At 43.2% G+C, this 71,448-nt stretch overlaps 5 protein-coding genes and 1 long non-coding RNA gene across 7 annotated transcripts; 1 reads left to right on the top strand and 5 right to left on the bottom strand.

Annotated features, from left to right (window-relative positions):
• Positions 1-22,712: 22,712 nt before the first annotated feature.
• On the top strand, positions 22,713-25,380 carry LOC138929271 (uncharacterized). The gene is made up of 4 exons (XR_011445683.1): positions 22,713-23,308; positions 23,376-24,038; positions 24,100-24,508; positions 24,639-25,380. It is a non-coding gene; the product is annotated as an uncharacterized lncRNA (long non-coding RNA).
• A 59-nt stretch (positions 25,381-25,439) lies between these two features.
• LOC138929223 (uncharacterized) lies at positions 25,440-45,019 on the bottom strand. Its single transcript, XM_070288543.1, has 6 exons — positions 44,534-45,019; positions 43,751-44,496; positions 39,285-40,176; positions 26,410-26,439; positions 25,950-26,197; positions 25,440-25,887 (listed from the first exon to the last, which is right to left on the bottom strand). The coding sequence occupies exons 1-6, from the start codon at positions 45,017-45,019 to the stop codon at positions 25,440-25,442; spliced, it is 2,850 nt and encodes a 949-aa protein (XP_070144644.1).
• LOC138929078 (AF4/FMR2 family member 1-like) lies at positions 28,549-39,217 on the bottom strand. The gene is made up of 2 exons (XM_070288043.1): positions 38,789-39,217; positions 28,549-30,223 (listed from the first exon to the last, which is right to left on the bottom strand). Exon 2 carries the CDS (start codon positions 30,217-30,219, stop codon positions 28,549-28,551), a length of 1,671 nt encoding a protein of 556 aa, XP_070144144.1. The 5' UTR covers positions 30,220-30,223; positions 38,789-39,217.
• Positions 45,020-46,142: 1,123 nt separating the features above from the next.
• Positions 46,143-55,098, bottom strand: LOC138929145 (uncharacterized). Of its 2 annotated transcripts, none has more exons than XM_070288346.1 (2): positions 54,745-55,098; positions 46,143-47,754 (listed from the first exon to the last, which is right to left on the bottom strand). In XM_070288346.1, the coding sequence occupies exon 2, from the start codon at positions 47,739-47,741 to the stop codon at positions 46,551-46,553; it is 1,191 nt and encodes a 396-aa protein (XP_070144447.1). In that variant the 5' UTR covers positions 47,742-47,754; positions 54,745-55,098; the 3' UTR covers positions 46,143-46,550. The 2 variants fall into 2 exon arrangements, with proteins under 2 accessions (XP_070144447.1, XP_070144448.1); XM_070288347.1 differs by having other exon boundaries at positions 46,143-47,748.
• LOC121502162 (uncharacterized) lies at positions 47,868-50,879 on the bottom strand. The gene has a single exon (XM_070288542.1). It carries the CDS (start codon positions 50,877-50,879, stop codon positions 47,868-47,870), a length of 3,012 nt encoding a protein of 1,003 aa, XP_070144643.1.
• LOC138927853 (uncharacterized) lies at positions 50,885-53,254 on the bottom strand. Its single transcript, XM_070288541.1, has one exon. It carries the CDS (start codon positions 53,252-53,254, stop codon positions 50,885-50,887), a length of 2,370 nt encoding a protein of 789 aa, XP_070144642.1.
• Positions 55,099-71,448: the final 16,350 nt, after the last annotated feature.

Raw genomic sequence — 71,448 nt, 5'->3', positions numbered from 1 at the left:
TTTCCTATGGAACACCTATACGACGAGGGTATGGTCCGCTATAACCGAGCGAGATCTTAGGGCGAACAAAGTGCCATTATCTTCATCTCCGGGACCTGACGGAATATCTCAAAAATCTGCCAGGAGTATTCCAACGGGTATTATGCTACGCATAATGAACCTTATTCTCTGGTGCGGCAATCTACCACAACCATCACGACTGGCCAGAACCGTATTCATCCCGAAAACGGTGTCGGCAAATCGACCGCAAGACTTTCGTCCCATTACGGTCCCCTCGGTTTTGGTTCGGCAACTACACGCCATTTTGGCATCCCGATTGACCTCATCAATCAATTGGGACACGCGACAGCGAGGGTTCCAACATACCGATGGGTGTGCCGATAATGCGACGATGGTCGACTTAATTCTGAGGGAAAGCCATAAAAGCAATAAATCTTGCTACATCGCAACACTAGATGTAAGCAAGGCGTTTGATTCAATATCACACGCAGCAGTAATCAACACCTTAACTGCATATGGCCTACCAAAGGATTTTGTCGACTATGTACAGGAGACGTACGAGGTCGGGGGCACAACGCTCAATGGGGACGGATGGTGTTCGAAGGCGTTCAGCCCTGCCCGTGGAGTGCGGCAGGGGGACCCCCTTTCACCGATACTATTTAACCTGGTAGTGAACAGGTTACTTAGGTCCTTACCCAAAGAGATTGGTGCCAAAGTCGGAAATGCCATTACAAACGCGGCAGCATTCGCAGATGATATAGTGCTATTTGCGGAAACTCCGATGGGTCTTCAAAAACTGTTGGACACGACTGTTAACTTTTTACGTTCAGTCGGACTCACCTTGAACGCCGATAAGTTTTTCACTGTCGGCATAAAGGGCCATCCTAAGCAGAAGTGTACTGTTGTAACGCAACACAGCTTCCGCATAGGTCAGCGCGAGTGTCCAGCTTTGAAGCGCACAGACGAGTGGAAGTATTTAGGTATCTACTTCACTGCGGAAGGAAGGGTCCGGCTGAAGATCTCGGTCCAAAGCTGTTGAGATTGACTCGGGCCCCCCTGAAGCCTCAACAGAAGTTGTTTGCCCTTAGGACTGTCCTTATCCCACAACTCTATCACAAGCTAACCCTTGGGAGTGTGACGATAGGCGTTCTAAGAAAATTTGACAAATTGGTACGTTTTTATATCCGGAAGTGGCTAGATCTTCCGGGGGATGTGTCAGTCGCCAACTTCCACGCCCCCTTCAAATGTGGGGGACTCGGAATACCTTCTCTAAGATGGTTAGCACCAATGCTACGTTTGAAGAGATTGAGCAACAATAAATGGCTAAACCTTGAGCAATCCGAGGTGGTCTTCTCTTTCTTGGATATGGAAATGCAAAGGGCCCGAGTTCGCTTACGAGCGGGAAATGTAGAACTGTTATCACGCCTTGAAATAGATACGTACTGGGCAAACAGGTTGCACATGTCTGTTGATGGCAGCGGTCTCCGTGAGGCGGGTAAATTCCACCCGCAGCATAGATGGGTTAGTCAGACCACGCGTTTGATAACAGGAAAGGAATATTTAAACGGAATCAAATTGCGGATAAATGCCCTACCTTCAAAGTCTCGTACTAAGAGGGGAAGGCACGAATTGGATAGACGGTGTCGTGCAGGATGTGATGCTTCCGAAACAACAAACCACATCTTGCAAAAGTGCTATCGTACGTATGGAAGACGCATTTCATGTATTGGAATGGTTACAACGGAATGATGCGTTATGGAAGGCGCTAGTTTCAAAATATAAGCCTGCTACCTTGGCACAACATCTAAAAAGGTACAAACATCGCAACAATGACAACATAAAGAGGGTTTTAGTACGTAGGCGCTGTAGAACGTTCACACGTGGTGACGTTCTGACGAAGCAGTGAATCGTGCATGCTAGTAATAGGTCCGTGGTGGACCGCTAGTATCTTTAGAAGATTTCCCCACCTTAGCGATCAAAAAAAAAAAAAAAAACAAAAAAAAAATAGCCAAATGCCTCGTCAGGACAGGAGTGTTTGCGCTACAAAGTGTGAGTGTTTTCACGTGCGGGGCTTGTTTCTTTTTAAAGAAATTAGCAATTTTCTTTTTGCAATTGCAAAAAGGGAGGTGTGACCGTTTGTAGGTTAGCGGAATTTGGACGCAAAGTGCGACAGGTGCTGCTTCTTCCTTAACGGTAGGAGTGTTGGCTAGGTTCGTGTCCCGGCTAAAGCGTGTGTGCGTCGATACGTCGGTAGGTGGCGCAATTTGTGTAAAAACATTTTCTACTTGTGTATATACGCCGGTAGTTAGCGTATTTGGGACTTTGTCTTTTTGGCGGTCTTTAGACATGCCGCCGACTAAGGCGAATAAACGTACTCGTGACGTTACCAAACCAATGGCGGTAAACGACGAGAGCGAAGCTTTGTCGGACTCTGATGAGGTGAGTAGAAAGAAGGCTGATACCAAGGGGATGGCAAACAAGGGGAAGGTTGCTAAGGCAATTAACGCTAGGGGAAGTGGCACTCGAAAGCAAGGGCAGGAAACCGAAAGCGATAGCAGCAGCTCGTCGACCACGAGTGAGGATGAGGCTGGGCAGGCTGTTCTGTCGGTTTCTGTGCCGGTTTCTGAGGCGGTTCCTGTGCCGGTAGCTGAGTCGGTTTTAGAAGCTCGTGCTGTACCCCAAGTCAAGGCAAAGATTAACAATATAAAAGAAGTGGCGGAAATGAAGGAGGTTAGCCAGGGGTTAATCGAGCTAGCTCTTGAGGCTGGACTTCCCGCAGCGAAAATTGGTGACGTGGTGAAGCTTAGTAATCGTTTTGAGGTGCTAATATTTTCGCTGATTGTGGAGAATGAGCGTCTCAAGGGCCGGTTGGAGGCGGGTTTTTTCGATAAACTAATGAGTAAGTTGTTGGCTTCAGGAGCCAAAATCGAAGAAATAGACAAAGTATCGCACTTGCTTTTGACCTTACCATCGTCGTATAATGGGGTAATAACTGCTATTGAGACACTAGCTGAGAAAAATCTTACTTTAGCTTTTGTAAAGAACAGATTGCTAGATCACGAGATAAAAATTAAAAACGATAGCAAAGATACAAGTAGGAAAGTTATGAAAGCAACTGTGTATAATAAAAATAATTATAAAAATTCTGCGAGTGATCCAGCTTACTGGATGTTACTGATTCAGTAACAGGGAGCCAACAGTATTACTGATGTTACTGTTCGTGCGGGCTCCTGGGCGGTCTCCGGCTCAATGATCGCCTCCTGGGCATTCTCGTTCATGGCTTCTGTTGGCTCCCTCTTGAACTTTGGGACTGTGGGAGTGGCACAATAGGTGGAGTTGAGCTGCTGCTGGTTCTCATTCCTCAAATTGCGGTTGTTTTCCTTGTTTGCTGAATATTGCGGTAAATGGCCGAAAGGGGAAAGGGCGGGAAAATGGCGAGTCTTCATTAGTTGACCGTAGAGGGAGGAGCATATATCCACCAAAGAAATTCTGCGAGTGATTCAGCTTGTAGTCGCCCACACATTCCAAATGGTTTATCCTGTGGCACATGCTATTTTGTCAAGCCACACTGCATATGATATTGGTATCCTTCTTTGCGACCTATTTAGGTTTTGTAAACTAAATAAACAATAAAATATGCCAATATGCAAACGAATCGTTACAGATGCCAGTTTTGCAATCATCTAAGGTGTTTTAAAAGAATTTAATGACTTTGATGTTATAGCATACAATACCATGTGTTTTCACTTTTTGTACCTAAAAGGTGAAATATTCCCTGCCGTATGCGTTCAGTTTTGTACGAGCCATTATGCAAAAATAATGTGTTCCGACATAGACAAAACTGTTGGATTGGAAAACGTTGCATTAAGAGATTTTCTAAGAAATGCGATAGGTTCATTGTGGTAATCGTACTTCTTTCTCAAGTCATAAACAGAAAGGTACACGAGGCTACCTAATATTTATTAGATAAAACCTCGACTGCTTTTGATTTGGCATAGCATGAAGCATATGCCAAGCCCATGAAAAATAATAGTGATTATTCACTGAATACCATTACTGGTAAGAGTGAATTTAAGCAACGATTTACGATAATTACCTCTGAAGTATTAAAACTAATTTCCGAGGAATCAAAAATCGGCGAAAAAAACCGGTTTTATCATCAAAAAATGGTGGATGTTATTTTAGGAAAATATATGGTTTTTGCGCCATTTTGGACCAATATAAGAACATAGTTTTATCAAAAATAAGCAGGGACTTAAACTGGGAAGACTAAACAAAACTATTTTAAAAGCTAAACCTAAAAAAGGATGCTTAAAAGAAATAATGTGTACCCAGGAAGAGTAGTACGCCAGCGGATTATGTCGTAAAATTAACTTAACGTTTATTGACTTAACACAGAATGTGTTCAGACTCGAAAGTCAACAGACCCAGTTGCTGTTGGACTTAGAAGTCAGCAGGGAAATTTAGGAGAGTTTTCGTGACTATAATTTATTTGAAAGAACCTGATTTACCTGGTCCCAAAAGGTTGACTTCGCTGCTAATTACTGGCGAGATTAGCTCCGTACCCGATCGCAATCGGCTGCTAAGTGATTTTCTACGAGCTGCGGCCCGCTTTATATAGGGCCTGGCGTGGTCTAGTGTGCCCGTCACCTATGCTGGATTTGCTCGAATTAGTGTGGCCAGCCTCCGTTCGGTCCAGTGTGACCATCTACTCGCGATCTGTGGCGGGCGCGCACATTCATTTTAAATCTAAATAATAAGGCACTAATCCGCACAAAATAAAGTTTATGAATGCTTAAAAATTAATTTACTATTGATTTTTACTGGGTTTGAGGGAATTAGACCTTTGGGTGTATTAAAAAAATGCCTTTGAAAAATCGGGCTTACGCAGATTTCTTTATATCTCGACTCACAGAGGATATGCAGCAATACCCGATATGACAGGATAAAGGATATTTATTGTAGTTTTACTCTGCAAATTTGTATTTCCTTTTGACCGTCAGTTTTTAAGAAAATCGCATAACAGTTAACTAACCTCGGGGTCGGCTCCATACAAAATATGGCAGAACAATTTTAAAGCCTTATAACTTCAGTTTAAGAGGATGTGCCAACATGCACGGTGTATGGGCTTGTTAGCAGAAGTTTAAAGAAATTTTGGTAAAAATTTTAATAAATATCAATCCACAGATTTCGAGAAAATCGAATAGCAGTGGGTGGTGTAGGTGGGCTTATAACAGAGGCGCTAACTTTGAAAATGGAACCAGCTGTGAGCCTGCAGAGAACCAGTTGCCGAACCAGACAGCGGAACCATGTTAAAGAAATACTAGATTTAAAAACATTAGCAATTTATGGAGCTTTATATTATATTAATTAACTGCCCAATAAACGACATCGCCATTCTAAGAAATTTGGTTGGTGTTTTATCAAATTCCGTTCTGTAGTTCAGGAGAAAACTCCCATTTTCCATTTATTTACATATATGTTCCAAGCGAATAATTTATGTATACGGCAGCCCTGGCGGCCTACATACATATAATTAAATTTTATTTTATCTTTATGGTACGACTTATGCAAAAGGAAGATTGTTTTATGAACGACATCGTTTTTCTAAACATCTTAATCCATATGTCATCAAAATCCGTTCAGTCGTTTAGCAGAACATCCATTTTTCTTGCTTTTTTTTCGATTATTATTTAGGTACAAGTAGCGCTTCTTTTTGGGCTTGTACCAACACACACTGTACACTAAGCCACAGCAACATTCTAAAGAAATTTTGGTAAAAATATCAAAACGTTTAGCCCAGTAGTTGTTAAGTTGTTCTGCAGCCCTGGCTGATCGACAAGTGTAATTGTCTGGCAACACCGAGCTATTCTTATTCGCGTGAAAATCATCAGATGCAATATATGGAATAGTTTTATAGCGAAGGTACGAGATCTTGTAAAAAAAAAAAAACAGTTTCTTATAAATAATTTAATTTAATTTCTTTCAGATGAAAATTATTAATAATTATTTTGAAGATCGTGGCGGCCAAGAAGGAGGACGCAGACAGGGTCCCAATAGGCGGGAGAGGGTGGACCAACAACGCACAGTCCGCCGCTCTGTAATGGAGGCGCTTCGTCCGCAGCCCCAACCTCAACATCAGCAAGCAGAGCCCCTGGAGCAGTCAGAGCCAGTGCAGTGTGGGCTGGTGGTGCACCACTGCGGCCACTTCGAGCTGTTAGAGCTGCCTCCAGGACAGCAGTGTTAATTTCCAGATACTTTCACTCCAAGCGCTTCTCCTGGGTCAGAAAGCTGGTCAGGGGGCCAGTCAGCTTACTGGACTGGAGATTGAATATATGTGTTGGGAGCAGGCTGTCCGCCCGGCAAGTCCGCTTGGTAAGTTCCCAAATAAACCTATAGCTCTAGTCTCTATAGACCGTCGTATGGTGTTTGAAAATAAATGAGGTTTCGAGGAAAAATATTAAAATGGGTACAAAAAATAAAAAAAAGGGTTGAACTAAAAATTTTGTTATAAGTTCGATCAGAACCATCAATTGTGGACAAAAGTATTTTGACAAAGCTTATAGCAATATTAAAGCGCGTGTCCCTCTGTACTCGCAAAAGTTGCAGAATAAATTAGTTTATGTTAAGTATCCCATATACAACAGTTTTAAGTTATAAGATCTGGTATCTCTATACAGTATTTTTGACTTTGTAATAGTCTGGTCTCTTTTGAATATCCTCCTTCTCTTTTTCTGCGGTATTACTAGTGAGTGGTTGTGGTGTTGTGCTTGAAAAGAATAAAACAATAAATCTAAATATATCCTATCAATCCTTTTCCTTTCGTGAGTTTTTATTCAAGTTATCAATAGTTTATTACAAAAAATGTGAATTTTTATTTATATAAAATATTTTTGTCGACGGCTGTATAACTTTATTAAATGGCATTATTAAGCTCCTTTAAGAGTGTGAAAACAACGAGTTCGAGACTTATTTATCCGTGCACACGATTTCTATTAAATATATTTTTACTAAATGTATCTTGTCAAATAAACTTAATCATACTTTCAATATTAGCGAATAAAAAAATTCAGGGACCGTAAATAATGATTATCAATGTTTTCTTTAAACAATANAAAAAAAAAAAAACGAATTATACCAATTGGCTACAATTTGAATGCTCTTTTAAGATAACCAATGATTGCTGAAATCTAGATTTTTTATTTTAATTATTGTTGGAGGGGGGCGGCTTTAAGCTGAAATGCACTCGATAAATAATAACACGTAGGACTTTTCGGGGTTTTGCGCGACGTGCGTCGATGTCTTTATTGTAGAAGGTAAATTGGTACTGAACTATACAAAAGAAACTATAGCTAGGGAGAGCGGATTTGAAGCTCTTTGGACTGGAAGTCCAGAGGAAGAGGGAGAGAAAAGGAGAGGGTTCGGGATCACACTGCCTCCCGAAATTGAGCGCCTTTCTGGCGTGAACAATGATTAATTTTTAAGTTTTACTTACTCGCTCAAAGAATAATAATTATTATTTTGAGCGAAAAAAGTTCGATCAAAAAATAATACTCATTTTTGGGCGATATTTTTTCGCTCAGAATTTCGCTCAATGTGTAATAACTTCTTTCTGAGAGGTTTCTTCGAAAAAATTTGTACATGCTTCTATGAATCGAAAACAGACGAATCAATTCATAAAAGTATGTAAAAATTTTTTCGAAGAAACCTCTCAGAAAGAAAATTCATGCTGGAGTCCTGCGTAATAAACTCATGGAAGAGAAATCAGTCTCAATTCTTCTTTGTAAACTGGCACACGTACGGAAACTTTGCTGCGCGAACCTACGGAAAAATAACTTTTCTTATACTAAAATAAGAAGAGCTACAAAAACTCCGTAAAGCTGACTTCAAATTGAGAGAACATCTATTGGAATCTTTGAATGTCAAGCTGCGGAACCTGTAAGCCATTCCCTGTACTAAGAGAGGATTCCTCGTAAACACAGTCTTTTTCCATCTATCCCTCACAAAACTTACAGTATAACATCTGCTCAAATGGATGGAAACAATAAATTGATAAGTAACTCGCAGGTTTGTGAAAATGGTTTCAAATTTTATTTGCGATATTAAAGGCTGCCAAAAAGAGGTTTTGGCAGATCAGCCCAGCCTTCACTGCTGGCTTTGCGATGCGGTCGTTCACGCTAAGTGTCTAAGCTTAACGGGCCGTATCGCTGACGCAATTTCTGCCAAAAATGGCTTGCGTTATTGTTGCCATGCCTGTCGTGAGGTGGAGAAGGATATGTTATCCTTCATGCGGCAAACCAAAAGTGGATTTAGTGAACTTAGGGTCAATTTTCGTAAAACAAACGACCTGTTCACAGAGCTGGACGCTGAATTTAGCGGCATGAAGCTATTAAGCGAGTCGCCAAAAAAATCTGCTGCTGGTCGGCTGCAATTGGGCGAACCCCAGCCACCAAAGATTTGGCACACTCCCTCGGCACAGCCCCCGACACCGACACCAACTCCAATGGTGTTAAGATCGGGAACGGCTAAAGATTCGGCATTCGAAGGTGCCGGGGCAGAAATGGCAGCAGCTCCGCCAGTGTTAACAGTTGAGTCCACAGCGGGGTCTCAATCTCTGACTCCGCAGACTTCAAAACAAATCTCAGCTATCCCAAAGGGCAAAAATAGAGCTGAACCATTAGCAGAAGTCGGTAATGCTGCGTTACCAAAGACCCTCACCGCTATTCCACCATTAAAAACGATATTTGTTTCTCGGCTTGCCCCTGATCTCGCATCGGAAGATGTACTAGCTCATATACGGAGCAAAACACAAGCCAAAAATGTGAAAGCGGAAAAATTTAATTTCTCATACCCCAGAGATATCTCATCTTTCAAGATAAGTGTCTCCCTCGATCTTTTTGACACAATTTGTTCTGGTGACTTCTGGCCCGAGCACGCTGTAGTCAAGGAGTACGAGGTAAAGATAAAGAAAAAACGGCCTTCACGGCCGGCACAAACCACAGTGACTGCGGGCGTCACGGCAGTGCCAAAAAACTAAATACCTCCCTCCTACTTTCCTATCAGAATACTAGAGGCTTACGCAGCAAGCTCTCTAAATTATATTCTGATAGCTTTTCGTTTGCATCCCAGGTGATTGTGTTTACCGAAACCTGGTTAAAGCCGGAGATTCTCAGCTCCGAAATTTTTCCGGGTAAGTACACAACTTATAGATTGGACCGTCTTTCCCAGCGAGGTGGTGGAGTTTTAATTGCCGTTGACTCCACCCTTATTTCTGAACTGGTTCAAATTGACGATCTCACAGGTATTGAATTTATCTGTGTAAAACTATCATTTCCAGGTAGTTTTATCTATATAACCTGTTCTTACGTTCCTCCATCTGCTGAAGAGCCCATTTATTGGAAACACCTTTCGGCAATTCAGGCTGTTTCCAACAGGCTTTCAGATAGAGACCAACTAATAACTCTAGGAGACTTCAATATACCTGGAGCTCGTTGGTCATCAGATGGTACGTCCAATGTCCTCCAAACTGCGGTACAGCATGACCTCATAGATGGTTTGCTTGACATTTCGTTGTCCCAAGTTAACCATGTCGTAAATTCTTTAAATCGCCTACTAGATCTGTGTTTCGTCTCTGATCCTGTAGGTGTAAACTTAACAAGAGTCGATCCATTGACGCTTCCCGAAGACCCTTACCATCCTATTTTCGAAGTGACCATCGATTTGGGGACTGTCGTAAAGACCAAACCTGATTTGAGTTGCTCAGCGACTAAAGTTCGCTGCTTTCGTAAAGCAAATTTTCAAATGCTAGATATCTTGATTTCTCAATTTAATTGGTCTGAACTTTACAGATGTACTGACATGGCGTCCGCCGTGGATATTTTTTACAGTGCCATGAATTCGTTCTTTGCATTGTGTTTTCCTTTAGCCTATCCGTCGGTTTCTAGTAAACCACCTTGGTTCACCAAAGAGCTGACACGCCTAAAAAACGTTAAGTCTAGGCTTTATAATCGCTATAAACGCACCGGATCTCCCACTGTTCATTCAAGATATCTTAGTGCTCGGTCGAATTTCACCGTGCTTAATGCGCAATGTTATAAAAGTTATTTAACTCGCTGTAGGGTTCAGTTCACGCAGGACCCGAAACAGTTTTATAACTTTGTTAACACTAAGCGAAAACCCAATTTACATCCTTCATCGCTTTCGTTCAAGAACGCTACAGCAAACTCTGATCAGACCATCGCCGATCTCTTTGCCGAATTTTTCAAAACTACGTATTGTTCCTCAAATAGCTTAGATCAGACTTACTCTTTTGATTTGCCCAAGTCGAACCAAATTTTCAGTCCTATTTTAACCGAAAGCGAAACCGAAGGAATCATTTATCATTCCTCTCCACAAAAAAGGTAGCAAATCGGACGCCAGCAACTATAGAGGAATCTCTAAGTTGTCGGCAATTCCAAAACTTTTCGAGAATGTAATTACTCCCCACTTACAGCATTTATGCAGATCCGTAATTTCACCATGTCAGCATGGTTTTATGAGGCGAAGATCGACCACTACAAATCTCCTGGAACTCACCTCCTTCGTTATTAGAGGTTTCCAACCTAACTTTCAAACCGACGTGATTTACACAAACTTCAGTAAAGCCTTTGACTCGGTTAATCACTCTCTTCTTGTAAGGAAGCTTGACTTAATCGGGTTTCCTGTCGATCTACTTAAATGGATTTTGAGCTATTTGAGTGACAGAACTCAAAAGGTTCTGTTTAAAAATTCTCTATCCAAATTCCTCAGAGTCACTTCTGTCGTCCCGCAGGGTAGCCACCTCGGCCCGCTGCTATTTACATTGTTTATCAATGACCTCCCGCTGGTTCTAACGAATTCTAGAGTACTTATGTACGCTGATGACGTTAAGCTATGCTTGCAGTATAAGGACAGCTCTTGCCAGTCAGACCTGCAATCGGATCTAAATAACTTTCAAGCATGGTGTCGTGCTAATTTATTACATCTCAATAGCTCTAAATGCAAGCTGATGACATTTTCACGTGTCACTCCCCAGTTTGCCACTTATATGCTAAATGATTGTGCTCTTGAAAGAATATCTCATGTTGATGATTTAGGCGTTCGCTTAGACCCTAAACTTTCGTTCTCTGAATATATTTTGTGCATGGTTAATAAAGCCAAGGGCATGCTCGGTTTTATTAAGAGGTGGTCGAAGGAATTCGATTCCCCTTATATAACGAAGACCCTTTTTACTTCGTTAGTTCGCCCTATATTGGAGTATGGTTCATGCGTCTGGAGTCCTCAATTCGGAATCCATATTAACCGTATTGAATCTGTACAAAAGAACTTTTTACTTTTCGCCCTCCGTGGCCTACCTTGGGATGCTGATGAGAGGCTACCGTCCTATTCAAGTAGACTCCTATTAATTAACTTACCCTCCCTAGCTAACCGTAGAACGATGTTTGGTGTCGTATTCCTTCATAACCTAATAAACGGTGTTGTTGAGAGCCCCTTTCTTTTAGGGCAGCTTAGCTTCCACGTTCTCCGACTAACATCTAGAACCCTTATCCCTTTAGTAGTAAATCACTGTAGGCGGGAGTTTGAAGTACATGAACCCTTTAGGGTTTTATGTACGAATTACAACCGCCTCTCTGACATTATAATTCGTAGCGATAGCCCTTCTGTACTAAAAACTTTAATACTTTTTGAGATGTGCATCAAGTTAGCAGGGCAACTTTGGATTTTCAAAATTTTGATTATACCATAATTTGCCGTTAATTATCCGTTAATTATTCGTGAAAGAAAAAAATTTGCCGTTCAATTTTTTATCCTTTTTTTTTGATGTCCTTTTAACTTGATATCAAGTTAGCAGGGCAACTCCTGCAAACTTGAACATTTCCAAATTTTTTTTTTCTCATAATTTGCCGTTAATTATCCGTTAATTATTCGTGAAAGAATACAATTTGTTGCTCAAGTTTTTATTATTATTTTTTAAAAACATAAAGTTGCCCTGCTAAGTTGATATCAAGTTAGCAGGACAACTCCTGTAATCCTTCACATTTCCAAAATCTTTTTTAGCCAGAATTTGCCGTTTATTATTCGTTAATTATTCGTGAAAGAACTAAATTTGTTGCTCCATTTTTAATATTTTTTTTTATTTTTTAAAAACGCAAAGTTGCCCTGCTAAGTTGATATCAAGATAGCAGGACAACTCCTGTAATCCTTCACATTTCCCAAATATTTTTTTGCCAGAATTTGCCGTTTATTATTCGTTAATTATTCGTGAAAGAACTAAATTTGTTGCTCCATTTTTAATATTTTTTTTTTATTTTTTAAAAACGCAAAGTTGCCCTGCTAAGTTGATATCAAGTTAGCAGGACAACTCCTGTAATCCTTCACATTTCCCAAATATTTTTTTGCCAGAATTTGCCGTTTATTATTCGTTAATTATTCGTGAAAGAACTAAATTTGTTGCTCCATTTTTAATATATTTTTTTTATTTTTTAAAAACGCAAAGTTGCCCTGCTAAGTTGATATCAAGTTAGCAGGACAACTCCTGTAATCCTTCACATTTCCCAAATATTTTTTTGCCAGAATTTGCCGTTTATTATTCGTTAATTATTCGTGAAAGAACTAAATTTGTTGCTCCATTTTTAATATTTTTTTTTTATTTTTTAAAAACGCAAAGTTTCCCTGCTAAGTTGATATCAAGTTAGCAGGACAACTCCTGTAATCCTTCACATTTCCAAAATCTTTTTTAGCCAGAATTTGCCGTTTATTATTCGTTAATTATTCGTGAAAGAACTAAATTTGTTGCTCCATTTTTAATATTTTTTTTTTATTTTTTAAAAACGCAAAGTTGCCCTGCTAAGTTGATATCAAGTTAGCAGGACAACTCCTGTAATCCTTCACATTTCCCAAATATTTTTTTGCCAGAATTTGCCGTTTATTATTCGTTAATTATTCGTGAAAGAACTAAATTTGTTGCTCCATTTTTAATATTTTTTTTTTATTTTTTAAAAACGCAAAGTTGCCCTGCTAAGTTGATATCAAGTTAGCAGGGCAACTCCTGTAATCCTTCACATTTCCAAAATCTTTTTTTAGCCAGAATTTGCCGTTTATTATTCGTTAATTATTCGTGAAAGAACTAAATTTGTTGCTCCATTTTTAATATTTTTTTTTTATTTTTTAAAAACGCAAAGTTGCCCTGCTAAGTTGATATCAAGTTAGCAGGACATCAAAAAAAAAGGATAAAAAATTGAACGGTAAATTTTTTTCTTTCACGAATAATTAACGGATAATTAACGGCAAAGTATGGTATAATCAAAATTTTGAAAATCCAAAGTTGCCCTGCTAACTTGATGCACATTTAAAAGTAGATAAGAATATGTTGAAAAACAACAAAGTTATAATTTTTGTCCTATTCATTTTCCTATCGTTCCTATGGCAGCTATAAGATATAGTCGTCCGATTTTCATGAAATTTATACCAAAGTTTTAGAATAATAAAATAAGCTTATATCCCGGAGTATATGAAAAAACGTTGAAAAACGAAGTTATAGTTATTTTTCCTATTAATTTCCCGATCGTTCCTATGGCAGCTATAAGATATAGTCGTCTGATTTTCATTAAATTTTTACCGAAATTCTGAAATAATATAAAATGGCGATATCTAAAAAATGGTGCATACATGTTGATAAACAGCCAAGTTATAATTTTTTTCTAAAATTTTATCGATCATTTGTATGGGAGCTATATGATCGTCCGATCCGGCCCGTTCCGACATATATAGCAGTGAGAGTATATAGAAGACTATATGCTAAGTTTCATTCAGATAGCTTCAAAACTGAGGGACTAGTTTGCGTAGAAACGGACAGACGGACATGGCTAGATCGACTCGGCTGTTGATGCTGATCAAGAATATATATACTTTATAGGGTCGGAAAGGTCTCCTTCACTGCGTTGCAAACTTCTGACTGAAATTATAATACCCTGCAAGGGTATAAAAATACTGCATACTTTACTTAATAACTGGTAAAACATTCAAATTGTAAAGTTGCGCTCTTCAGAAAAAATTTAAACAAATCGGTAAACCCCTTAAATTTATTGTCTTTTGCGTTTAATCACTTAAATTCTTCCAACCAAATATCTCAAACGCTTTGATTAAAACAAAAAAAATCAAAAATATATCATAATAAAAAATAATATTTTTATGTAATTCCCAATATTTAATATGTGAATATTCGTAGGGACCTTTGTAAGAAGGACGTGTAAATTGTTAATACAAACATTGGATACTTTCAGATGGGTGGCCCTAGCACCAGCCGCATACAAAATTCTGATCGTAACGTGGAGGTTTTCAGAGACGAGAACGGCGCCATGCTGTCTGTGGTGTCTCAAGAGGTGAAGACAAGCCACACCTCGATCGTCGAGGCAGCTCGCGGGATAGAAAATCTCAAGGATATACATGTCGACGAGTATGCGTTTCCACCCATCACCAACTACGAACGACGCTTTGACAAGCCCTTTCGATTTCCCCCCAATTTCGTGGCTAAGAAGAACGACCCGTGGTGGGGCACAGGTGGGGAGCTCAGAGGAATACGCCTCTACCCAAACTTCGCCACCGCCTCCAAGCCGCAAGCGCTGGACGAGCTAGACAAGTATTTTAAACCACCGAAAGTGCCCAACATTCAAGTCGATTTCGACCAACTGTATAACGACGATGAGCAGACAGAGTACCAACAGGAGGAGTTGCTGGCAGCCAAGTGGCGGCAGAAACGACATCTTACAGTCATTCTTCCTCCAGAAAGTCAATGATGCCGCGCAGAGAGGATCGCGCGGAGGTAACGGAACCGGCAGCCCTAGGAGACGATGCTCCGGCACGTCGTCTGATGTCTTGCGTCAACCCGCTGCCTCATCGCAACCGCCTGTTACGACCGAGCAGCCCAAGGTGTATATAATTGAGGATCCCGGTTCAACTGCAGGTGTTAAATTTGCTGTGCCAGATCCGCCTCTGCGTACCATAGAGATTTACCAGGACCCAGATGAGCTAGAGTCTGCGCCCGTAACTGAAGCACTGGCTTTTGACGCAGATGAAACGTGCTCTACGCAAGTGTTTAACATGTTCATAAAATCTCATTGCATAAGTAGGCCGAAGAGCCCGCAGAAGCAGGAGCTGTCGCCGACGGAGGAGCCCGCTTCCTCTCCCACCTCGACCGAGTCTCCGGTGGATTCGCGCTCACCCATGTTACGCAAACAGCTGTCGACCATCTTGGAGACCTCGGAGCACGGCACTCAAAGTTCGGCGGCCACTAACGCCACTACTAAGTCGACCATTACCTCAACTTCTTCTTCCCCCGGCTCTCGCGCTACACCCACTCTGACCGCCACCCCTGGACCACTGAGGCAGCAGCGCCTGCCTGGCCTTGATAGCTCCACAGTTAGTGAGGAACAGAAGAAGAGGGCAGGCGATAATTTTTCGCGCCGAGAGCTTTGGGAGCAAAATGCTCCCAGCGTGCCGATGATGAAATCGCTGCTGAGACGATTCCTAGAGCTCTGCCCTGCTTCCAGGAAGACAAAACCGAAACGTTGCCGCGACTACCTGTCGGTTTACCAGAGTGCGCGATAGCAGCTGGACAACTGACACCGCCGAAGATTCCAACGCTCGATGACGGTGACCTTTGCGAGCTCTTTGCAAAGACGCCGCCAAAGATGAAGATGTTTGGCTCTTCCATTTCACAGGACGCTTCGCGGCGTATCCTCCTCCTCCTGGAAACGCAGCGATTTCATCATCGGCACGCTGGGAGCATTTTGCTCCCAAAGCTCTCGGCGCGAAAAATTATCGCCTGCCCTCTTCTTCTGTTCCTCACTAACTGTGGAGCTATCAAGGCCAGGCAGGCGCTGCTGCCTCAGTGGTCCAGGGGTGGCGGTCAGAGTGGGTGTAGCGCGAGAGCCGGGGGAAGAAGAAGTTGAGGTAATGGTCGACTTAGTAGTGGCGTTAGTGGCCGCCGAACTTTGAGTGCCGTGCTCCGAGGTCTCCAAGATGGTCGACAGCTGTTTGCGTAACATGGGTGAGCGCGAATCCACCGGAGACTCGGTCGAGGTGGGAGAGGAAGCGGGCTCCTCCGTCGGCGACAGCTCCTGCTTCTGCGGGCTCTTCGGCGTACTTATGCAATGAGATTTTATGAACATGTTAAACACTTGCGTAGAGCACGTTTCATCTGCGTCAAAAGCCAGTGCTTCAGTTACGGGCGCAGACTCTAGCTCATCTGGGTCCTGGTAAATCTCTATGGTACGCAGAGGCGGATCTGGCACAGCAAATTTAACACCTGCAGTTGAACCGGGATCCTCAATTATATACACCTTGGGCTGCTCGGTCGTAACAGGCGGTTGCGATGAGGCAGCGGGTTGACGCAAGACATCAGACGACGTGCCGGAGCATCGTCTCCTAGGGCTGCCGGTTCCGTTACCTCCGCGCGATCCTCTCTGCGCGGCATCATTGACTTTCTGGAGGAAGAATGACTGTAAGATGTCGTTTCTGCCGCCACTTGGCTGCCAGCAACTCCTCCTGTTGGTACTCTGTCTGCTCATCGTCGTTATACAGTTGGTCGAAATCGACTTGAATGTTGGGCACTTTCGGTGGTTTAAAATACTTGTCTAGCTCGTCCAGCGCTTGCGGCTTGGAGGCGGTGGCGAAGTTTGGGTAGAGGCGTATTCCTCTGAGCTCCCCACCTGTGCCCCACCACGGGTCGTTCTTCTTAGCCACGAAATTGGGGGGAAATCGAAAGGGCTTGTCAAAGCGTCGTTCGTAGTTGGTGATGGGTGGAAACGCATACTCGTCGACATGTATATCCTTGAGATTTTCTATCCCGCGAGCTGCCTCGACGATCGAGGTGTGGCTTGTCTTCACCTCTTGAGACACCACAGACAGCATGGCGCCGTTCTCGTCTCTGAAAACCTCCACGTTACGATCAGAATTTTGTATGCGGCTGGTGCTAGGGCCACCCATCTGAAAGTATCCAATGTTTGTATTAACAATTTACACGTCCTTCTTACAAAGGTCCCTACGAATATTCACATATTAAATATTGGGAATTACATAAAAATATTATTTTTTATTATGATATATTTTTGATTTTTTTTGTTTTAATCAAAGCGTTTGAGATATTTGGTTGGAAGAATTTAAGTGATTAAACGCAAAAGACAATAAATTTAAGGGGTTTACCGATTTGTTTAAATTTTTTCTGAAGAGCGCAACTTTACAATTTGAATGTTTTACCAGTTATTAAGTAAAGTATGCAGTATTTTTATACCCTTGCAGGGTATTATAATTTCAGTCAGAAGTTTGCAACGCAGTGAAGGAGACCTTTCCGACCCTATAAAGTATATATATTCTTGATCAGCATCAACAGCCGAGTCGATCTAGCCATGTCCGTCTGTCCGTTTCTACGCAAACTAGTCCCTCAGTTTTGAAGCTATCTGAATGAAACTTAGCATATAGTCTTCTATATACTCTCACTGCTATATATGTCGGAACGGGCCGGATCGGACGATCATATAGCTCCCATACAAATGATCGATAAATTTTTAGAAAAAAATTATAACTTGGCTGTTTATCAACATGTATGCATCATTTTTTAGATATCGCCATTTTATATTATTTCAGAATTTCGGTAAAAATTTAATGAAAATCAGACGACTATATCTTATAGCTGCCATAGGAACGATCGGGAAATTAATAGGAAAAAAACTATAACTTCGTTGTTTTTCAACGTTTTTTCATATACTCCGGGATATAAGCTTATTTTATTATTCTAAAACTTTGGTATAAATTTCATAAAAATCGGACGACTATATCTTATAGCTGCCATAGGAACGATAGGAAAAAAAAATGGGACAAAAATTATAACTTTGTTGTTTTTCAACATATTCTTATCTACTTTTAGATGTGCATCAAGTTAGCAGGGCAACTTTGGATTTTCAAAATTTTGATTTTACCATAATTTGTCGTTAATTATCCGTTAATTATTCGCGAAAGAAAAAATTTGCCGGCAAATTAATAATATAATTATTATTAACGGCAAATTATGGTAAAATCAAAATTTGATTTCAAGTTAGCAGGGCAACTCCTGCAAACTTGAACATTTCCACATTTTTTTTTCTCATAATTTGCCGTTAATTATCCGTTAATTATTCGTGAAAGAATACAATTTGTTGCTCAAGTTTTTATTATTATTTTTTAAAAACATAAAGTTGCCCTGCTAAGTTGATATCAAGTTAGCAGGACAACTCCTGTAATCCTTCACATTTCCAAAATCTTTTTTAGCCAGAATTTGCCGTTTATTATTCGTTAATTATTCGTGAAAGAACTAAATTTGTTGCTCCATTTTTAATATTTTTTTTTTATTTTTTAAAAACGCAAAGTTGCCCTGCTAAGTTGATATCAAGTTAGCAGGACAACTCCTGTAATCCTTTACATTTCCCAAATATTTTTTTGCCAGAATTTGCCGTTTATTATTCGATAATTATTCGCGAAAAAAATTTTAAATTTTATGCTTCATTTTTAATATATTCGACAGTAACTTTGTCTGCCTGTTTGTGTCCAGGTATGTACGTATTAGCTTTTGTCTGTCGACATCCAGGGCTGCATTTTATTTGGCGGTTGAACATTTAATACTTATATTTAATATAGTACATATATTAAGATTAAGAAAACTTGGTATTAATCTAAGACTAAGTCTGCATTAAATCTTATGTGTAGATTTTTTATTCGGTGTGTTTTTTTACACTGGCGCCGGTGTCATGTTGTGCGTGCATCGTTGTCGACGTCGAAATGGCCAGAATTGGGCCACTTCTATTTTCTTGCCGTTAAGTGAAGTTTAATTCCACCAAGAAGTTAAAGTGCTCAATAAGATTTAAAATAGATCATTGACAATATGCCAGCAGGTAGACCACCCTCAATTGCCAGTGGCTTAATTGTTGACGCAGTTCTTAAATATAAAGACGAACTAAACGATTTAAACGGAAACATTGTTTCGCCAAGTAATATGGCTTGGAAAACTATTAGCCTAGAGCTCAAAAACAAAGTTCAACCTGCCACAATATATTCCTATGTCATAAACAACCGTTTTGACCTAAGAATGTGCATAACAGGGAAAGAGGTGGACTCGGAAAGGAAAGAAGATAATACTTATTGCGAATTCTCGGAAAACGAGTCTGATGAGTCTGACCGTGAAAATAAGAACTTTAAATTTTTAATGACTTTTACAAAGTCAGAGTTCGATAATCTTATATTAGAAACATCAAAAAGGTATAGGGACAACAAAGGTACTGTTCGTCAAAGGGTTTTGAATATCTTGCACCCTAAAAAATGGACCGAACTATTCTCTAAACGAGTTTACGATGAATTTCGATTGTCCCATGGTTACATTTTAAAAACTATTATATAAATTCCGACAAGGCGACAGGGAAATTTCAAGGTATGTATGTATGAGTATACATATATGTATATATATGTACACTGATAAAAAAAACAAGAATTTTGGTCATAAAAACGAGATTTTTCGGTCACGAAAATGGCTTAAGCATATTTTGGTCTTCTTTGGATATTTTCGGTCATCTTTTAAGTACTTTTTCATTCTACATTTGAGATTTTTCAAATATTATTTCAATCCTTAAAAAAGTTTAAAATAAGAACGATAAACGACCGAAAATCTTAAAAAATGACCATAACAAGGCTTAAATTAAGAAAAAAAAAATTTGTTTGAATCCTAACGAGACCGGCCTTAGTTAATACTACTAAACATTCGTAATACCAAACATTTTAAATTAAACATTATTGTGAAAGAATTTGTATAATCTGTAATTATAGAGCTAGAAATGATTATTGTAAATTAAATTAGTATTAGAAATTTTATTAAAAGCTACTTACATTTTTTTCCCGGCTGGGATCCGAGAACCCATGTCTCAAAATTCACAGACCGACCGCTTACCAACTGGGCCACTGAGGCAAATCAAACACTAATGTCGGGAACGTAAATACATACAGTTCCAAGGACAGAGAAAACAAAAAAAAAATGTATCTCTAGCCTCTCTGAGCTAAAAATAGTTTTTTTAAGAATGGTCGTAAGAGCGAGACGGCACTATGACTTCCATTTTTGTGTGAGAAAAAAAGAGACAACACTAGAAGACGTCTCTTCTGAATTTTTAAGATTAACAAAAATCTTAATTTACGATTTTTATTTCTTAAAATGAATCATTTTCGGTATTACTTTATGATTTTTCTTCTTCTTATTAGAATATTTGGTCTTTTTTTAAGATTTTTTTTTTTAAGAATGCCAAAAAATGTGCAAATCTTAAAAGTAGATTATTTTGTTCGTAAATATACCCTGAAAAATCTCATTTCTAGAATTTTTGGTCTTATAGTAAGATTTTAAATTAAGAATGCGCAAAATCTCAAAAGAAGATTTTATTTTTTTTATCAGTGTACGTATAAATGTATGTATGTTTTAAAAACCTATAGCTTACAAAAAAAATTTGTGTCAATATTTGTTATTACTCTAGTACAGTTGGACCTCTATAAATTAATACAATTAAATAATATTTTGGTGCACATCATTTGATAATATTTTTTTACTTTTTAAGTATACACACGTAGACATAAATTATAATTCCGAGAAATTAAACTGAATTCAGATGAAAATTTGGTGAGTTAAAAACGCGAAACCGAAAATACATACATATGCGTGTTTATGCATGAATGTGTGTATGCATGTATGTACCCTGCATTCATCAACATTTTATCAACGTTTCATCAATAGCCGAAGCGTTTTGTTGATGATTCATCGATGAATTGCCATACAAATTATTGATGAATTTAACATGGGCATGTCATAGGCTGTCATCAACAACAATTCATCAACATTTCATCATCATTTCATCGATGAATTGTTGATGAAAGGCTGATGAAATGTTGATGAAATACTGATGAAATGTTGATGAAATACTAATGATTTATCGATGAATCATCAACATTTCATCAGTATTTCATCAACAAATCACATTCAAATGCACAACGTTCAACGCCCCAAGCTATGAAGCAAAACGAGAACGCATACTGATAGAGTGTCGTTTCATTTCTTGCATTCCACTCATTCCATTACATTTCATTCGAATGTACTCAATGAAGCGTATGTTGTGAGTGGTTTCATGCAGACGTCTAGTCTGTACACATGTACATGTATGAAACGGAGAAGCTCATATAGAACTCATTATGTGCTTAGAAGCTTAAAAGTAATTCATTTTCTTTATATAAAAGAGAAATACAATTGTAAAGTAATATTTTGAAATCAAAAAATAAATAAAAAAATAAAAATTAAACTTTAAAGAAAGCTAAATATATGTTCAGGTCAGGAGCTTATGTTCCCGCCCCCCGCGACTCCGAAGCGCTCCCGCTTCTTCAAAGCTCCTCAGCTCGCGCTCTCGCTCTCAGTTTGCGCTCCCGCTCTTCTAGCGGATGCTTCGGCTCTGGCCGATCGTCGCATCGCTGAGCGGCCGCTCCCGCTCTCCTAGTTGTTTGATCTCCCACTTGCACTTGTACATTTAATTCCTTTTATGCCAGCAAATAAAGCGGACCGAGTCCAGAACATTTTATATTGAAAATAACCACGCCCCCCGGCCTACTACTTTCATTTCGTTTGGTGGTGATTTTCTCTTTCGTGCGGCTATTTCTACGGTGTTTTCGCTGACTGCGGCGCGGGAGTGTTTTTTTAATAATTCTTGTGCTTATCCTACGGAACGGAATTAGCAAGTTTCCCCCCAGCCGAACATTTGGTCCTACAGAGCCGGATTTTGGATTCCGGATTTTTTTCTACAACTCCGCTTCACCAGCAGTTCTCGGCGTTTCTCTGCTTCCAAGATAAGTACTCCGTATTCCGTCGCCCCCCTCGCTGCCGATCTTCAGCAGTAGTCCGAACAATTAATTTCGGTCACTCTGCTGCAAGATTAATTTTTCGTGTCGACTCCAAGTGCGAGTTTTCCTGACAACGGCAGTTGAGGAATTTTCCATTTCCTACAATTTGCAAATTTTCAATCCGTCTCCGTTTTGAACGTCGCCATATTCTTGTTATTCCGCTTTCCTCTATACATATTGGCATTTATCCGTACATCAATGTACAAAACGGTTCCGACACAAAAATAAAATTCATACATACATATGTCCATACATCGGTCTACATAAAGACATTGATTTTATTTCGCACAATAAAAGAAAAATTAATAATAAATTACTAATAATCGAAATACAGTCCGCTAACATCCACATCCATATATACACATATATTATTATATTATAAATCCATATTATATTTTCTCCATATAAAACATATATTACATATTTTCTTCCACATACATTTACATTCAACATTTTTTAAAACCAAGAAAATAAAACATAATATAATAAAGAATTAAATATTGAAACAAAATTGTGTAAGCCAGTGTCCGTCTTTTTCTGCATTTTATTGGTGCGCCTTACAAAGTTCCGCTGCCGTCGCGACATCTGCATACATACATACATACAAGAGCTTTTACATTGCCGGCAGCGCATCCCAACGAACAGTGAGTTGAGGAAAAAGGTGTCAGGTGTTCCGATCCCACCATTCCGATCGAATTATTTTTTCCTTATAATTAATATTTTTATTAATTAATAATTAACGAATTAATTGATCATTAAATACTTTTAAAGTTTTGCACTTGATTAAATATCCGCATTGTTTATTTGGTCAAATAAATTTAAATTCTCGTCGCATTTCCTCCAACTAATATTGTCTCCACTACAAATAAATTTTCCATTCTCGTCGCATTTGCTCCAATTGATATTGAGTCCGCTACACATATTTTCGATTATCGTCGCTTCTACTTCCCGCTCTTCTAGCGGATGCTTCGGCTCTGGCCGATCGTCGCATCGCTGAGCGGCCGCTCCCGCTCTCCTAGTTGTTTGATCTCCCACTTGCACTTGTACATTTAATTCCTTTTATGCCAGCAAATAAAGCGGACCGAGTCCAGAACATTTTATATTGAAAATAACCACGCCCCCCGGCCTACTACTTTCATTTCGCTTGGTGGTGATTTTCTCTTTCGTGCGGCTATTTCTACGGTGTTTTCGCTGACTGCGGCGCGGGAGTGTTTTTTAATAATTCTTGTGCTTATCCTACGGAACGGAATTAGCAAGTTTCCCCCCAGCCGAACAATATAAATTAACTCTTTAAAATGTAATATTCGCAATTGAGAGTCCATCTGTAGCTGAAATTGTTGTTGTAAGCTAGTGAAGATTATTTTTGATAGGAATAAACATGTCATTTAATAAATACACATGCTTCGTAGGTCATTGTAAATGTGGAAGCAGATTAAAGGCTGAAATATTGCCCCACCACGATAATGAACAAATTATTAAAATAGTGTGCATTGCCAGCAGTGGCAACGGATCGTGTGGAAAACGACAGCTCCGAGGGGAAACACGAGGCATGGTAGTTTCCAACTTGGAAAAGGAATCCACACATTTTTATAGAGCGAAAACAGCTTCCCATTTAATGCTATCGGAGGATGAAGTGGAACCACCTCACTTATATGCAGCTTCCGTTTTTCGTAATGCTAAATACGAAGCGGCAAAAAAGTTATATCGAAAATCAGATGCAATTGACGCCATATCTGATATAAAACGAAGCCAAGAAGGGCATGAAATAGTGCGGGACATCGCCAAGGATCCGATAAAAGTGTATATTTGGTCTCCACATCAAACGAGAGTCTATAATAAACTCAGGAAAAATAGCCGTTTGTGCATAGATGCATCTGGAGGAAGGTTCCTGGAGTACGTACAAGTAGATGGAAAAAAATCTCAGCATATTTTCCTCCATATTGCCTTTTCTCTACTCTACTGCTGGCCAGTTTGTGGTTTCATCCATGTTGACAGAGAAACAGGACATGGTTTCTGTAACGGCATGGTTACTGCGGTGGATACAAAAGGGTGCGCAGTATCCAAAGGAAGTGGTAATTTTATAAAAGAATATATTTACTTGTATTACATATATCAAGTTAACATTTATTGCAGGTGTGCGATTCGTCAAGAGCTCTTCTATCGGCTTGTTGCCTTGCATTCGCTACATATGATACAGTTGAGGCATACGCAGACGCTTGCATGTCAAACAACTTGCCAAGAACCTACATACGCATAGATGTGGCTCACTATATTAAAAATTGGGCTGATTTTTTAAAAAATGAAAAAAAGCTCGTTAAGAGATTTTATCTGTTTGGGATTGGACAGCTTATTTTGTCCACCAATCCAAAGGATGCCCGAAACATAATTAAAGCTCTTCTGATTATTTCGAAGTGCAAGACATCTGGAGATGGGGCTACATTGCTTAAAAATTCTTTAAAATTTATGGAAAATAATGGATCGCAATGTCTGGACCAAATAAACTCTATTATCACAGACTCCGAATCAACAATGCTGGATTCAGGTAAATTAATTTAATAGTCAGCAATCCGAAATATTTTATGCCTTGTTTTGGTTTTAAACCCGTTTGGGAACTAAAATTCAAGGAACTTAAGTTTTAATTTTTTAACTTATAAATATTACCAATTTTATAGGTTCTTCGGAGAATACATTCGAAGACGATTGCCCTTCAGAAAATTCATCGAGTTACCTGCTTCGTTGGGCGGCGTCAATTAGCGTGGAAGTTGATAATTTAATTAAAGACGAAGAAGGCGACGACATAAATCCTCGCGAATGCGAGCACTTTGCAATAAGGCTTATGAAGCAAATCAGGACAATTCCATTGTGGTCCTCAATTGCGCAACCGGCCTTCGGCTATGGAAGGATTCCAGCCAGCAGTGCACCAGTCGAAATCGAATTTAAATCAATAAAAAATTCGGTATTGAAGACCAGGTGCCGCATTGACCTGGCTACAGAAAAATTAATCACTTATTATGATGGAACTACAAAATTGATCGATTGTTCGTTAAAAAAAGATAATCTTACACAAAATGAAGATAAAGAATTGGCCATAGAAACTACTGAAAATACTTTGGTCCCGGATATAACTCTAAGTCCTATATTAGCAAATGTTTCCAACACCCTCTTAGACGCACCACCTGGAACTTGCATTCTGTGTAAAAAAATCTGTAAGATTGGCAAGCATATTGATGATGAGAATACTGACATAGAAATATGTGAAAGTTGCTTTGATAGCTCTCATAATTCGCCAAGAGTGGCATTAAATGGGTTTGAAAACTGGCGTGGTTTAGGTAAAACCAAACCTAAGAAAAGTCGGGCGCTATACCTTAATAAGGAAAATAATAATTATAATTACAAATTTAGAGAAAAAAAAAACGCAAAATATATATTTAAATTTATTTTTCTCAACACTTGAAGTGTACCTATTATAATGATTAGGTTTGTATATTCATATTGAATTTTTTAATGGCCTCGGCAACATTTTTTTCCTTTTCAACTAGCTCGGATTTGAGCAGCATGCGCAGTTCTTGTAGATTGGGCATTGTACGACAGTCGCGAATATTAAGCAGCGTCCTGAAGATAGTCTCCCACATCTGCCGCTGGACATAGCGCGGAAAAGCAGTTTTCGGCATCCAAACTCCACTCGTACTCCGTTCCACCACTTCCATATAGCTGCCGAAGAGCAGTACATGCATGACACCTACTAAGCCGAATAAATCGAGCTGGTACGTCCACGGCCGATTGGTGCGCATCTCAATGCACTTGGACAGCTTCTGGTGGTGCACATAATTGAATGTTTGATTGGGCGGAAAGCGCCTGGTGTCGATAGACACGCCAAAGTCTATAAGCTGCAGGCTAACCTCATTGGGATGCGCGCACAACCTAGAAGAGACACATGATTGGTAGTTCTTGTGGTGAAAGGGTACCTAGCTTAAGGTTCTTACGGTCTCATAAGCAGAAAGTTGCCCGCTTTAATATCGGCGTGAATTATGCCCAAGGCGTGCAGATGATCCACGATGTCGAGCATCTGGCAACTTAGATGCATCACAACGTACTCGTCTAGGTTCTTGCCCGTGCCACTCTTTATTTTGTTGCACACGGAGATCAGCGAACCATAATCCGAAAAGTCCGAGATATAGACACTGCAATTGTTGCCCACCAGTGCATAATCAAAGTGTGTATATGCTGAAGACTAAAAGATATAAAATGATCATTTATCTTATGTTTTGTTCTAGAGTCGTAAGTACTATTTTTTCCTGTGAAAATTACAGACTACATCGGAAGTCAAGCACTTAAATTAAGCAGGGCACGCAATCATTATAAGTGAAAACATAAAAATAAGTAAGTAAGAAGTATTGAGTGGAATTAATTGATAATTATGTCTCCTTAAAGAATAAACCTTACCATTTGCTTGCTACTTAGTCGACTGTGAACCTTGTAAGGATGCGTTTTGCTGGGGTCGGCGTCTCAGTCCGCCCAGAGTCCTCATCAGATAAATTTATTTATCTTTGAGACAGTTGAGGAGGGGTTTCATAATATTCTATTTGGGGAAAACTCGTACTCGGGTCACCGAGTCGCGTACCGTTGGCTATGCCACGACGGACGCTTATGGGGAAGATATATACGAATATGAGTATCTATAATGCCTATGTATGACTACGCTCTGGCACCATCGTAGCCAGCCCTGGTGGTACAAACTTTATGCGGGTGCCCGAAATACTCACGGCCGGCGCTGTCGTGGCCAATCCTGCCCAGAAATCTTTCTACGAAAATGCCCAGAGTACTCACGGTCGGCATAAACTGAGGTAACACTGGTGGCCCTAAATATTGTCACAGGCTTGAAATACTCGCCGACGGCACTGTCGCAGTTAATTCTGGCCAGCGAAACCTACTACGAAAATGCCCGGAGTACTCACAGACAGCAAAATCGGAGGTAACACTGGCAGCCCTAACTACTGCGCAAATGCCCGGAATACTCGCAGACGGCACTGTCGCGGCTATTTCTGGCGCGCAAATCCTACTACGAAAATGCTCGGAATACTCACAGGCAGCAAAATCGGAGGTATCACGACCAGCCCTAACTACTGCGCAAATGCCCGGAATACTCGCAGACGGCACTGTCGCGACTACTTCTGGCGCGCAAATCCTACTACGAAAATACCCGGAATACTCACAGACAGCAAAATCGGAGGTATTACGACCAGCCCTAACTACTGCGCAAATGCCCGGAATACTCGCAGACGGCACTGTCGCGACTACTTCTGGCGCGTAAATCCTACTACGAAAATGCCCGGAATACTCGCAGACGGCAGAATCGGAGGTATTACGACCAGCCCTGACTACTGCGCAAATGCCCGGAATACTCGCAGACGGCACTGTCGCGGCTATTTCTGGTACGTAATTCCTACTACGAAAATGCCCGGAATACTCGCAGACGGCAATATCGGAGGAATTACGGCTAGCCCTAACTACTGCGCAAATGCCTACTACGAAAATGCCCGGAATACTCGCAGACGGCACTGTCGCGGCTATTTCTGGCGCGCAATTCCTACTACGAAAATGCCCGGAATACTCGCAGACGGCAATATCGGAGGAATTACGACTAACCCTAACTACTGCGCAAATGCCCGGAATACTCGCAGACGGCACTGTCGCGGCTATTTCTGGCGCGCAATTCCTACTACGAAAATGCCCGGAATACTCGCAGACGGCAATATCGGAGGAATTACGATCAGCCCTAACTACTGCGCGATTCCTACTACGAAAATGCCCGGAATACTCGCAGACAGCAAAATCGGAGGAATTACAGCCAGCCCTAACTACTGCGCAGATGCCCGGAATACTCGCAGACGGCACCGGCGCGACTAATCCTGTCGAGAAAACTGCTGCGCACATGCCCGGAATACTCGCAGACGGCACGATCGGGGCTTGACACTTGTACCAATAATTCTAACACTTTGATTTCGAGTTACTTTACTTTTATTTGTCTGGATTTTTCCTTTCTAATCCCTATCTGTCCCTGTCGCACTCTTTATGCTCACCCTGCTTGCCGAAGCCAGTGTTTCTCTCTTGTCGATCGCTTGCTTCCACTTGCCGGCCACGCGTCGGTTAAATCTCGGACTTGGTGTTGTCTTCGTCGTTTTTCTCCGCTGGCTTCCAAAACTTCCAACTTTTCTCGCCGCGCACAAAATTTCAAGTCCCGGAAGTTAGTGTGGCTGTCGGTCTCGTTTCCCAGAAATCTCCCCTGTGGGATTTTATCGGGGATTTCTTCTTAGTATTTTCCATGACGTGATCGTGGTTGGTGTCCTGGCTTCGGCGGGAAGTTCAACTATTCTCCTGACTTATTCGATAGTTTTGGGTTGCCACTTAGGGCTAACTTAAAAATTATAATTATTGACTTCAAGTTTTTGTCTCTTAAACTACTGCCGTATATATATGCTTAAAACTATTGAATATGAACTTAACCTACTTAATCCTAACTATATACATATATGTAAGGAACAAAATGTGAAGGCCATAAGAGTGGGTCTTCACACCCCCCCTTTACTTTGGGGTGGGTGAGAAGATGGTGACGCGCCCACTTCGGGAGATATGGACCCTATACGACCTGCCGTCGATCTTCTCCTGGCGTCTTATATCCTTAGTTCTTGGTAATCCCAGCTCTCCCTCTATCCAAGTGCGTAGGGTGACTGGGATTTCCCTTGCGGCCGTCTCCACTCGCCACTGGGCCGGGGCCACCACCATGGAGGGTCCTAGCCGCTCCACGGGTCCGGATCGCGCTGTCGGCTCAGGGGAGCTGTCCGTCGAAGAACTTCCCCTTGACCGCGCGGTTCGACGTCGCTGGTTAGGGCGTCCAGTGTATGCAATCTCTCGTACAGCTCCGCACGGGATCTCCTCCCTGGTTCGAGGGCCTGCCTCCATTCGCTGCCGGTTGATTCTGGCCCCGTTCCCATTGGGTCGGCGTCTTCTCTTTGTTGCTGGCTGTGGTTGTGCGAAGCCAGTGTTGCTGCCGTGTGCCCGGTCGCGGTTCTCCTGATGTATGGCTGCCCGTGCCCGGGCTGCTTGGCCCGATGTGCTGGGGCCATCTTGGAGCACCTCGCCGCTGAGTCGTCGAGTGTCGGGGTTCGGCGGTGGTGCAGCCGCCCGTGCTCTCGCTGCTTGGCCCGATGTGCTGGGGCCGTCTAGGAACACCTCGCTGCTGAGTCGTCGGGTGTCGTGGTTCGGCGGTGGTGCAGCCGCCCGCGCCCTCGCTGCTTGGCCCGATGTGCTGGGGCCGTCTAGTAGTGCCTCGCCGCTGAGTCGTCGGGTGTCGTGGTTTGGCGGTGGTGCAACCGCCCGCGCCCTCGCTGCTTGGCCCGATGTGCTGGGGCCGTCTAGGAGCACCTCGCTGCTGAGCCGTCGGGTGTCGTGGTTCGGCTGTGGCGCAGTTGCTGTTGGCATATTCTTCCTGACCATGGTGCGGGGGCTGTCGTAGGGGCCTGGCCCGAACAGCTCTTGGTACGACGGCGGTGGAGTTTCTGGACGTGGTGGTACCTCCCTCCACAGGGGCGTGCTTCTGTCGTCGGAGTCAGAGACCTCAATGATCTCCTCCGTGGTGGCGCTGGACAGTCGGGTTCGCGCTGTGGCGAACGACCGGGCCGTGGTTTCCATTTCGTCGGCACTGGAGATGTCCTCGTACCGTGGCGGTGGGTTGGGCATCTCAGCGGTCGTCCTGGCCACTTCCCTGATGGAAGGCAACATGGCGTCCCGGTCAGACCTGCGGGGCAGTGTGACCTCGGCGGAGGAATTACCCGAGCTGGGTAATAGTGCGTCGCCAGAGGATCCGCTCGATCCGGGCAGTAAAGCGTCGGGTGAGGATCCGCCCGAACTACCTGCGGTGGTGCCGCTTGATGTCTCGCTGCTTGCATCGCCGGTAGTAGTTGGTGCTGCGGTGTCAGCACGGGGTCGCTGCCGTGGCGGGCTCGGGTTACGGTAGCCCCCAAATCTTCCGTCTGGTTCCACTTCTCCCAGTGGGTCCCCTGGTGCGATGCAGAGATCGAGGACATCGTCCAGGGAGAGGCCGGTGGCCTCAGCCTCCAGGATCAGCTGATCCGGTTCCCAGAGTGGATCGCTCAGGAGGTCTCGTATCGAAGTATCCAGCGTCTCCTGCATCTCCGCATCGCTGTCCGTATCCACGGTGCCCGTCACTGGGCGTCTCGGGTCTCTTGAACTCATGGCACTGCGGGTAAAGAAACTTAGTATATCTTAAATATTGGATATCCCTATGAGTGCGAATGACTAAACTAAGCCTAGCTCCTTCCTATGTAACTCGTGTTTTCTTAGTCTAACAAGGTTTTAGTGATAGTAGATAATAAAAAAAAGTTTTGAGTGGCCAGTCATTGAATTCCCCTCGATGGGGAGGGACGTTGGGTAGTCGCGACTACCAGCAAGTGGCCCCTTTTCTCAAGACTTGGTCCCCTCGGCGGCAGCGGGTGGCTCGTCGTCGTCGGTATCCTCGTAATGGTATTCCTTTATGTCCCCTAGTCCGGCTGTGCGTCGTCGTCGACTCCCAGGCACCTGTAATTGTAAGAGATTAGGAGACAGGAACTTGTGAACCTTGTATGGTCCATCGTATTTGGCCGCCAGCTTTGCAGTGAATCCCTCTGAAGCCTTGGATAGTACGTGGCGGCGGAGGAGTACCAGTGATCCCACGGCCGGTCGCCATTCCCGGCGTCGGAGATTGTAGTGTCGTCTTTGTTCGTTGGATGCTCGCTCGCTGTTGTCTTTGACGATCCGGAACAATTCCTGCATCTGTTCCGCCTTCTTTCCTGGTGGTGGCTGATTCGACGTGTGACTCGGCGTGGCTTGATCGAACAATGTATTGGGTAGTCTCGGTTCCCTCCCTTGCATGATGAAGGCAGGGCTGAATCCGGTGGTGTCTGAAACGCTTGAGTTTATGGCCAGCGAGAGTTCGGGAAGTAGCTCGTCCCAGGTGTTTTGCTCAGCTCCATCCAAGTACAGGGCCAGCATTGTCTTTATGGTCCTGTTTGCCCTTTCCGTTGGGTTCTGTTGTGGCGTGTAGGGGGCTGTGTGCTGAAGTTCCATCCCAAGATTTTTGCAGAATGTTTTAAACGACCGGCTGGTGAACTGGGTCCCGTTGTCACATACGAATGTATGTGGAACGCCAAAGCGACTCAGAATCCGATTCCGGAACGATCGTTCGAGATGGGGTGTCGTCGCTTTCCGGAGTGGGACTAATTCTACCCATTTGGTGAATGCGTCCAAAAATACCAGTAACATGGTATTTCCATGACGAGAACGTGGAAACGGACCCATGAAGTCCGCACATACTACGCTGAATGGTTCTTTGACTTGGCGTGTTGACATCTGGCCGGCGGGTTTAAGTTGGCTTACCTTGTATTTTTGGCAGGTGGGGCACCGTCGTACATACTTGGTGACTTCCCTGAAGAGTCCTGGCCGGTAATACTTTTGCGCTACGCGTTTGCTGGTTTTCCGTGTCCCGAGATGTCCAGCTGTCGGATGATCGTGGCACTCCTGTAGGACTCGTTGTCGGTACTCCTGGCCAACGCATAGCTTCCACGGAACCTGGTCTTCCTCCTGGGGTGTATTCCCCGTCATTCGGTACAGCTGGCCTCCTTCGATCCGGTAGTCTGGAAATTTTCCCGGTTCCTGAGTTACTTGAAGTATCATCTTGCGCACCCATTTGCATTGCGATGGCTCTACGTTGGCTTGTTGTACTGTGTCCAAGGGCTGACGGGAAAGAGCGTCGGCTACTATGTTGAATTTCCCTCGTCGATACTGAACGTCGAACTGATATTGTTGTAGTTCGAGGGCCCATCTGGCGATTCGTCCGGTTGGGTTGTCGATTGAGTTTAACCATTTAAGCGCCAGATGATCCGTCACGACTTCGAACCAATATCCTTCCAGGTAGCAACGCATTTTGCGAATGGCCCATACGATCGCGAGGCACTCCTTTTCTGTTACTGAGTAATTTTCCTCGGCTCGGGTTAATCGTCGACTGGCATAAGCTATGACTCGTTCGACACCGTCGATGCTTTGCAGTAGGACTGCTCCTAACCCGTGATCGCTAGCGTCGGTTTGCAGGGAAAACTTCTGCGTAAAATCGGGACACGCAAGTACTGGGGCTTCGGTGAGTCGGGTTTTTAGAGTCTCGAAAGCTTGCTCCTGTTCCGTGTCCCAACTCCATTTCCTGCCTTTCCGGAGGAGCGTGGATATCGGTTCTACGATGGCTGCAAAGTTCGGGACGAAACGGCGGTACCACGACGCGACACCGAGGCAGCGTCGCAATTCACGGACATTCGTAGGCGGTTGTAGTTCGCGAATCGCTGCGATCTTATCAGGATCAGTGTGGATCCCTGACTCGCTTATCACGTGACCCAGGTATTTTAGACTCCGCTGAAAGAAACTACATTTGTCTCGGTTGAGTTTCAGGTTAGCTTGTCGGAGTCGCCTAAATACTTCGCGCAGGTTTTCGATGTGTTCGTCGAGAGTCGTTCCGATAACAATGATGTCATCTAAGTACGCGAAGGCTGAAGGTTCTAACTCCGGGCCTATGACGCTATCGAGAGCTCTTTGAAATGTCGCGGGAGCTGAATGTAACCCGAATGGCATCACCTTCCAGTGGAAGAGGCCTCGTCCCGGGACGGTAAAAGCGGTGTGTTCCCGACTGGCAGGCGCGACCGGAATTTGCCAGTATCCACTCTTAAGGTCGAGAGTGGAAATGAATCGCGCGTTCCGTAAACGTTCCAGTATGTGATGAATTCTGGGTAGGGGGTACGCGTCGGGGACTGATCGCGCGTTCAGTTGTCGATAATCCACGCACATTCGGATATCGCCTGTCTTTTTCCCGACTAGTACTATTGGTGCACTATGAGGGCTTTTTGATGGCTCGATCCGTCCATCCCGCAAGAGTTCATCTACTTGTTTGTTTATAACCGCTTGCATTGCTGGATTTTTAGGGTAATATCGCTGCTTAATGGGCTTGTCATCCCTCATAACAATGTGATGTTCCGCGATATTAGAAGTGCCCGCCAGATGGTCAAATTTATCTAATTCGGTCTGCAGAAAAGCACTCACCCTCGGATCCATGGTGTCCGGTGCCGCTGTTAAGCTCGTGTTGGTGTCGATGCTGGCTAGGCTTTCCTCTCTTCGGATGTCCGTTGATGTTGATCCGTCAGGCCTAACGCCGTCTTCGCCTTCCACAATTGGTTCTCGGAACCGGACTTTCCTAGTTGGTAGAGGTGTCTCTGGTCCTTGTCGGAAAGGATTCTGTTGTCGAGCGGTCTGGCTGCTGGTAGGCAAGGCCGAAGTCCAGCTAGGTTGGGCCTCCCTTACCATCGGGTCTCCGTGTCGGTTCCGATTCCGTCTGGCACGATTCGGTCGTCTGTGTTTGACTGTGGGGGTCTCCTTAGTGTCCTCGTTGCTCCTGGATATTCCGGGGGGATCAGCCACGCACTCCTCGTTCGGTGCGTCGTTCCTCGCCGACATCTCCGGGTTTTCCTCGTTGCTTCGCAGGATTCCAGAAGGAGCAGCCACGCACTCCTCGTTCGGTGCGTCGTTCCTCGCTGAATTTTCCGGGTTTTCCTCGTTGCTTCGCAGGATTCCAGAAGGAGCAGCCACGCACTCCTCGTTCGGTGCGTCGTTCCTCGCTGAATTTTCCGGGTTTTCCTCGTTGCTTCGCAGGATTCCAGAAGGAGCAGCCACGCACTCCTCGTTCGGTGCGTCGTTCCTCGCTGAATTTTCCGGGTTTTCCTCGTTGCTTCGCAGGATTCCAGAAGGAGCAGCCACGCACTCCTCGTTCGGTGCGTCGTTCCTTGCTGAATTTTCTAGATTTTCCTCGTTGCTTCGCAGGATTCCAGAAGGAGCAGCCACGCACTCCTCGTTCGGTGCGTCGTTCCTCGCTGAAATTTCTAGATTTTCCTCGTTGCTTCGCAGGATTCCAGAAGGAGCAGCCACGCACTCCTCGTTCGGTGCGTCGTTCCTCGCTGAAATTTCTAGATTTTCCTCGTTGCTTCGCAGGATTCCAGAAGGAGCAGCCACGCACTCCTCGTTCGGTGCGTCGTTCCTTGCTGAATTTTCCGGGTTTTCCTCGTTGGTTCGCAGGATTCCAGAAGGAGCAGCCACGCACTCCTCGTTCGGTGCGTCGTTCCTTGCTGAATTTTCCGGGTTTTCCTCGTTGCTTCGCAGGATTCCAGAAGGAGCAGCCACGCACTCCTCGTTCGGTGCGTCGTTCCTTGCTGAAATTTCTAGCTTTTCCTCGTTGCTTCGCAGGCTTCCAGAAGGAGCAGCCACGCACTCCTCGTTCGGTGCGTCGTTCCTCGCTGAAATTTCCAGATTTTCCTCGTTGCTTCGTAGGATTCCAGAGGGAGCAGCCACGCACTCCTCGTTCGGTGCGTCGTTCCTCGCCGACATCTCCGGGTTTTCCTCGTTGCTTCGCAGGATTCCAGAAGGAGCAGCCACGCACTCCTCGTTCGGTGCGTCGTTCCTTGCTGAATTTTCCGGGTTTTCCTCGTTGCTTCGCAGGATTCCAGAAGGAGCAGCCACGCACTCCTCGTTCGGTGCGTCGTTCCTTGCTGAAATTTCTAGCTTTTCCTCGTTGCTTCGCAGGCTTCCAGAAGGAGCAGCCACGCACTCCTCGTTCGGTGCGTCGTTCCTCGCTGAAATTTCCAGATTTTCCTCGTTGCTTCGTAGGATTCCAGAGCGAGCAGCCACGCACTCCTCGTTCGGTGCGTCGTCCCTCGCTGAAATCTCCGGATTGTTTTGTTCCTCGCTGGTCAATTCTGCCCTCGAATCCAATTGTAAGTGTTCTCCTCCGCAGCTAATGATGGCCTTGATGCCACAAAGGAAGTCGATTCCCAATAGTATGTCATCTAGCACCGTGGGCATCACTAGCAAGAACAGTTTTACCTGCTGTTGGCCCAGGTGAATGGTTACTACAAGGCCCCTAGTGAGGTCTCGGTGGGATCCATCCGCCAATCGGATCCGGGTGCGAATCTCTCGCCAGTCTCTTCCTCTTCCGATCTGCGCCGCCCGTTGTTCGCTAATGAAACTTCGGGTGGCTCCCGTATCCAGGGTGGCCTTAAACGTGTTTCCTTTGATGCGGACCTGCGCCTGGATCCGGCCCTGCTTTAGTCTTAGTACTTGGCTTATTGGCTTGGGGAAACTCCCGGGTTCCTCGGGCGATCCCCGCCTGCTCGAGGCCCGTAGCCGTTTCCCGATCTGCGGCAGCATTCCACGGTGCGAAGGCCACGTCTGCCACAGTCCCAGCAGAATAGAACTTGCGGCTGTCGGCATTCCCTTTGGAAATGGCCACTTTCCCCACAATTCCTGCAGGCGTTGAGTGCGTTGATCGGGGCTTCTGATTCCGGCATTATGGTCCCATGCTGTATCTCGGCTCCTGGTCCGTTCGGCCCCTCCGGGTTTGGGGGTGTGTGTACTCCTATCGGACCACCTGTAGATCCTCGGTGGGGTGCCCTGAATCCTTCGCGTTCCTGATTACCCATTTGGTTTCCTTGTCCTCGACTTCTTACGATCTCGAAGTTTACCACTAGTTGTGTCAGCTCGGCTAGCGTGTGAAAATCCTGACGCCGTGTGTACAGTTGGTACTCCGGCAACATATTTTCGTACACGCGCTCCAGTTCTTGCGCCATGGTGTATCCCGCTCGTTGCATGAGTATGCGGAGATCGATCAAGTAGAATTTGAACAGCTCACCTGGTCTCTGTGTATGCGTCCGTATCTGGTCTTCCAGCCTTTGGAAGTACCGTGGCGGTAAGAAAAATTCCAGAAACTCCTTCTTAAAAGTTTTCCATGTCGTGCCCTGCAGTCTGCTCGTTCGGAACCAGCTCTCTGCCCTTCCGGTTAGGAGCACTGGCATTGCCTGGGGTAGGGCCCTTAGATCGACCTGATACGTGGCTGCTCTTTCTTCCATGTGTTCCATAAATCGGAGTGGGTCGCCAGATCCATCAAAAGTAAGCCCCCATCGGGCCATCTTGTCCACCAATGTGGCGCAAGAGGTGCCTTCAGGTCGCGCGCTACGACGTTCGTCCACTTGTAGCAGCGACACCAAATTAGGAGCCGAATTGGTCCGTGGCAGCTGAAGGGTGTGACTCCTGCAGTCGCCCGATACCTTTTCGCCCGTAGGTTCAACCATGACGGTAAGCGGCGATTTTTGGTCGGGAGTAACGGCATTCCCGTATGCCGCTTCCATTTTCGCCAATTGTCCTTGCGTTTCTGGCGACAGATCCTCCCGCTTCGAAAATTCGCTGAGTCGTTGGCGTAATTCCTCGACGGTTCCAACGCTACTTAGCCCGAACGCGGCGGTCAGGGTCTCGAGTTCCTGTTTCCGACGATACGAGATCCACTTGACACCCATTACGTGAGGGTATGTACGCGTGACGTTTGGATTCTCGACGATGGCACCAAAAAAAAATTCAAATATTGTTTCGATGACCACGGACTACTGTGTTGTTTTTCGTTTGAAATGCCAGCCGCGAATGTTTAATTAATTAATTTTTTTATCCGTATGATGCACGTGGTTCACGATTTTTAATTGCACAATGCACGCGGTTTTATTCTTCGGCGACGAACGACTGTACTTGTTTTGCACGATGCTCACGATAAATAAAAAAATGTTCTTGTTGTTTGCTGGTCTTGACCGATGTTGACTGCTTGAGCTCTCACGAACGACTGTCCCGATTGCGATGAGTTCTCGTTGTTATATACCCGATGGCGGCGCGATCACGTTGCTTCTCGTCGGTTTTCGTTCGAACTCACGCACGTGGTTCTCTGCTTACTATGGGTATTATGAGCGTGCGATCTCAGAGGTTAGGTGGAGCCCTTTTTGTACTACTGTTACTACTATTACTACTTCTTTTGTTAGTATCTCCCCATTAAAATTCTTTTTCGTGTTTTCGGATATATTTTATTTATTTTGCTGATTCCGAATTTTCCAATTTAACTTTTCTCTCAATGCATTCGAAATTTCTGCTCAACAACAAAATGTAACAAAATTTCTCCCAGAATTTTCTCTGTGTATTTTCCCCTTGACAGAAATTTTCCCAGTGGTGGAGAATAAAATGATCTAGTGGTTCTTTAGGCCACGATGGTTGGAATTTTCCCCTTAAGTTTCCTCAACTAGTCCCTGCTCGGGCGCCAATCTGTAAGGATGCGTTTTGCTGGGGTCGGCGTCTCAGTCCGCCCAGAGTCCTCATCAGATAAATTTATTTATCTTTGAGACAGTTGAGGAGGGGTTTCATAATATTCTATTTGGGGAAAACTCGTACTCGGGTCACCGAGTCGCGTACCGTTGGCTATGCCACGACGGACGCTTATGGGGAAGATATATACGAATATGAGTATCTATAATGCCTATGTATGACTACGCTCTGGCACCATCGTAGCCAGCCCTGGTGGTACAAACTTTATGCGGGTGCCCGAAATACTCACGGCCGGCGCTGTCGTGGCCAATCCTGCCCAGAAATCTTTCTACGAAAATGCCCAGAGTACTCACGGTCGGCATAAACTGAGGTAACACTGGTGGCCCTAAATATTGTCACAGGCTTGAAATACTCGCCGACGGCACTGTCGCAGTTAATTCTGGCCAGCGAAACCTACTACGAAAATGCCCGGAGTACTCACAGACAGCAAAATCGGAGGTAACACTGGCAGCCCTAACTACTGCGCAAATGCCCGGAATACTCGCAGACGGCACTGTCGCGGCTATTTCTAGCGCGCAAATCCTACTACGAAAATGCTCGGAATACTCACAGGCAGCAAAATCGGAGGTATCACGACCAGCCCTAACTACTGCGCAAATGCCCGGAATACTCGCAGACGGCACTGTCGCGACTACTTCTGGCGCGCAAATCCTACTACGAAAATGCCCGGAATACTCACAGACAGCAAAATCGGAGGTATTACGACCAGCCCTAACTACTGCGCAAATGCCCGGAATACTCGCAGACGGCACTGTCGCGACTACTTCTGGCGCGTAAATCCTACTACGAAAATGCCCGGAATACTCGCAGACGGCAGAATCGGAGGTATTACGACCAGCCCTGACTACTGCGCAAATGCCCGGAATACTCGCAGACGGCACTGTCGCGGCTATTTCTGGTACGTAATTCCTACTACGAAAATGCCCGGAATACTCGCAGACGGCAATATCGGAGGAATTACGGCTAGCCCTAACTACTGCGCAAATGCCTACTACGAAAATGCCCGGAATACTCGCAGACGGCACTGTCGCGGCTATTTCTGGCGCGCAATTCCTACTACGAAAATGCCCGGAATACTCGCAGACTGCAATATCGGAGGAATTACGACTAACCCTAACTACTGCGCAAATGCCCGGAATACTCGCAGACGGCACTGTCGCGGCTATTTCTGGCGCGCAATTCCTACTACGAAAATGCCCGGAATACTCGCAGACGGCAATATCGGAGGAATTACGATCAGCCCTAACTACTGCGCGATTCCTACTACGAAAATGCCCGGAATACTCGCAGACAGCAAAATCGGAGGAATTACAGCCAGCCCTAACTACTGCGCAGATGCCCGGAATACTCGCAGACGGCACCGGCGCGACTAATCCTGTCGAGAAAACTGCTGCGAACATGCCCGGAATACTCGCAGACGGCACGATCGGGGCTTGACACTTGTACCAATAATTCTAACACTTTGATTTCGAGTTACTTTACTTTTATTTGTCTGGATTTTTCCTTTCTAATCCCTATCTGTCCCTGTCGCACTCTTTATGCTCACCCTGCTTGCCGAAGCCAGTGTTTCTCTCTTGTCGATCGCTTGCTTCCACTTGCCGGCCACGCGTCGGTTAAATCTCGGACTTGGTGTTGTCTTCGTCGTTTTTCTCCGCTGGCTTCCAAAACTTCCAACTTTTCTCGCCGCGCACAAAATTTCAAGTCCCGGAAGTTAGTGTGGCTGTCGGTCTCGTTTCCCAGAAATCTCCCCTGTGGGATTTTATCGGGGATTTCTTCTTAGTATTTTCCATGACGTGATCGTGGTTGGTGTCCTGGCTTCGGCGGGAAGTTCAACTATTCTCCTGACTTATTCGATAGTTTTGGGTTGCCACTTAGGGCTAACTTAAAAATTATAATTATTGACTTCAAGTTTTTGTCTCTTAAACTACTGCCGTATATATATGCTTAAAACTATTGAATATGAACTTAACCTACTTAATCCTAACTATATACATATATGTAAGGAACAAAATGTGAAGGCCATAAGAGTGGGTCTTCACAACCTTCAGGGTAATGTAGAACTCCCAGTAGTTGGTTGGCCGCTCCTGCCTTAAAGCCACCTTCTTCCCGGTCTTAACGTGTTTTCCCGTGTAGATAGTTCCGTACGAACCTTTGTCAAGCATCTTGACCACTTCAAACTGCTCGCCATTCACCTCCACTTGGGCATTGGGACGCAGACGTTTGACATGGCCCACCAATTGGCAGTGCGGTAGCGTCTCGATGTACTGTGAGAAGTCAATTTCGTCCAGCAGGGAACCAATGAGGTCTATGTTAAAGGGGTTTATGTTGTTATCGGGGACCGTTTGGATCACGACTGACTTGTCTGTGTTTAACTTGGGGTGTACGAAATGATCTCGCGGAAGTGTTTCACTATCATTATCATTATCAGAATGGCTCCAGGAAGGGTGCGATTGCTTAGGCGTTAGCGGCGTGGACTTGTAATAAATGCTCAGGTCTCCGTTGTCATCTCGCTCACCCTCTCCCTCAGCTGTGACAGCTGGTGGATTTGAAACTACGGGCGAAGGAAGCAGCGTGGAATTCTTGATCATGCTAATGTTAGTAGCAAACATCTCCGTGGCAGCATTTAGTTCGAAGAAGTTATCGGAGTGCCCTCCACTACTCTTTGATTGGCTTGAGCTGGGAGAATCGCTGGCGAACTTCAGAGTTCCCGAGGATAACGGAAGTTGTGGCGGACAGCTACTCAGCTCTGTGCAATCATTCATGAACGAAGCGATCATGTGCGATGGTCCTACAGTCTCCGGCTTCTTAGCTGCTTCCTTATGCACTACTGACTGCTGCGTTTCGGGCACCGTGCAGTCCAAGGAAAAACTGCAGCCCATGGGTGGTTTTGGCTTTATCATCTCTGGCTGTGTCTCGTCGAGGACGAGATTCTGGCTAAAAAAGATTTTGGAAATGTGAAGGATTACAGGAGTTGTCCTGCTAACTTGATATCAACTTAGCAGGGCAACTTTGCGTTTTTAAAAAATAAAAAAAAAATATTAAAAATTGAGCAACAAATTTAGTTCTTTCACGAATAATTAACGAATAATAAACGGCAAATTCTGGCAAAAAAATATTTGGGAAATGTGAAGGATTACAGGAGTTGTCCTGCTAACTTGATATCAACTTAGCAGGGCAACTTTGCGTTTTTAAAAAATAAAAAAAAAATATTAAAAATGGAGCAACAAATTTAGTTCTTTCACGAATATTTAACGAATAAAAAACGGCAAATTCTGGCTAAAAAAGATTTTGGAAATGTGAAGGATTACAGGAGTTGTCCTGCTAACTTGATATCAACTTAGCAGGGCAACTTTGCGTTTTTAAAAAATAAAAAAAAATATTAAAAATGGAGCAACAAATTTAGTTCTTTCACGAATAATTAACGAATAATAAACGGCAAATTCTGGCTAAAAAAGATTTTGGAAATGTGAAGGATTACAGGAGTTGTCCTGCTAACTTGATATCAACTTAGCAGGGCAACTTTGCGTTTTTAAAAAATAAAAAAAAAATATTAAAAATGGAGCAACTAATTTAGTTCTTTCACGAATAATTAACGAATAATAAACGGCAAATTCTGGCTAAAAAAGATTTTGGAAATGTGAAGGATTACAGGAGTTGTCCTGCTAACTTGATATCAACTTAGCAGGGCAACTTTGCGTTTTTAAAAAATAAAAAAAATATATTAAAAATGGAGCAACAAAGTTAGTTCTTTCACGAATAATTAACGAATAATAAACGGCAAATTCTGGCTAAAAAAGATTTTGGAAATGTGAAGGATTACAGGAGTTGTCCTGCTAACTTGATATCAACTTAGCAGGGCAACTTTATGTTTTTAAAAAATAATAATAAAAACTTGAGCAACAAATTGTATTCTTTCACGAATAATTAACGGATAATTAACGGCAAATTATGAGAAAAAAAAATTTGGAAATGTTCAAGTTTACAGGAAAAAAGGATAAAAAATTGAACGGCAAATTTTTTCTTTCACGAATAATTAACGGATAATTAACGGCAAATTATGGTATAATCAAAATTTTGAAAATCCAAAGTTGCCCTGCTAACTTGATGCACATCTAAAAGTAGATAAGAATATGTTGAAAAACAACAAAGTTATAATTTTTGTCCTATTCATTTTCCTATCGTTCCTATGGCAGCTATAAGATATAGTCGTCCGATTTTCATGAAATTTATACCAAAGTTTTAGAATAATAAAATAAGCTTATATCCCGGAGTATATGAAAAAACGTTGAAAAACGAAGTTATAGTTATTTTTCCTATTAATTTCCCGATCGTTCCTATGGCAGCTATAAGATATAGTCGTCTGATTTTCATTAAATTTTTACCGAAATTCTGAAATAATATAAAATGGCGATATCTAAAAAATGGTGCATACATGTTGATAAACAGCCAAGTTATAATTTTTTTCTAAAAATTTATCGATCATTTGTATGGGAGCTATATGATCCGGCCCGTTCCGACATATATAGCAGTGAGAGTATATAGAAGACTATATGCTAAGTTTCATTCAGATAGCTTCAAAACTGAGGGACTAGTTTGCGTAGAAACGGACAGACGGACGGACGGACAGACGGACATGGCTAGATCGACTCGGCTGTTGATGCTGATCAAGAATATATATACTTTATAGGGTCGGAAAGGTCTCCTTCACTGCGTTGCAAACTTCTGACTGAAATTATAATACCCTGCAAGGGTATAAAAATACTGCATACTTTACTTAATAACTGGTAAAACATTCAAATTGTAAAGTTGCGCTCTTCAGAAAAAATTTAAACAAATCGGTAAACCCCTTAAATTTATTGTCTTTTGCGTTTAATCACTTAAATTCTTCCAACCAAATATCTCAAACGCTTTGATTAAAACAAAAAAAATCAAAAATATATCATAATAAAAAATAATATTTTTATGTAATTCCCAATATTTAATATGTGAATATTCGTAGGGACCTTTGTAAGAAGGACGTGTAAATTGTTAATACAAACATTGGATACTTTCAGATGGGTGGCCCTAGCACCAGCCGCATACAAAATTCTGATCGTAACGTGGAGGTTTTCAGAGACGAGAACGGCGCCATGCTGTCTGTGGTGTCTCAAGAGGTGAAGACAAGCCACACCTCGATCGTCGAGGCAGCTCGCGGGATAGAAAATCTCAAGGATATACATGTCGACGAGTATGCGTTTCCACCCATCACCAACTACGAACGACGCTTTGACAAGCCCTTTCGATTTCCCCCCAATTTCGTGGCTAAGAAGAACGACCCGTGGTGGGGCACAGGTGGGGAGCTCAGAGGAATACGCCTCTACCCAAACTTCGCCACCGCCTCCAAGCCGCAAGCGCTGGACGAGCTAGACAAGTATTTTAAACCACCGAAAGTGCCCAACATTCAAGTCGATTTCGACCAACTGTATAACGACGATGAGCAGACAGAGTACCAACAGGAGGAGTTGCTGGCAGCCAAGTGGCGGCAGAAACGACATCTTACAGTCATTCTTCCTCCAGAAAGTCAATGATGCCGCGCAGAGAGGATCGCGCGGAGGTAACGGAACCGGCAGCCCTAGGAGACGATGCTCCGGCACGTCGTCTGATGTCTTGCGTCAACCCGCTGCCTCATCGCAACCGCCTGTTACGACCGAGCAGCCCAAGGTGTATATAATTGAGGATCCCGGTTCAACTGCAGGTGTTAAATTTGCTGTGCCAGATCCGCCTCTGCGTACCATAGAGATTTACCAGGACCCAGATGAGCTAGAGTCTGCGCCCGTAACTGAAGCACTGGCTTTTGACGCAGATGAAACGTGCTCTACGCAAGTGTTTAACATGTTCATAAAATCTCATTGCATAAGTACGCCGAAGAGCCCGCAGAAGCAGGAGCTGTCGCCGACGGAGGAGCCCGCTTCCTCTCCCACCTCGACCGAGTCTCCGGTGGATTCGCGCTCACCCATGTTACGCAAACAGCTGTCGACCATCTTGGAGACCTCGGAGCACGGCACTCAAAGTTCGGCGGCCACTAACGCCACTACTAAGTCGACCATTACCTCAACTTCTTCTTCCCCCGGCTCTCGCGCTACACCCACTCTGACCGCCACCCCTGGACCACTGAGGCAGCAGCGCCTGCCTGGCCTTGATAGCTCCACAGTTAGTGAGGAACAGAAGAAGAGGGCAGGCGATAATTTTTCGCGCCGAGAGCTTTGGGAGCAAAATGCTCCCAGCGTGCCGATGATGAAATCGCTGCGTTTCCAGGAGGATAAGACTGAGACGATTCCTAGAGCTCTGCCCTGCTTCCAGGAAGACAAAACCGAAACGTTGCCGCGACTACCTGTCGGTTTACCAGAGTGCGCGATAGCAGCTGGACAACTGACACCGCCGAAGATTCCAACGCTCGATGACGGTGACCTTTGCGAGCTCTTTGCAAAGACGCCGCCAAAGATGAAGATGTTTGGCTCTTCCATTTCACAGGACGCTTCGCGGCGTATCCTCCTCCTCCTGGAAACGCAGCGATTTCATCATCGGCACGCTGGGAGCATTTTGCTCCCAAAGCTCTCGGCGCGAAAAATTATCGCCTGCCCTCTTCTTCTGTTCCTCACTAACTGTGGAGCTATCAAGGCCAGGCAGGCGCTGCTGCCTCAGTGGTCCAGGGGTGGCGGTCAGAGTGGGTGTAGCGCGAGAGCCGGGGGAAGAAGAAGTTGAGGTAATGGTCGACTTAGTAGTGGCGTTAGTGGCCGCCGAACTTTGAGTGCCGTGCTCCGAGGTCTCCAAGATGGTCGACAGCTGTTTGCGTAACATGGGTGAGCGCGAATCCACCGGAGACTCGGTCGAGGTGGGAGAGGAAGCGGGCTCCTCCGTCGGCGACAGCTCCTGCTTCTGCGGGCTCTTCGGCCTACTTATGCAATGAGATTTTATGAACATGTTAAACACTTGCGTAGAGCACGTTTCATCTGCGTCAAAAGCCAGTGCTTCAGTTACGGGCGCAGACTCTAGCTCATCTGGGTCCTGGTAAATCTCTATGGTACGCAGAGGCGGATCTGGCACAGCAAATTTAACACCTGCAGTTGAACCGGGATCCTCAATTATATACACCTTGGGCTGCTCGGTCGTAACAGGCGGTTGCGATGAGGCAGCGGGTTGACGCAAGACATCAGACGACGTGCCGGAGCATCGTCTCCTAGGGCTGCCGGTTCCGTTACCTCCGCGCGATCCTCTCTGCGCGGCATCATTGACTTTCTGGAGGAAGAATGACTGTAAGATGTCGTTTCTGCCGCCACTTGGCTGCCAGCAACTCCTCCTGTTGGTACTCTGTCTGCTCATCGTCGTTATACAGTTGGTCGAAATCGACTTGAATGTTGTGCACTTTCGGTGGTTTAAAATACTTGTCTAGCTCGTCCAGCGCTTGCGGCTTGGAGGCGGTGGCGAAGTTTGGGTAGAGGCGTATTCCTCTGAGCTCCCCACCTGTGCCCCACCACGGGTCGTTCTTCTTAGCCACGAAATTGGGGGGAAATCGAAAGGGCTTGTCAAAGCGTCGTTCGTAGTTGGTGATGGGTGGAAACGCATACTCGTCGACATGTATATCCTTGAGATTTTCTATCCCGCGAGCTGCCTCGACGATCGAGGTGTGGCTTGTCTTCACCTCTTGAGACACCACAGACAGCATGGCGCCGTTCTCGTCTCTGAAAACCTCCACGTTACGATCAGAATTTTGTATGCGGCTGGTGCTAGGGCCACCCATCTGAAAGTATCCAATGTTTGTATTAACAATTTACACGTCCTTCTTACAAAGGTCCCTACGAATATTCACATATTAAATATTAGGAATTACATAAAAATATTATTTTTTATTATGATATATTTTTGATTTTTTTTGTTTTAATCAAAGCGTTTGAGATATTTGGTTGGAAGAATTTAAGTGATTAAACGCAAAAGACAATAAATTTAAGGGGTTTACCGATTTGTTTAAATTTTTTCTGAAGAGCGCAACTTTACAATTTGAATGTTTTACCAGTTATTAAGTAAAGTATGCAGTATTTTTATACCCTTGCAGGGTATTATAATTTCAGTCAGAAGTTTGCAACGCAGTGAAGGAGACCTTTCCGACCCTATAAAGTATATATATTCTTGATCAGCATCAACAGCCGAGTCGATCTAGCCATGTCCGTCTGTCCGTCCGTCCGTCTGTCCGTTTCTACGCAAACTAGTCCCTCAGTTTTGAAGCTATCTGAATGAAACTTAGCATATAGTCTTCTATATACTCTCACTGCTATATATGTCGGAACGGGCCGGATCGGACGATCATATAGCTCCCATACAAATGATCGATAAATTTTTAGAAAAAAATTATAACTTGGCTGTTTATCAACATGTATGCACCATTTTTTAGATATCGCCATTTTATATTATTTCAGAATTTCGGTAAAAATTTAATGAAAATCAGACGACTATATCTTATAGCTGCCATAGGAACGATCGGGAAATTAATAGGAAAAAAAACTATAACTTCGTTGTTTTTCAACGTTTTTTCATATACTCCGGGATATAAGCTTATTTTATTATTCTAAAACTTTGGTATAAATTTCATAAAAATCGGACGACTGTATCTTATAGCTGCCATAGGAACGATAGGAAAATAAATAGGACAAAAATTATAACTTTGTTGTTTTTCAACATATTCTTATCAAGTTAGCAGGGCAACTTTGGATTTTCAAAATTTTGATTTTACCATAATTTGCCGTTAATTATCCGTTAATTATTCGTGAAAGAAAAAATTTGCCGTTCAATTTTTTATCCTTTTTATTTTATGTCCTGCTAACTTGATATCAAGTTAGCAGGACATAAAATATGTTGGGGCAGCGCTTCCTTCCTTCAAGGCAAGGGGAGTTGTGGAAGATGAAAATTTCCCGCGGCGCAAGCAAAGTAGTGCGAAGTCGAAACAAGAAAAAAACGGGGGCGTCGTAGGGAAATTCACACGCAGTCGATCAGCTTTATTTCGCTGCATACATAAGACTAAAAACTAAAACTTAAGCAAGCGGCCAGCTCCCGCCCGCTTACTCCGCTAAGCGAGAGCGAGAGAGCGGCAGCGGCCGATCCAAGTGTTTGGCCCGCGCTCGAGAGTGCGAAAGCGCGCTGCGCTGCGGGAGAGCGAGCGCGGGAGAGCAAGAGAGGCGAGAGCGGAAAGCTCAGCCGGCAGCGGTGGAGCAATGGGCCGCGTACCTAAACATTCCGCCCCCCTTGCAATCACTCGGGTTGCAATAGGGCCGTGGACATTACGGCTGGTGACACGCGCCGGAGACGACCCAGCCGAAGACGGTGCTCTGGGCCACCGGGAGCCCTTCGTGGATCTTGAGGAACCCCGGTTGCATCACACGCGGATACATGTCCGCGCCCAGGACTACGAAGATCGTTGCTGGCAAGTAGAAGCGCTCATCGGCTAGCATGACGTCCCGGAAGTGGGCGCGCACCGCCTCACTCAGCTCCCGGACGGGAGTGCGGATGCGCACGCGAGGCTCCACCTTGAAGACCACGTCGAGTTGGACCTCGTTGTCGGCCTTGGACCTCACGGTAGCCGCACAAATCTGCTCTTCACCGACGCTGGTAGTTGGCAGCCGGAAACACGCTGCCAGCGACGCGTCTATACAGCTCACAGGCGTGCATGGGTCAATGAGGGCCGCCGTGTCGAATGTCTGCGTCTCGGTCTGGATGCGCACCAGCGCAGTCGGCAGGATGTTGACGCTGTGCCGCTGCAGGAGCGACGACAGCGACGGCGCCGCAGCCGCAAAGCGGCCGGCGGAACCTTGCTTCGGAGCGGCAGGCGAGGGCCGAGGAGCCACTGTAGACTGCCGTGGAGCGCCGGACGAAGGCTGCGGCGCGGGTGCAGAACGTCGTGGAGCTGCGGACGAGGACCGCTGAGCTGCTGAGGAACGCCGGGGAGCGGCGGACGAAGGGCGCGGATCGGCTGCAGACCGCCGTGGAGCGGCAGACGAGGGCCTCGGAGCGGCTGAAGAACGCCGTGGAGCGGCTGAAGAACGCCGTGGAGCGGCTGAGGACCGCCGTGGAGCGGCGGATGCGGGTTGCGGCACGGTTGCCGAACGCCGTAGAGCGGTAGACGAAGGCCTAGGAGCTGGAGAACCCCGCGACCGGGACCGTCGCGCCTCCTGACGCGACTGGCGCGGACTCCGCGGCTCATCGGAGAGGTGCAGCAATGTGTGGTGGTCCTGGCCGCACGTCTTACAGCGATCTCCCCGCTGACACCCTCCGTCAGAGTGCTCGTGGGCCAAGCAGTTGGGGCAGTACCGGTTGGCGAGGACGGCCCGCAGTCGCTTCTCGGCACTCAGCCGCAGAAAACGGCGACACTTCTTCAGCGGATGAACCTTGTTGCAGACTCGGCACCGGTAGGAATTTGAACCTCGCGAACCTCTGCGCTCCAGGGCGATGGCGCTGCGTGGACGTGGAGACATCGTGCTGCTATTACTGGCGGAATGAGACGGAGATAAAAAATCGAAATAAGTAATAGGCACTCGCAAGTCGAGACACAAACAGGAGCTACGGAACGGCACATTGACATAGAACATTGAGGCCGGTGGCTATTGGGGACTGGCGGAAGCTTCCGTTGGAAGAAGGACGAGCTTCGCTATAGGACGCTTAATGAGTCCCCGCGCCGTGCGGATGTCGACCACACGGACATGGCCATCGGCTCCGGGAAAGACCGCGTCAATCCTGCCTAACCGCCACTCATTGGACGGAAGGTTGTCCTCCTTGACAACCACCATGTCCCCGACCTGAAGATTCCTTGCCGGACCTCGCCACTTATTCCGCTTATGGAGTTCCTTCAGGTACTCGTCCTTCCATCGTAGACGAAATTGCTGGTTAAGCGCCTTCAGGTGTTGCCAGCGGTTTATGATGGCCGTGGCGTCCCCCTTTATTTCGGGTTCAACCACGGCGAGGAGGGGCCCCCCAACCAGAAAGTGCCCAGGAGTCAGTGCCAACAGGTCCGCGGGGTCTTCGGACATCGGCGCGAGCGGACGCGAATTCAGGCACGCCTCGATCCTAGCTAGAAGTGTGGACAGCTCTTCGAATGTGTATTTTCGCGTGGCCGTAGACTTGTAGAACAGGGTCTTGAAACTTTTAACGCCTGCCTCCCACAAGCCTCCCATATGAGGGGCTCCCGGCGGAATGAACTGCCAGAGCAGCTGCTGGTGACTGTAAGCACCAGTCACAGCCTCCTTGACAGCTTGTAGGAAGTCTCGGGAGAGAAGGGTAGCCGCACCCACGAAGGTCTTGCCGTTGTCCGACTGAACCTGACGGGGGCATCCTCTTCGGGACACAAAACGGGCAAAAGCGGCGAGAAACTTCTCAGTCGTAAGGTCGGATGTGGGCTCTAGATGAATGGCCTTAGTGCAGAAGCACACGAACACCAACACATACCCCTTTGTGATGAGGCAAGCTCGACCCGTGTAATTCTTTATGTCGAAGGGACCCGCATAGTCCACACCACTAAATGTGAAGGGGCGCGAAAAAGCTGTCCGTTCTTGCGGTAAGTCTCCCATGAGTTGCGTCTGCAACTTCTTTTTGTGGATGACGCATATCTTGCAGGAATAGATGACGGCCTTGACCAAATTCCTCACCCTTGGGATCCAGAATTTGGAACGGATCAGGCGGATCATCAGCTGGTTGCCACCGTGCAACGTTATGTGATGCGTAAATCGGACTAGGAGTCGAGACAGATGGCAGTCGTACGGAAGGATGACCGGATGCCGTTCGTCATATTGGAGCAGATCGGAGGACGTGACCCGGCCGCATGCTCTCATGAGCCCTTGGGAGTCAAGGAACGGGTTCAGGTTCTGAACCGGACTGGATGCTGGCACTGGCCGCTTTTGGCTCAAGCAGCCAATTTCAAGGACGAAGTGCCTGCGTTGCGTGACGAAAATTAGGAGACGTTCAGCCGCCGCGATTTCTGAAGCTGTCAGGTGATCCTCAACCGGAGACAAGATCTTTCGTGCGCGCTGAATAAACCGATGAACGTAAGCGAAGACTCGCAACGCCTTGTCGAGTGTCGAAAATCGGTCAAGAAGGTCTTCAGGGGGAGCTTTTGCCACATGGACTCTGACAGCTCGCTTCTCGAGATCTGTCACGGGGGAATCATTGCCTGGGATGGGCCACTCGCCGCGCGGCCTTTGCAGCCAGGCTGGACCATGCCACCACAGCTGGCTGTCTGCGAGGTCTTGAAGCCCTACCCCCCGGCTGGCAAGATCGGCCGGGTTATGTTCGGAGCGGACATGTGCCCATCTCTCGACCTGAGTGAATTGGGTAATCTTGGTCACCCGATTGGCCACGAAAGTTGTCCAGTGACACGCCGGCCTATGCAACCAAGCGAGCACAATCGTGGAGTCAGTCCAACAGTACAGGGCGGACGCAGGCCCGGGCATCTCTGGAAGAATGGCGCTGGCCATTTCGGACAGTAGCAATGCCCCGCATAACTCGAGCCGCGGAAGCGACACCGTTTTGACTGGGGCAACCCTCGTTTTTGCCGTTAGCAGATTCACCATCACAGTGGCCCCAGCCTCCACCCGGACGTAAATGGCGGCGCCATACGCCTTCTGCGAGGCGTCGCAGAACCCATGATGCTCGATCTTCAAATGGGGTCGGAACGCGACCCATCGGGGAATGCGGATCTGATCGAGAGCAGAGTAGTGTCCCAGGAAGTCAACCCATCTCTGGCAGAAATCTCGAGGGAGGTCATCGTCCCACGCTAGATCTTGGAGCCAAATTTCCTGCATGAACATCTTTGCCTGGACGATGAAGGGGGCGAGCCAGCCCGCTGGATCAAATAACTTGGCAATCTGAGATAGGACCTGTCGCTTCGTGAACGATGATCCCGCGGTCAATTCGGGCGGAATGAAAAAGAACTCATCAGACGTCGCCTTCCAGCGTACGCCGAGAGTCTTAGCCGTGCTCTCTGCGTCGATCTCGAGAAAATCAGCGCGCAGGAGATGGTCACTTTGGATGTTGGCCAGAATGTCCTTGCTATTGGACGTCCATTTCCTCAGTGGGAACCCTGCCGAACCCAGGGCACCCTGGAGCTCACGGATAGCCACCTTCGCTTCGATTTTGGAGTCTGCCCCTGCGAGAACGTCGTCGACGTACATAAAATGACGGATAATATGACTCGCCTGAGGATACCTTGACTCCTCGTCGTCGGCGAGTTTCTGGAGGACACGGATCGCTAAGAACGGGGCACAATTGACTCCGAAGGTAACCGTCTTCAGCTCGTAGTCGCGGAGTTCCCCATTGGAATTGCGGAACAGGATGCGCTGGAAAGGAGTATGCTGGGGATCTACCCAAATTTGGCGATACATCTTTTCGATGTCGGCATTGAAGACGAACCTAAAGTACCTCCACTTTAGGATTTGAATCGTGAGGTCGGATTGTAAGACCGGGCCCGCATATAGAATGTCATTCAGACTGGTTCCGTTTGCGGAGGGGCTCGACGCATTAAAAACCACACGGACCTTAGTGGTGGTGCTTTCGGGCTTCAGAACCGCATGATGAGGAAGGTAGTAGGTGGCGGAACTGCTAGTCGACGGAACCTCCGCCATGTGACCTAATTCGAGGTACTCTTGGATGACAGCATCATACCGGGCCTTGGGGGAGGATCCCTCTTTAGGCGCTGCTCGTTGCGCAGGAACTGAGCCAGAGCAAAGGATCGCGAAGATGCGAGCTCGGACCCCTTGTGCGCGGGGTCGCGTAAGGGAAGCGTTACCACGTACTTGCCGCAGTTGTCTCTTCGTGTAGTTTGGACGAAATTTTCCTCACAGACGGAATCAGACTCTGGGACAATCTGTTTGGACACTTCCTCCACCTCCCAGAATTTGGTAAGGAGCTGGTCCAGGGAGTCGTCGAGGGCGCAGGTAATTCGGGTGGCGAAGGCGGAAACACTGCGGGGGGCTGCTGGAGATACTGGGCCTGTCAATACCCATCCAAAAATGGTCTCCTGGCCAAGAAGGGAGCCGCAAATGTTAGCCTTGGAGTTGCCGAGGAGAATAGACGGAAGAATGTCGGCTCCTATTAGGACATCGATTTGGGAGCTCTCAAAGAACTTGGGATCCGCAAGGGGGATGTCGGGAAGCCCCTTAAGAAGATCTCGTGGGACTGGATACGAGGGCAGACTCCCGGCCAGCTGCGGAAGAACGTACGCTGCAGTCTCTAACTGCAGCCCGGGTCTGGAGGGCGATCGCATGGAAAACTGGCAGAGCTTCGTGGACTGAGCGGCCACGGTGTGATTCAGGCCCGAGACTTGGGCTTGGATAGTCGTGAACGGAAGTTTGACGAGGTTGAACAGCCTCTCCGTGATGAATGTCGCCTCGGAACCCGAGTCGATTAAGGCTCGCGCCTGGAAATTGCACCCTAAATGGCAAATATCAATGAGGGCTGTGCCCAGTAAAACGGCCCTTGAGCCCGAAGCGAAACACACCTGCACATCAGGCTGATCCTCAGGAGTGGCCGCGGGTCGAGGCCTGCCAGGCGCAGGTGGACTTGGAGCGGTCGCGAATGGATTACCGCGGTGCAGGAGGGTATGATGGCGACTGTGGCAAGTGAAGCAACTATGGGCACTATTACAGTCCCGCTGTTGGTGTCCTCGCGCAAAACAGTTAAGGCATAACTGTTTTTTCTTAATATAGTCGGAGCGACTATTTACGTCCATCTCGAGGAACCGTGGACACACGCGAATCGGATGGTTCTCCCTGGAACAAAGATCACATCCTCTTGTGGCCGGAGCCACTCTGGCCTCGTAGGAGTTGAGCCTGCGTGCTGGGGCGCTCGCAGCCGTCGGTCTTGGCGGAATTTGCCCTGAATTGCTAGGCCTGATGTCGTCGATCGCTTCCAGAGTGCGATGCCGCTCTGTCAGAAACGAATCTAACTCGTTCCAGGTCGGAATTTCAGCCTTGTTGTGTATGGATTGCTCCCACATCGAAAGTGTGATTTTGGGAAGCTTTAAGGAAACCATATACACTAAGAGACAATCCCACGCCTCGATTTGAATGGAGGACATCGCTAAGGCTGTCAGACAACTTTGGACGGTGCTTTGCAGTTCTTTTAAAGCTGCTCCGGACTCTTGGGGGACAGCCTGAATGTTGAAAAGGATTTTCAACTGGCTGTTGACAAGTAACCGCCGATTCTCGAAGCGGTCGGTGAGGCTTTGCCACGCGGAGACGAAGCCATCATTTGTCAGAGGGGCCTTGGATACGATGGCGTGCGCATCGCCACTTGTTTTGGACAACAAGTGGAACAACTTTTCTACCGGTGTGAGGCGCGAGTTGTGAATATATATCGCGGTGAAAAGGTCCCTGAAGGTGGGCCACCGAAGATAATCGCCAGCGAAAACTTCTGTGTCCACTGGTGGCAATCGACAACCCATGGACGGGGGTGTGGGCATAGGGGCGGAAGCCGGAGTGGACTGGGCGGCGGCCTTGTCGATTATTCCTTGTAACAGGACCACACACCTCGAATAGACGGAGTAGCAATAACTGTACTTGGATTCAAGCACAGCTGAGGTGGCAGCGCTGTCGGCGTACACGGACAGTAGGTCGGAGCAGTTTTCATAGCTCTTCTCCACCTTATCCCACAGGGCCCGAATCTGATCCCGATGAACCTGGCACATGGCGGGGGAAAAACTATCGGTTTCAGGGGCGCTCGGAGTGTTGATGTCAGCCTCGAAATGGCTCACACGGTCCGTTGTGGAAATGAATTTGCGGAGGGCGATATCGAGTGCGGATTGAGCCATCTTGGTTACCGACCGAGTAAATCTGGATGAGGTACCGGGGGAAGTGTCGACGGCCTCTTGACTTTTTGCCTTTGGAATGGCAGTGGCAGCCTTTGGCTTCAATTTATCAGGCCGTGGAGATACGGACTGGGACCTTTCCAGAGTAATTGACGGAATCAGAGGAGTCTGTTCCTCGTCTCCCGTGGGCATACTTGCCGTCGAATGGGTCGCGAATCAGTTGGTCGCCTCAGGCCACGTACAAGTCCCGAAATCAATGGTTCGAAACCGTGACGGAACACAAGTTTTGGAATGGAACTTAGGATCACTTTGGCAACGGGGCGCACTTGGAACTGCCAGAAGCCGCGGAACTGCAGGATCTGCAGTACAAAATATCCCAGAAAAAACTCCGTACTCGGAGAGGAGGACAATGTGCTCGCTTACGGTCACACTGCTAGTGGATGCCGCGGGTGAATGCAAGAATTAAATGCCGGGCTCAGGTTCTGAGAGCCTCGGGCACCACCGAGAAAAGAATTGACGAAAACTCGTGAAGGAGGAAATCACTCGAGTAAGGGCGTCGGGCGCCGACTTAGACCAAAAATAAATAAAACAACGAACGTCGACCGGAATGTCGAGGAACAAAATTTCTGTATTTAGATGTCTCGGATGAGAAGGTTGTATCCGGCTTTGGTCGGCTCAGAACAGGACTAAACAGAGACCCACGAATGTTTGGTTTCTTCCCGCAATAAATGAATTAATCCACCAATAATTCGAAAAAAAAATTATTGGCCGCAAATAATTAGTTAATAATTCGAAAAATTATTGGCCGCAAATAACTAATTAATAATTCGGAAAATTATTACGGAGCCGAAAAGGTGGAATTAAAACCTTGGCTTTTGTTTGGAAGAACACGGGCACTGGGTTCTGCCGCCGGCAAAAATCAACCCCAATAAAAACACAGGCGCTGGCGGTTAATTTGGAAAAGGCGGAAAAAAAACACAGTCGTAATCGCACCCGTGAATTGATTTGCCGTTTTGTCCTAAACGTTTGTTGTTTTGTCGCGGTTTATATATATATTTTATTTTAATTTATTTTATTTGAATTTTGTATAGTTTATTTATTGGAGGCAGAAATATATGTATATTGTATGGGCATGCATGCATATGGAAATATATGTGTATGTGTAAGCCTTGTGCTTCACAGTGGAGCTTCGAGAAGTGGACTGTATTTGGATTGGCGGAATAGCACAAATTATGTGGAGAAAAAAAAAAATGCACACAACAAAAAATATCGCGGCAGCGGCGAACTGTTCGGCGAACAGGGAACTCCCGAAACAATTACTTTTCGGATGCCGAATATTAATTATGCCTTTATTTTTCTTCACCACACAATTTCACTTGCCTTTTGACTTTTGCGGATATGCCGATATTTGGCGCGCGAGTGTGTGTGTGTGTACCGGAGCAACGGAGGAACCGAGAATCGAAAAAAAAACCAGGAATATGGCGACACACACAAAGCGGAGGCGGATAGAAAATTTCCACGAAACGACGAGAACAGAGGACTGGAAATTTCTCAACTGCCGGTGTGTCAGGAAAAACTCGGACTTTGAGTCGACACGGAAAACTTGCAGTAGAGTGAACGAAATTTATGTTCGGACCACTGCTGAAGATCGGCAGAGAGGGGGGGAGACGGAATGCTCGTACTTATCTTGGTGGAGAGAAACGCCGAGAACTGCTGGGGGCGAAGTTGAAAATCCAAAAAAGAATCCGGCTCTGTGGACCAAAATGTTGGGGCAGCGCTTCCTTCCTTCAAGGCAAGGGGAGTTGTGGAAGATGAAAATTTCCCGCGGCGCAAGCAAAGTAGTGCGAAGTCGAAACAAGAAAAAAACGGGGGCGTCGTAGGGAAATTCACACGCAGTCGATCAGCTTTATTTCGCTGCATACATAAGACTAAAAACTAAAACTTAAGCAAGCGGCCAGCTCCCGCCCGCTTACTCCGCTAAGCGAGAGCGAGAGAGCGGCAGCGGCCGATCCAAGTGTTTGGCCCGCGCTCGAGAGTGCGAAAGCGCGCTGCGCTGCGGGAGAGCGAGCGCGGGAGAGCAAGAGAGGCGAGAGCGGAAAGCTCAGCCGGCAGCGGTGGAGCAATGGGCCGCGTACCTAAACAAAATAAAAAGGATAAAAAATTGAACCGCAAATTTTTTCTTTCACGAATAATTAACGGATAATTAACGGCAAATTATGGTAAAATCAAAATTTGATTTCAAGTTAGCAGGGCAACTCCTGCAAACTTGAACATTTCCAAATTTTTTTTTTCTTATAATTTGCCGTTAATTATCCGTTAATTATTCGTGAAAGAATACAATTTGTTGCTCAAGTTTTTATTATTATTTTTTAAAAACATAAAATTGCCCTGCTAAGTTGATATCAAGTTAGCAGGACAACTCCTGTAATCCTTCACATTTCCAAAATCTTTTTTAGCCAGAATTTGCCGTTTATTATTCGTTAATTATTCGTGAAAGAACTAAATTTGTTGCTCCATTTTTAATATTTTTTTTTTATTTTTTAAAAACGCAAAGTTGCCCTGCTAAGTTGATATCAAGTTAGCAGGACAACTCCTGTAATCCTTCACATTTCCCAAATATTTATTTGCCAGAATTTGCCGTTTATTATTCGTTAATTATTCGTGAAAGAACTAAATTTGTTGCTCCAATTTTAATATTTTTTTTTTATTTTTTAAAAACGCAAAGTTGCCCTGCTAAGTTGATATCAAGTTAGCAGGACAACTCCTGTAATCCTTTACATTTCCCAAATATTTTTTTGCCAGAATTTGCCGTTTATTATTCGATAATTATTCGCGAAAAAAATTTTAAATTTTATGCTTCATTTTTAATATATTCGACAGTAACTTTGTCTGCCTGTTTGTGTCCAGGTATGTACGTATTAGCTTTTGTCTGTCGACATCCAGGGCTGCATTTTATTTGGCGGTTGAACATTTAATACTTATATTTAATATAGTACATATATTAAGATTAAGAAAACTTGGTATTAATCTAAGACTAAGTCTGCATTAAATCTTATGTGTAGATTTTTTATTCGGTGTGTTTTTTTACACTGGCGCCGGTGTCATGTTGTGCGTGCATCGTTGTCGACGTCGAAATGGCCAGAATTGGGCCACTTCTATTTTGTTGCCGTTAAGTGAAGTTTAATTCCACCAAGAAGTTAAAGTGCTCAATAAGATTTAAAATAGATCATTGACAATATGCCAGCAGGTAGACCACCCTCAATTGCCAGTGGCTTAATTGTTGACGCAGTTCTTAAATATAAAGACGAACTAAACGATTTAAACGGAAACATTGTTTCGCCAAGTAATATGGCTTGGAAAACTATTAGCCTAGAGCTCAAAAACAAAGTTCAACCTGCCACAATATATTCCTATGTCATAAACAACCGTTTTGACCTAAGAATGTGCATAACAGGGAAAGAGGTGGACTCGGAAAGGAAAGAAGATAATACTTATTGCGAATTCTCGGAAAACGAGTCTGATGAGTCTGACCGTGAAAATAAGAACTTTAAATTTTTAATGACTTTTACAAAGTCAGAGTTCGATAATCTTATATTAGAAACATCAAAAAGGTATAGGGACAACAAAGGTACTGTTCGTCAAAGGGTTTTGAATATCTTGCACCCTAAAAAATGGACCGAACTATTCTCTAAACGAGTTTACGATGAATTTCGATTGTCCCATGGTTACATTTTAAAAACCATTATATAAATTCCGACAAGGCGACAGGGAAATTTCAAGGTATGTATGTATGAGTATACATATATGTATATATATGTACGTATAAATGTATGTATGTTTTAAAAACCTATAGTTTACAATCGCTCTGGCCACACCGACGTGAACGAATGTGCATACGTACAGCTCCTGAGAAAAAATCAACGAAATCGCATTTACACCCATATAGACAAGTCCACAATGGTGGCATAAATACCTGTGTTAGCCTAGATGGCAAATCGGAAGTGCAAGTGCTCGTGGTGACCAATATATTTGACAAAGTTCGTTTTCTCACACGTGCGACTGGCCGGCCAGCGACAAATCCTGCAAGTTCAGGTAAAAAACAAATCTCCCGTGCTCCGCTGATCACGTTGGATCTTCATAGGGGCTCTAATAGCTGCAAAACGTTTTGTTAACATTGTGGAAAAATTATAACCTCAACTATTTGCTTTGTGAAAATCCCAAATAACGAGCTGTCAGTCATCGGATAATTAATAAAACCTAACGCGTAAGTAAAAACGTGTTGTTATCCTTAAAACCTACGTAAGCAGATACTTGCTCAAGTATGGATGAAGACTCATATGACCTAAGCCAGCTTGGTAACGAGCGGCGTGACATGATGAAAAAAATCGCTGGTACACCTGCAGAGCTGCGTGCCAGCCTAGAAAAAGATTTAAGTAATGCTATTAATTCTAGCAGCTATATCAAAAGCTATATTGCAACGACAACTACAACTACGACGAGTACCCTGTCATTTACTCATGGAAATAGCAGCACATTTAACACAGTTGCGGCGACGTTAACTAATAGTGTATGCTCCATTACAAGCAGCCCATCAGCTAGTAAAGTATCCGAAGCCGAAATGCAAAATTGTTCATTCCAAATGCCAAGGATCTCACTCTTAAAAAATAAAAAGAGGGTAGACAAGGTATCAAAAGTTATCCATAAGTCCAAACCATACGACCAAACCAAGGGACGCCAAAACAATTCATCAGCTACTACCTCCTTAGCTGCACTTGAAAATAATCGCTTCGCAGAGTTTGCTAAAGAAGTTGATGCCATAATGGATCTGGATGACCAAGTTGAAGACGAGCAAGAAAATGCGCCTGACAAAAATTTAACTGGAAGCGAACAGCCTGCTAAAGCAGCACCTAAGCCACCAGCTATCTGCGTGCCGCATGTTGCCCAAATGGGCAAGCTAGAAGACGCGCTGTATGCTGTTGTTAAGGACGACGATTTCGACATACGCACGTCAAGATTTGGAGTATCGAGAATCTACGCAAAAAATTCAACTGCTTTTCGACAAATTGTAAAACTGCTCACTGAACAAAAGTGCGAGTTTTGGCATCACCAATTGAGGGAGGATGCAGCGTTTGGAATAGTCATTCGTGATATTCATCCCAGTGTCTCAACAGCTGTAATAAAAAATGCTTTTACTGAGAGGGGCTTTAAGGTCTTAAATGTTTACTGTCCTAGGAAACCGGATTGGCGTAATATACCTGTCAATGAAAATGATGGCGCTGAAATTAATGATATAAAAACTAGGCAAAACAAGTTTTATGTCAATCTGCAAAAGTCTCCAACTGTCGTAGAAGCACTCAAGATTACCCAAATTGGAAGACACAGAGTAAAGATCGAGAGGGCGAATCCAAGCCGAGAACTTGTGCAATGTTTTAGATGCCAAGACTTCGGGCATACTCGGAATTACTGCCGCAAAAAACCTATTTGCAGCAAATGCTCTGGTGATCATGAAACTGGATCCCTATCCTGCGAGCTAAGATTGAGCGAATCATCAATATGCGCAAATTGTGGACAAAATCATGTATCTAGTTTCAAAGGCTGCGCTGTCAGAATGGAGCTGGGCAAGAAGCTCAAACCTGATGCTAGATTACTGAAACAAAGCAACTACAGAATGCCCCACTCAAATAACCAAATTATAGCAAATGCTGCTGTTAGGGCAGGCCTTTCGTATGCGGATGCAGCTAGGCCTAACCAAATAAACTTTCAATCCAACCAACCAACCAATCAACAATCATTCTCAAATCACACTGATCCTCGATCGGGCGGTTATCCTGATGATCAGCACTTCAACGAAAAATTCAACAAGCTTGAGAGAGCTATCATGGAAATAAACACCCGTATGGACCGAATGTATAAATTAATAGAGGAAACATTGGAGCCAGGCAAAGCCTTTCGAGATCTGGTTCAGAAAATTCTCCTTAAATGAATCAACAACATTTAAAAATCGGATTATGGAACGCACGAGGATTGGTCAAGAACATAGATGAACTTAGACTTTTCCTTAGTGCCCAAAATATTGATATTATGCTGATAACAGAGACTCATATGCGGCCTGGACTAAAAGTTTACCTGCCCGGCTACGAACTATACTTTGCCAATCACCCTAGTGACACCGCAAAAGGTGGCTCAGGTATTATTATACGGAAAAGTATCGTCCATACTCAACAGGCACCCATCTCAAGCCTGTCCATTCAAGCTGCTTCTGCAAGTGTGCAGACCAATCGTGGATGCATTAGCATTTACTCCTTATACTTACCTCCCAACCAGCCTTGGAGCAAGACTGATTTCGAACAAGCACTGGCTAACCTAGGAGATAAGTTTATTGCAGGAGGAGAAAGCAAAGCACCCATGGTGGGGTAATATAAGCACGTGCCCACGAGGAAGGCACTTACAAGAGGCTATTGCTAGCAGCAGCTGTCAAATAATTGCCACGGGTGAGCCAACCTTCTTCTCGTACACCACTTCAAATACACCAACTGCACTAGATTTCTATATTGTTAATGGCATCCCAACAAGCAATATAACAGTAGAACTGAAGCATGACCTGTCCTCGGATCATCTGCCGGTCGTCGCTACACTGCATCAAGCTCCACAAATAAAACCTAAGCGTCAACCCTTGCTTCCGTATGGTTTATCGATTGAGGACTTCCAAAATACTTTGGAAGAAAGAATCAACTTAAACACGCAGATAAATAGTCCGGATGACCTGGAAGATGCTATATCAACCTTTATGCACAATATAAGAATGGCCGCATCCACTACCGCACAAATTAGGCATTGTTCGCCAACTCATCATGCTCCATTGCCCCCAAATGTAAGCGCGCTTTTACGGCTAAAAAGGAAAGCGCGTAAAGAGTACGTAAGAACCCGCGACGCAAGGTACCACCAAATTTACGTGAGACTGGCCAATCGTTTGCGCAAAGAACTAGCGAAGCTCAAACAGAACGCATTTGATAGTCTGCTGGAAAGAACTGGTCCTGATGCATCCTTCAATTACTCTCTATGGAAGCTCACAAGCCGTTTCAAAAGGATCGTCGCACAGTAGCGCCTCTCGAACAATTAGCGTTGCAAAAATCAAAAAAGTCATGTTCGCAAAAACGATTTTAACCATACTTATTCGACAGGAAATTTAACAAGGATTCAGAATCTGCAATAAAATCAATTTTAAGATTTTTTTTTGTAGAAGTTATGAGCATTTAAAGTTGAACTTTGTTTCGTTTTTTGCATCATACAAAAAAAAATGTGTAAATTGTCGACTTTCAGGTAATATTACAAAAAAACCATAAAACCAATGGTCATGGTTTTTACTTTAAATGATAGATACATTCATAAACTATTAAAGAACCTAAAAAAAACGACACTTTGGTTTGGGCTTCTACAGGTAAATCGCTACCTGCCAGGTGTCCATTTTTTTCACCTTTTTCTGCCTAAAGTAGTCTATATCTTTTGACGCCAATGCCGGCCACTGACTACACTATGACTACAAGTTACGTGGATCTTTCCTGGACCAGAATTAACTTTCATCGGCTGCGTCGAGCTGCGTCTGCGGAAATGCAACGCAAAAAACCAAAACAACTCAGGGTAAAATATACCAAAATACCGACACAATTTCATACATTTCAAGAAATATACTAACTGTAGCGCGTGGCGGTTACACTTCGAATTAAAAAAAAATTTTTTTTTTTCAGTTTTCAAATTATTTTTATTTGAGCAAATACATAAAAATAAACATAAAAAATTAAATAAAAATTTTTGTTTAAAAATTGTTTTCATTGAAAAAAAATTATTTTTTCACTTTGATACCCTTTAAAAAGGCGTATTTGTGGGCGTGGTACTTCATGCAGTACATATATATATTTTACAAGAATTACCTGTCCAATGCCGTTTAAATTATTCGATTACCTTATTTGGTTCAAAAGATATGATTTTTGCAACGCTAAATGAGAAAAGGCGCTACTGTGCGTCGTCCCCAAGGCCCCACTCAAGGATCCCGCTGGAGGCTGGTGCTACTCAAATGCGCAGAAAGCGGAAGCTTTTGCTATCAGCTTGGAGGAGAGGTTCAAACCTTTTGACCTTACAACGCCAGATATACAAAGAGCAGTTGAAATGAGAATGGAAGAGCCATTTCAAATGTGTCTGCCAGCACAGCCAGTAACGCTTCCAGAAGTTGCGGAGTTAATAAAGAAGCTAAAAACCAAAAAAGCTCCTGGAGAAGATGGCCTAGACAATAGAACATTAAAGGTTCTACCTAAGAAAGCTGTCCTTTTCTTGGTACTATTGTTCAACAGCGTTCTCCGCCTAGGACACTTTCCAATGAGCTGGAAGACTGCTCTAATTACTATGGTCCCAAAACCTGGTAAGCCTCACAACGAAGTGGATGGATATCGCCCTATAAGCCTGCTTCCTGCTCTTGGGAAAATGGCGGAAAGAATTGTACTTAATCGGATCCTGCAACTTGAAGCGGTGAAGCGCAATATACCAAAGTGGCAGTTTGGGTTTAGGCGAGGTCATGGAACTCCGGAGCAATTGCATCGAGTGGTGAACTTCGCCCTAAGTGCAATGGAGGAGAAGCAATATGCGGTAGCTGTGTTCATGGACATTAAGCAGGCTTTCGACAGGGTGTGGCATGAAGGCCTCCTCTTTAAGTTAAAAAACATATTGACCCCGCAACTGTTCCAGCTGGTTAGCAGCTTCTTGCAGGCCAGAAGCTTCAAAGTGGTTGTAGATGGAGCTGAGTCCTTTCAGCGCCCAATATGTGCAGGCGTCCCACAAGGAAGCGTGCTTGGCCCAACACTTTACACTCTATTCACTGCTGATATGCCAACCGCTAACACGATAGCAGGGATTGAAGAAGACGACGTACTCATTGCAACGTTTGCTGACGACACCGCCGTGTTGACAAGAAGCTCGTGTATATATACGGCTTGGCGAGCTCTACAGAGCTATGTTGACACCTTCGAAAATTGGACAAAAAAATGGAATATAGGTGTCAACAGTAGTAAATGTGCAAACGTAACCTTTGCAACAAGGACCAAATCCTGCGGCGTGATCACGATGTTGGGCTCTGAACTGGAGCACAAAGCCTCGCATAAATACCTGGGGGTCATACTTGACAGGTCGCTCAACTTCAAAGCCCACACCACAATGGTCAAGCACTCTGTCTTGCAGAAGGCAAAGAAAATGGAGTGGCTACTCTCACCGCAAAACAAGCTAACTCTACATAATAAAGTTGCCATATACAAGACGATTTTATCTCCCATATGGAAATACGCTTTTCAAATATATGGTACTGCAGCTAAAACGAACTTGAACAAAATAAGGGTAGCACAATCCAAGATCCTAAGAAAAATTTCTGGTGTTCCCTGGTATGTCAGAAATAAGGACATCGAGAGGAACCTGAAGGTCCCGATGGTCGGAGACGTTCTCCAAGATTTGGCAATCAGATATGCGCAATGCCTTGAAAACCACCCTAATGCTTTGGCCAGACACCTTAGAGGGAGACCCAGAACAAGACGATTAAAAAGATGCCATCCAATCGACCTTCCTAAAAGGGTCATAACATAATACACTTAACAATTTCACATAACATAATACACATAACATATTACACATAACATAATACGCATAACATCATATTACACATAATACACAAAAATATAAATGTAAATATGTATGTAGGATATTGTATAGGTTGTACTTTATCTTTTTGTTTTTGTTTTTAATATGAAATTAGATTAAGTTGCCTCAGCGGTATCAGAAAGCTAATTAAAATCAAATAAACATTTTTAACAAAAAAAAAAAAAAAATATATATAGCTTACAAAAAAAATTTGTGTCAATATTTGTTATTACTCTAGTACAGCTGGACCTCTATAAATTAATACAATTAAATAATATTTTGGTGCACATCATTTGATAATATTTTTTTACTTTTTAAGTATACACACGTAGACATAAATTATAATTCCGAGAAATTAAACTGAATTCAGATGAAAATTTGTTGAGTTAAAAACGCGAAACCGAAAATACATACATATGCGTGTTTATGCATGAATGTGTGTATGCATGTATGTACCCTGCATTCATCAACATTTTATCAACGTTTCATCAATAGCCGAAGCGTTTTGTTGATGATTTATCGATGAATTGCCATACAAATTATTGATGAATTTAACATGGGCATGTCATAGGCTGTCATCAACAACAATTCATCAACATTTCATCATCATTTCATCGATGAATTGTTGATGAAAGGCTGATGAAATGTTGATGAAATACTGATGAAATGTTGATGAAATACTAATGATTTATCGATGAATCATCAACATTTCATCAGTATTTCATCAACAAATCACATTCAAATGCACAACGTTCAACGCCCCAAGCTATGAAGCAAAACGAGAACGCATACTGATAGAGTGTCGTTTCATTTCTTGCATTCCACTCATTCCATTACATTTCATTCGAATGTACTCAATGAAGCGTATGTTGTGAGTGGTTTCATGCAGACGTCTAGTCTGTACACATGTACATGTATGAAACGGAGAAGCTCATATAGAACTCATTATGTGCTTAGAAGCTTAAAAGTAATTCATTTTCTTTATATAAAAGAGAAATACAATTGTAAAGTAATATTTTGAAATCAAAAAATAAATAAAAAAATAAAAATTAAACTTTAAAGAAAGCTAAATATAAATTAACTCTTTAAAATGTAATATTCGCAATTGAGAGTCCATCTGTAGCTGAAATTGTTGTTGTAAGCTAGTGAAGATTATTTTTGATAGGAATAAACATGTCATTTAATAAATACACATGCTTCGTAGGTCATTGTAAATGTGGAAGCAGATTAAAGGCTGAAATATTGCCCCACCACGATAATGAACAAATTATTAAAATAGTGTGCATTGCCAGCAGTGGCAACGGATCGTGTGGAAAACGACAGCTCCGAGGGGAAACACGAGGCATGGTAGTTTCCAACTTGGAAAAGGAATCCACACATTTTTATAGAGCGAAAACAGCTTCCAATTTAATGCTATCGGAGGATGAAGTGGAACCACCTCACTTATATGCAGCTTCCGTTTTTCGTAATGCTAAATACGAAGCGGCAAAAAAGTTATATCGAAAAGCAGATGCAATTGACGCCATATCTGATATAAAACGAAGCCAAGAAGGGCATGAAATAGTGCGGGACATCGGCAAGGATCCGATAAAAGTGTATATTTGGTCTCCACATCAAACGAGAGTCTATAATAAACTCAGGAAAAATAGCCGTTTGTGCATAGATGCATCTGGAGGAAGGTTCCTGGAGTACGTACACGTAGATGGAAAAAAATCTCAGCATATTTTCCTCCATATTGCCTTTTCTCTACTCTACTGCTGGCCAGTTTGTGGTTTCATCCATGTTGACAGAGAAACAGGACATGGTTTCTGTAACGGCATGGTTAATGCGGTGGATACAAACGGGTGCGCAGTATCCAAAGGAAGTGGTAATTTTATAAAAGAATATATTTACTTGTATTACATATATCAAGTTAACATTTATTGCAGGTGTGCGATTCGTCAAGAGCTCTTCTATCGGCTTGTTGCCTTGCATTCGCTACATATGATACAGTTGAGGCATACGCAGACGCTTGCATGTCAAACAACTTGCCAAGAACCTACATACGCATAGATGTGGCTCACTATATTAAAAATTGGTCTGATTTTTTAAAAAATGAAAAAAAGCTCGTTAAGAGATTTTATCTGTTTGGGATTGGACAGCTTATTTTGTCCACCAATCCAAAGGATGCCCGAAACATAATTAAAGCTCTTCTGATTATTTCGAAGTGCAAGACATCTGGAGATGGGGCTACATTGCTTAAAAATTCTTTAAAATTTATGGAAAATAATGGATCGCAATGTCTGGACCAAATAAACTCTATTATCACAGACTCCGAATCAACAATGCTGGATTCAGGTAAATTAATTTAATAGTCAGCAATCCGAAATATTTTATGCCTTGTTTTGGTTTTAAACCCGTTTGGGAACTAAAATTCAAGGAACTTAAGTTTTAATTTTTTAACTTATAAATATTACCAATTTTATAGGTTCTTCGGAGAATACATTCGAAGACGATTGCCCTTCAGAAAATTCATCGAGTTACCTGCTTCGTTGGGCGGCGTCAATTAGCGTGGAAGTTGATAATTTAATTAAAGACGAAGAAGGCGACGACATAAATCCTCGCGAATGCGAGCACTTTGCAATAAGGCTTATGAAGCAAATCAGGACAATTCCATTGTGGTCCTCAATTGCGCAACCGGCCTTCGGCTATGGAAGGATTCCAGCCAGCAGTGCACCAGTCGAAATCGAATTTAAATCAATAAAATATTCGGTATTGAAGACCAGGTGCCGCATTGACCTGGCTACAGAAAAATTAATCACTTATTATGATGGAACTACAAAATTGATCGATTGTTCGTTAAAAAAAGATAATCTTACACAAAATGAAGATAAAGAATTGGCCATAGAAACTACTGAAAATACTTTGGTCCCGGATATAACTCTAAGTCCTATATTAGCAAATGTTTCCAACACCCTCTTAGACGCACCACCTGGAACTTGCATTCTGTGTAAAAAAATCTGTAAGATTGGCAAGCATATTGATGATGAGAATACTGACATAGAAATATGTGAAAGTTGCTTTGATAGCTCTCATAATTCGCCAAGAGTGGCATTAAATGGGTTTGAAAACTGGCGTGGTTTAGGTAAAACCAAACCTAAGAAAAGTCGGGCGCTATACCTTAATAAGGAAAATAATAATTACACTGACATTTTTTCAGTTAAGTGCAAGCCTTTACCGATCTTGGAAAATGGCAACGACAATTCATTGAGCCTCGTCCCTTATGAGAAATCAAATTTCTCGCTAAGCAACACATGCGCTTTTGATAGCATTTTTCAGAAAATTCTGGCAGGAGTCTCGGACTCTCCTAAAGTAATGGGCTATGTAGTAAAGCAACAACAGTCAAACGATTTGTTTGACACAGTTGCACATGTTTACAAAACTAATATTGACGCCCAAACATACAAGAGAAGGGCACAAATTATGATGAGGTTTTTAAAGAAGGAAGCAAAAGAAAATGTAATTCAAAGTATTGATTGCAGCTGCAATGTAATTAGTTTGGGAAATTTTATTTTTAAAGCAACCCCATCTTTTAAAGAGATTTCAATTTGTCCGTCAGGCTGCAACTCCAGAATAACGGAGTTTTCATCACTAACACTAACTCCAAAAGAGTTGGAAAACATGGAACATGCGATCGTACACAATGTTGCCATGTTCGGAACAAAATGTTTGCAGGACACATGCGGAAAAATGACTGAAAACTCAATCCTTGATATTGGTAAATATTAATATTATGCTAAAATAAACAATACATTTTTCTGAAAATTGTTTTCAATTTATTTTATAGGAGATATCGTGCTGATCGGACTGGATATCGAATATCCGATGAAGCTTTCAAATATACCTATCAGCTTTAAAAGCCCGATTAATGGAGATGTATACAACATAATGGGATTTGTAAATTTCGTTGGTCCACCGGTGACAAGGCAGAGCATCAATTTCACGGGCCATTGCAAGGCGTTTGTAAAGCGGAATGGGCATTGGACGGTTTATGACGACTTAATAAGAAAGTCTTACAAACCGGAAAAAAAAGAAAGCGTGAAACCGGAACTCCTTGTTTATTATAAAATGTAAATAAAATGTAAATAAAATGTAAAATAAAATAAACCTGTATCTATCTCATATTATTTAAGCCAGCTTTAAGCAGGCTTATTCAGTTCTTGTACTATATAATAAAAAAAGACAAGTCTTACTATCACTATCAAATTTTCTTAATCTTAATATATGTACTAAATTAAATATAAGTATTAAATGTTCAACCGCCAAATAAAATGCAGCCCTGGATGTCAACAGACAAAAACTAATACGTACATACCTGGACACACACAGGCAGACAAAGTTACTGTCGAATATATTAAAAATGAAGCATAAAATTTAAAATTTTTTTCACGAATAATTATCGAATAATAAACGGCAAATTCTGGCTAAAAAAGATTTTGGAAATGTGAAGGATTACAGGAGTTGTCCTGCTAACTTGATATCAACTTAGCAGGGCAACTTTGCGTTTTTAAAAAATAAAAAAAAAATATTAAAAATGGAGCAACAAATTTAGTTCTTTCACGAATAATTAACGAATAATAAACGGCAAATTCTGGCTAAAAAAGATTTTGGAAATGTGAAGGATTACAGGAGTTGTCCTGCTAACTTGATATCAACTGAGCAGGGCAACTTTGCGTTTTTAAAAAATAAAAAAAAAATATTAAAAATGGAGCAACAAATTTAGTTCTTTCACGAATAATTAACGAATAATAAACGGCAAATTCTGGCTAAAAAAGATTTTGGAAATGTGAAGGATTACAGGAGTTGTCCTGCTAACTTGATATCAACTTAGCAGGGCAACTTTGCGTTTTTAAAAAATAAAAAAAAAATATTAAAAATGGAGCAACAAATTTAGTTCTTTCACGAATAATTAACGAATAATAAACGGCAAATTCTGGCTAAAAAAGATTTTGGAAATGTGAAGGATTACAGGAGTTGTCCTGCTAACTTGATATCAACTTAGCAGGGCAACTTTGCGTTTTTAAAAAATAAAAAAAAAATATTAAAAATGGAGCAACAAATTTAGTTCTTTCACGAATAATTAACGAATAATAAACGGCAAATTCTGGCAAAAAAATATTTGGGAAATGTGAAGGATTACAGGAGTTGTCCTGCTAACTTGATATCAACTTAGCAGGGCAACTTTGCGTTTTTAAAAAATAAAAAAAAAATATTAAAAATGGAGCAACAAATTTAGTTCTTTCACGAATAATTAACGAATAATAAACGGCAAATTCTGGCTAAAAAAGATTTTGGAAATGTGAAGGATTACAGGAGTTGTCCTGCTAACTTGATATCAACTTAGCAGGGCAACTTTGCGTTTTTAAAAAATAAAAAAAAAATATTAAAAATGGAGCAACAAATTTAGTTCTTTCACGAATAATTAACGAATAATAAACGGCAAATTCTGGCTAAAAAAGATTTTGGAAATGTGAAGGATTACAGGAGTTGTCCTGCTAACTTGATATCAACTTAGCAGGGCAACTTTGCGTTTTTAAAAAATAAAAAAAAAATATTAAAAATGGAGCAACAAATTTAGTTCTTTCACGAATAATTAACGAATAATAAACGGCAAATTCTGGCTAAAAAAGATTTTGGAAATGTGAAGGATTACAGGAGTTGTCCTGCTAACTTGATATCAACTTAGCAGGGCAACTTTGCGTTTTTAAAAAATAAAAAAAAAATATTAAAAATGGAGCAACAAATTTAGTTCTTTCACGAATAATTAATGAATAATAAACGGCAAATTCTGGCTAAAAAAGATTTTGGAAATGTGAAGGATTACAGGAGTTGTCCTGCTAACTTGATATCAACTTAGCAGGGCAACTTTGCGTTTTTAAAAAATAAAAAAAAAATATTAAAAATGGAGCAACAAATTTAGTTCTTTCACGAATAATTAACGAACAATAAACGGCAAATTCTGGCTAAAAAAGATTTTGGAAATGTGAAGGATTACAGGAGTTGTCCTGATAACTTGTTATCAACTTAGCAGGGCAACTTTGCGTTTTTAAAAAATAAAAAAAAAAATATTAAAAATGGAGCAACAAATTTAGTTCTTTCACGAATAATTAACGAATAATAAACGGCAAATTCTGGCTAAAAAAGATTTTGGAAATGTGAAGGATTACAGGAGTTGTCCTGATAACTTGTTATCAACTTAGCAGGGCAACTTTGCGTTTTTAAAAAATAAAAAAAAAATATTAAAAATGGAGCAACAAATTTAGTTCTTTCACGAATAATTAACGAATAATAAACGGCAAATTCTGGCTAAAAAAGATTTTGGAAATGAGAAGGATTACAGGAGTTGTCCTGCTAACTTGATATCAACTGAGCAGGGCAACTTTGCGTTTTTAAAAAATAAAAAAAAAATATTAAAAATGGAGCAACAAATTTAGTTCTTTCACGAATAATTATCGAATAATAAACGGCAAATTCTGGCTAAAAAATATTTGGGAAATGTAAAGGATTACAGGAGTTGTCCTGCTAACTTGATATCAACTTAGCAGGGCTACTTTGCGTTTTTAAAAAATAAAAAAAAAATATTAAAAATGGAGCAACAAATTTAGTTCTTTCACGAATAATTAACGAATAATAAACGGCAAATTCTGGCTAAAAAAGATTTTGGAAATGTGAAGGATTACAGGAGTTGTCCTGCTAACTTGATATCAACTGAGCAGGGCAACTTTGCGTTTTTAAAAAATAAAAAAAAAATATTAAAAATGGAGCAACAAATTTAGTTCTTTCACGAATAATTAACGAATAATAAACGGCAAATTCTGGCTAAAAAAGATTTTGGAAATGAGAAGGATTACAGGAGTTGTCCTGCTAACTTGATATCAACTTAGCAGGGCAACTTTGCGTTTTTAAAAAATAAAAAAAAAATATTAAAAATGGAGCAACAAATTTAGTTCTTTCACGAATAATTAACGAATAATAAACGGCAAATTCTGGCTAAAAAAGATTTTGGAAATGTGAAGGATTACAGGAGTTGTCCTGCTAACTTGATATCAACTGAGCAGGGCAACTTTGCGTTTTTAAAAAATAAAAAAAAAATATTAAAAATGGAGCAACAAATTTAGTTCTTTCACGAATAATTAACGAATAATAAACGGCAAATTCTGGCTAAAAAAGATTTTGGAAATGTGAAGGATTACAGGAGTTGTCCTGCTAACTTGATATCAACTTAGCAGGGCAACTTTGCGTTTTTAAAAAATAAAAAAAAAATATTAAAAATGGAGCAACAAATTTAGTTCTTTCACGAATAATTAACGAATAATAAACGGCAAATTCTGGCTAAAAAAGATTTTGGAAATGTGAAGGATTACAGGAGTTGTCCTGCTAACTTGATATCAACTTAGCAGGGCAACTTTGCGTTTTTAAAAAATAAAAAAAAAATATTAAAAATGGAGCAACAAATTTAGTTCTTTCACGAATAATTAACGAATAATAAACGGCAAATTCTGGCAAAAAAATATTTGGGAAATGTGAAGGATTACAGGAGTTGTCCTGCTAACTTGATATCAACTTAGCAGGGCAACTTTGCGTTTTTAAAAAATAAAAAAAAAATATTAAAAATGGAGCAACAAATTTAGTTCTTTCACGAATAATTAACGAATAATAAACGGCAAATTCTGGCTAAAAAAGATTTTGGAAATGTGAAGGATTACAGGAGTTGTCCTGCTAACTTGATATCAACTTAGCAGGGCAACTTTGCGTTTTTAAAAAATAAAAAAAAAATATTAAAAATGGAGCAACAAATTTAGTTCTTTCACGAATAATTAACGAATAATAAACGGCAAATTCTGGCTAAAAAAGATTTTGGAAATGTGAAGGATTACAGGAGTTGTCCTGCTAACTTGATATCAACTTAGCAGGGCAACTTTGCGTTTTTAAAAAATAAAAAAAAAATATTAAAAATGGAGCAACAAATTTAGTTCTTTCACGAATAATTAACGAATAATAAACGGCAAATTCTGGCTAAAAAAGATTTTGGAAATGTGAAGGATTACAGGAGTTGTCCTGCTAACTTGATATCAACTTAGCAGGGCAACTTTGCGTTTTTAAAAAATAAAAAAAAAATATTAAAAATGGAGCAACAAATTTAGTTCTTTCACGAATAATTAACGAATAATAAACGGCAAATTCTGGCTAAAAAAGATTTTGGAAATGTGAAGGATTACAGGAGTTGTCCTGCTAACTTGATATCAACTTAGCAGGGCAACTTTGCGTTTTTAAAAAATAAAAAAAAAATATTAAAAATGGAGCAACAAATTTAGTTCTTTCACGAATAATTAACGAATAATAAACGGCAAATTCTGGCTAAAAAAGATTTTGGAAATGTGAAGGATTACAGGAGTTGTCCTGCTAACTTGATATCAACTTAGCAGGGCAACTTTGCGTTTTTAAAAAATAAAAAAAAAATATTAAAAATGGAGCAACAAATTTAGTTCTTTCACGAATATTTAACGAATAACAAACGGCAAATTCTGGCAAAAAAATATTTGGGAAATGTGAAGGATTACAGGAGTTGTCCTGCTAACTTGATATCAACTTAGCAGGGCAACTTTGCGTTTTTAAAAAATAAAAAAAAAATATTAAAAATGGAGCAACAAATTTAGTTCTTTCACGAATAA

This window comes from Drosophila kikkawai, chromosome X (genome assembly GCF_030179895.1).
Source record: "Drosophila kikkawai strain 14028-0561.14 chromosome X, DkikHiC1v2, whole genome shotgun sequence".
NCBI lineage: Eukaryota > Metazoa > Arthropoda > Insecta > Diptera > Drosophilidae > Drosophila > Drosophila kikkawai.
Note: the sequence above shows the minus strand (reverse complement) of the source record. Positions and strands in the feature narration are given on the sequence as shown.

Coding starts and splice junctions, on each gene's coding strand:
- LOC138929078 (XM_070288043.1), bottom strand. CDS start 30,219: ATGAGTTCAAGAGACCCGAGACGCCCAGTGACGGGCACCGTGGATACG.
- LOC138929223 (XM_070288543.1), bottom strand. CDS start 45,019: ATGGGTGGCCCTAGCACCAGCCGCATACAAAATTCTGATCGTAACGTG. Junction 44,497..44,533: donor GGCAGAAACGACATCTTACA/GTCATTCTTCCT, acceptor GATGCCGCGCAG/AGAGGATCGCGCGGAGGTAA. Junction 26,440..39,284: donor AGTTCTACATTACCCTGAAG/GTTGTGAAGACC, acceptor CATCCTTACAAG/GTTCACAGTCGACTAAGTAG.
- LOC138929145 (XM_070288346.1), bottom strand. CDS start 47,741: ATGTCTCCACGTCCACGCAGCGCCATCGCCCTGGAGCGCAGAGGTTCG.
- LOC121502162 (XM_070288542.1), bottom strand. CDS start 50,879: ATGGCGGAGGTTCCGTCGACTAGCAGTTCCGCCACCTACTACCTTCCT.
- LOC138927853 (XM_070288541.1), bottom strand. CDS start 53,254: ATGCCCACGGGAGACGAGGAACAGACTCCTCTGATTCCGTCAATTACT.